The sequence below is a fragment of the Cavia porcellus genome, unplaced genomic scaffold (assembly GCF_034190915.1).
Source record: "Cavia porcellus strain 051 isolate PalLab524CR breed Dunkin Hartley unplaced genomic scaffold, mCavPor4.1 scaffold_5, whole genome shotgun sequence".
Classification (NCBI taxonomy): Eukaryota; Metazoa; Chordata; class Mammalia; order Rodentia; family Caviidae; genus Cavia; species Cavia porcellus.
This window is the reverse complement of record NW_026947488.1, coordinates 23,369,380-23,440,268: the sequence shown is the minus strand read 5'-3', so window position 1 is coordinate 23,440,268 and position 70,889 is coordinate 23,369,380. Positions and strand designations below refer to the sequence as shown.

At 48.3% G+C, this 70,889-nt stretch overlaps 1 protein-coding gene, 1 long non-coding RNA gene and 1 pseudogene across 2 annotated transcripts; 2 read left to right on the top strand and 1 right to left on the bottom strand.

Moving 5' to 3' along the window:
• The first annotated feature begins 23,084 nt into the window (after window positions 1–23,084).
• On the top strand, window positions 23,085–26,658 carry LOC100731096 (eukaryotic translation initiation factor 5B-like; annotated as a pseudogene).
• Window positions 26,659–27,092: 434 nt separating this feature from the next.
• On the bottom strand, window positions 27,093–38,776 carry LOC134476001 (uncharacterized). The gene is made up of 3 exons (XR_010047389.1): window positions 38,443–38,776; window positions 27,787–27,917; window positions 27,093–27,499 (listed from the first exon to the last, which is right to left on the bottom strand). It is a non-coding gene; the product is annotated as an uncharacterized LOC134476001 (long non-coding RNA).
• Window positions 38,777–40,481: 1,705 nt separating this feature from the next.
• On the top strand, window positions 40,482–67,407 carry Bpi (bactericidal permeability increasing protein). Its single transcript, XM_003467750.3, has 16 exons — window positions 40,482–40,651; window positions 43,702–43,868; window positions 46,258–46,366; window positions 47,374–47,502; window positions 48,442–48,603; window positions 49,605–49,668; window positions 54,087–54,150; window positions 54,689–54,780; window positions 56,531–56,707; window positions 57,746–57,805; window positions 58,952–59,119; window positions 60,159–60,226; window positions 62,157–62,199; window positions 64,647–64,710; window positions 65,605–65,681; window positions 67,137–67,407. The coding sequence occupies exons 2-16, from the start codon at window positions 43,739–43,741 to the stop codon at window positions 67,173–67,175; spliced, it is 1,446 nt and encodes a 481-aa protein (XP_003467798.2). The 5' UTR covers window positions 40,482–40,651; window positions 43,702–43,738; the 3' UTR covers window positions 67,176–67,407.
• Window positions 67,408–70,889: the final 3,482 nt, after the last annotated feature.

Sequence of the window (70,889 nt, the reverse complement as noted above, 5' to 3'; positions counted from 1 at the left end):
AGCCGCCAGAGGATTCCACTTTTGCAAGTCCTTCCTGTTGGTCCTTCTGAGACACCTCTAGGAAGCTCTGCCTAGATCTTTCTCTCTGTTTGCTTAACAACATCTGTCTCATTCACCTTCTGGTGAATGAGGCAGGGCTGCATTGATGGAAATGTGGACACAACTATGGGAGTGGTCTAGAGGAGAAAACATTCTTTAAAGGTCAAGGCAGAGGATGGTTCCTGGAGGAAGGGGCACTTGACCCAAGGTTTTCAGGGAAGAATAGAAGTTTACTATGGGGAAAAAGATGACAAGCCATTCCAAACCAAGAAACAGTGTGCATAACCGGTCACTGAAAGTCACTTTTGTAATATGTGAAAAGAGCCCTGTGCATATAAATATTTGTTGAATTAATGAGTATTTGGGAAAAGATGAAAAATTTTTTGTGGCTACATTTAAGTTTGCAATCTGGCAGCGACAGATCAAATGCAGCAAACAAAAGCTTAAAAAACAAAAAGTTGAAAGGTTTCACCTGAACTCCTGGAGCTGGGTAGCAGCCTCTGTCTTTGACCAAACATGTGCCGTCCAGTCCACTAGAACCTTGACCTGGTCCACTTGTTCCTATGCCATTTCCCAACGCCTATGGACATTTGACTCTGTACACCGATCTACATAATCTGCTCCCCAAGTCTAGATTATGAGCTGCTCACAGGGCCAGATATACAGCAGGTGCTCAATAAATGCCTGCTAGGTAGAGAGGTATAGCGTTAATTTTAAAATTCAGGGTGGGCTGGACTTTGAGGCTCACCCATTGAGAATCCAGTGTGGAAGAAGCGATCGTGTGCGACTTCTGAGACCAGGTCTTAGAAGACATTGCAGCTCCTGTTTCTTGGATCACTTGCTGTGGGTGGGGGAAGCCAGGGCCATGTTGCTAGGACACTCCCGCAGCCCTGTAGAAACCCGCAGGTGCTAAGGACTGAGGACTCCTGCTGGCAGCCAGCACTAGTAACCAGCCATGTGAGTGAGCCACCTTGAAATTGAGCCCCCAGACCCCAGACACCTTTGGGTGCTGCAGCTCCAGTTGACAACTTGGCCACAGCCTCATGAGTAACCCTGAGGCGAAGCACCCAGAGAAGCTGCTTCCAAACACTGGATCCATGGAAACTGTGGGTGGACGGATAGATGGACAGATGGGTATAGAGTGCCTTAGGTGGGGTAGGTGGCTCCACTGGGACAGTACGAGGGCTTAGATCCCAAGTGGGTTTGCTACCCTGGACAGCTGGGAGACATCTGTAACCCAGGAGTGTCATGATCATCTCAAAGTGTTGAGCCAGGCACTCAGGCAGCCAGGCAGAGGAAGAAAACGTTGAACCTTGAGCAAGGGCTAATAGGAAGCTGGACCGACCACTCTCAGCGCCAGTGCACCCTGTCTCCAACCCTCCTTCGAGCAGCAGTCCCCTTCTTGTCCTTTTCACCCCTGATCCTCAGCCACAGCTGGCCCTCTGAATCACGAGGGAGGTCAAGACTTCAGCATTTCTCAGAAGCTAAGTCATCCTCCCTGCTCAGAGCCTTCTTTGTGTGGGGAAGCAGCTCCTTCTCCCTGGGTGGGGGGTGCTCAGAGCAGTGGCCTTCAGGACCCAGAGAGGGGGAATGAGGAGCTGTGACCTTCCTTAGAAACCCTGCTGGCCCCAAGGGCATGGTGTGGAGCCATAGCCACCATCCTCCCCAAGGGGGTCAGATCAACCCTAACACCCAGCATTTGGGAGGACCCAGCATGTGTTCCAAGCAAACACAGGAGAAGGTTTAATGTAAATCCTGGTTGTGCTGAAATGTCATCGTGTGCATCTATCATCCTGGCAAAAGTCCAAAAACTGACACCACACGTCTGGGGGGCTTTGGGGACATCGTTGCCATCATAAATTGTTTTTTTTTAAATTTTATTTAAATAAAGACAAAACAAAACAGAAAACGGGCAGAAATAGTACATACTTTCAAAGAAAAGAAATAAACAGTAATAAATCACTAGTTGTTGTATACATATTGTCCCCCCACAAATAGTTGCTCAAGATACAAAAATGGAACATATAAATGGGAATTCAACCAGGGAGACTACAAACAGTTCTGTTCACCTATCCAACAAAAACTAAGTAATATGGCTATCAATCCTAAACACTTAGACATATATGCATTTATTCATATCTTCATTTATGTTGAGACCTAACAAAACTTAGTAGATTAAAATCATTCTGAACAAAGATTAATAATATTGCTGGATTTCACATCATAACACTCCGGAATCAGCGCTGGGTACTGCAGTGCCCCTTTTTTTCCTTCAGAGTACTTGTTCATTTCATCATGTGTCATAAGATCAGTTTTCATAAACAGTTTATAGGTTTTACGCAAGCATGAGTTTTAACATGTATTTCTATCCTTTCTATATTAGAGGGAGAAACAGAACAAAGCAGGACAGAACTAAACATATTCCTATAGACACATAAAACAAAAAAGACATGTAAAACTGATGTATAAGGAGTTCTTCGATGGTCACTGTGCTGTCTCTTGTTATCATCAACTGAATTGGCTATATCATCAGATAAAGTATAATTGAACATATCAGTACGTAACGGAAATAATAGAAATACAACTTTGTAGATAGTGTAGAGCTACAAAACAGGTAGTAATCAAATTAGGATGGATATTGTAGTGAATCATTGTCATTTCAGTATAGTTGTCTATACTCCTCAACTTGATACCAGCAACCTAACAGTTTTGAACAAAATCTGTTAATGATAAGCAGCAATCAAACAAGTCAGATTTAACTAAGATCAGTCATGATACAACAGCATAAGTCATACAGGGATCTGGATTGGGTTAATAGGAAATTAAAGATGATCACTGTGCTATATCCTGATATCTTTGGGATAGCTGTCTGTGCACTCAGATCCAGTGCTTGTATACAAACTGGGACGGAACAAGTTCCATCCAAGCAGAGTGGTGCAAGTAATAAGGGTTTTAATTCTTGATACACTATTAGCAATATCTTCTGCTTTTTAAAGACTATTCCTCCCCTTTCACTCCCCCAGGATGTACTGTGTACTGGGTCTCCCCACCACTCACGGTTTTATATTGGGGGGACAACCTGCTATTTACCTAAGTGTTTCTGAACTTTCTCACTCCTGGACTGGATTTCTAGTTATATTTCTTCACTTATTAAAGCCTGTATTTTCAACCTATCCATAAATACTGGTCCATTTACCCCTATTACTCTCTGGTTCCTTATCAAATCGAGTTCTGCTTTCTCATATTTGATTTTGGTCCATATACCTTCCTCAGGTTAACTATATTTCCTATAAAGAGCCTCTTGGTGGACCCAACCTCTTGATCCACTCTGCCTGTGATTCTCTATTTTTTCCCTAACTTAGTGTATCTAGGCCATCTATATTAGAAATCATATCCAACCTTCTCTGCCTCCTTTCTGTTGTGCTCTTTTTCCATCATTTGTTGTCTGTTTGTCTTCTTCATTTCACTTTTCGTTCCATTCACTGGGGCCTCTCTGCCACTGTTCCTGAAATCCTGGTGCTTTTCTCTCTCTTTAGAATGTCCTGTAGTATTCTCCATAGAGTTGGATTGGTGGTTGCAAATTCCCTCAGTTCCTCTTTATCTGGAAGCATCTTGTTTCTCCATTAATTTCTAGGGACAATTATGCAGGATACATCAATCTTGGCTGGAGGTTATTTTCTTTCAAGTCTTGAACTATTTCGCCCCTCGCTCTTCTAGATTTGATGGTGTGTGCTGAGAAGTCTGCCATAATTCTGATGGATTTTTCCTTGTAAATGATCTGTTTCTTGTCTCTGGCAGCTTTTAATATTCTGTTCTTATATTGGATTTCTGGGATCTTGATTATTATATTATATGGTGTAGTTCTGTTTTGGTTGAGGTGGCTGGAGTTCTGTATGCTTCATACATCTGAGAATCTTTTCCTTTTCCTATGTTTGGGAAGTTTTCCTTAATTATTTCTGTAAATAGCCTTTGTAGTTCTTTTGTTTGTACCCCTGCTTCTTCATTCACATTCTTTATTCTTAAGTTATAGAATCTCTCATCATCTTCTAGCCTTTGTATTGTTACTGCTTGTTTCCTTGTTATTTTTAAGAAATTTTTTCCTTTCATGTTCCCACATTGCAAACCTGTCCTCCAGTTTGGATAATCTATCCTTAGTTTCTTTCAAGCAGTTTTGCCAGCTTTCAGTGGAGTTTCTAATTTCCTGGTAATCTCTTTGAACCTGCTTCATGTATTCTATGTTTTCTCTATTTTCCACATCAAACAATTCTCTCCTTTTTTTTTTGTTCTTCCATTCTACCATCTGTTTTTTCTTGGGAAGTATTTAGCATTTATTTAATTATTCTATTTATACCTTGCTTTACTTGATTAAATACTTCACTTTTGAACTCATCTATGAAGTCCTGAAGATGTCGCTTTATGTCTATTGGTGCCATGCCTGATACTGCATGTTTACTGTCCTCATTCTCCTTTGTATTTACCTTTCCTGGATCAGTGTTCTCAGGATTGGGGACTCTTTCTTGTTGCCTCCTCTTCTCATATTTTTTGTTCCTTCCATACAGGCATACATAGGAGGCCCAGTTTCTTTCTTTGTTGGTTTCAGTTGCTGAAGCATGCTGATTAGGTGGTCCTGCCCACTGCAGTGTACTAGGAAGTACAGACCGGGGCAGCCTATGCTGGGTCTGCCCCTCCAGGTCAACCTACTGAAGGCTTCACTGTGTACTGCCAGGCTCAGGGACTTGGTTTGGGCTAGCCTATTGGGTCTTAGTCCATGGTGTCACCCAGGTCACGTGCTCCCCACCAATCCTGCTTGAGAAGGGACTAGCTGACTGAAGTCACTGCAGTGCCTTGTTCTGGCCAGTCTGTCCAGTCTCAGAATGTCCTCTGTTGGAGCCTCTTTGTCTATGGAAGGGTCTTTATTCCTTTCACTCACTGCAGGTTGATGCAGGGTTCCCTACCAGCTCTGCTCTCAATTCAGTTTACTGATTCCTGCTCTCAGTGAGTAGCCAATTCAGGCGCAGCAGTGGCAGGGTATTCAAGCTGAGAGTTCAAGCAGTGGCACCGAGACTGTGGCTGTTCCAATCGTAGCTCCAGGACTGTATTTTTAATTGATTTCTCTCAGCTTAGTTTGTTCCTGGGTCGGCTAGGTGTATCTCCCTCTGTTTGTGAGTCATCACGCTGTATTAGTTTTGGAATCTAAGTTGGCTATCTCAGAGAGCCTCTGTAGCTGTGTTACTATCCGCCATCTTTTTCTTTCCCATCATAAATTGTTAGTGGGTCAAATGGTATGGATCTGGAATGTCCACCCAAAGGCCAAGGCCATTAAAGACTTTGTCCTGAGGTTGCTATTAGAATGTGGCACAATTTAAGGAGGTGAAGTATAGCTAGAGGCTTTAGGTCACAGGAGTTTGCTTTCAAAAAGGATAGGAGGAACTCAGCCCCTTCTGTCCCTTCCTTTTTCACTCCCTCACTGTGGCATGGGTAGTTTTTCCTCTACCAATTGCTCCCTGCCATGATGTGCTGCCTTGCTGCAGGCCCAAAAGCAATAAGGTCAGCTGACCGTGAGCCCAAACCATGACCCAAAATAAAGCTTTTCTCTGTGAGCTGATTATCTCAGGTATTTTATTCAGTTACAGAAGGCTGAATAACCCTGTGGCAGTGCTAGATAATAGCAAGCTTTATAGTAGGGAATTATAAAACAAATTAGCATGTGTATTTACTCTGTGACCCAGTACTTTGCTTCTAGGATTTATTCTAATAGTATAATTCCACAAATGTAATAAAACTTTTGTACCAGGTTATTCACTGAGGCATTATTTGTAATAGCAAAATGCTGGAAATACCGAAGTGACCAATCATAGAAAACTGGATAAACTATGAGATCATACAGGGGGCTATTCTGCAGCCATAAAAATGAGGAGACTGCACTGAACCTATATGGAGGCATGGATTATTGAGCAAAAAATAAATAAATAAGAGTAAAGCAAGAAAGGGCTGCATAGAGTATGTGACTTTGCATTTAAGGAAATAAGAAAACATTTATTTATGTACAGATTTATTAATTTGAACATGGGAAAGAAACTTTGTTTTTTTTAATTTTATTTTTTTTTAATTTTTATTTAAGGAGAAAAGAAAAAAACAGTGAAGGGGTACAAGTTATACAGATTTACAGAAGAAAAAAATGTGCAGTAGGAAATCACTAGTTAATGGATTACATATTGCCATCTTAGAAATAATTGTTCAAGTCACAAAATTAAAGCTTGTAGAGTGGACATTCCAACAATGATACTGCAAACAGTTCTGTTCAATGATCCAATAAAACTCTGTGATATCATTTTCTATCTTATACACTTAAATATACATGCAGTTGTATAGTTTAGAGCACTTTCTTTTCCTCTCTTTTGTACAATGACTATTACACATTTTGGGTTTCATTGCTCCCATGGTTCTTATTGCTTTTTTGGAAGAGAGTAAAACCAAATGTGACATAACAGAACAGAATCGGTCAAGTCAAAAGGGTGGACATAATAGATAATATTAAAAACATAATACAAGGTGATCAACAATGGTTACCATAATGCCTCCCGCTATCTCTAATGGAATTGCCTATATCATTAGTTGTAATACAATTGAACAAAACAGTAAAGAACAAAACCGACAAAACCAAAACATTGGAGACATTGTAGGTCTTCAAAAGTAGATAAAAGTCAACGAGAATGGGCGTTATAATGAATCTCATTATCTTCTCAGCTGATGCCTAAACTTTCGAACCTGATACTATCCAGTAAAACAGAATAGAGGAACCTCAGTCAAAAACAAGATGGTGAGAGTAATACAGGGCTTCAAATCGAGATAATAGAAAGTCAAAGTGGGTTACTATATTATATCCTGCTATTTTTGGGAAAGAAACTTTGGAAGGATAAATCAAAAACTCATTAAAAGTGCTTACTCGTGAGGCTTTGGTGACATTGCAATGGAGAAGAAAGAGATGGGGATTAAATTTCTCTGCAAATGTTTTTATATGGTCCTGCCTATTTACTCAGGTAAACATTTCACATGTTCAACAATAAAATGAAATAAAATGCAAAAATGTGAACTGTAAACAAAGAGAAAAAAGATGAGCTTAACTGTATATCAAACTAATAATACAACTACACAGAGAAAATAATTAATTCAAGTAATTTTGGCTGTAGGACTCTGACTACTGGTATTATAATTCTGAAGTACTACCCCTGTGCTGTGTGTAAGAACAGAGAAGGAAACATCTCGATGCTCTAGGAATTAAGATTCTCACTATGGGAAAAGAAGCCAAAAGTAAGGAGTGGAAGGAGGATCTGTGGCTCTGACTGGAGCTGGAGAAGTGGGCGTGAATGTACCCAGAGACAGCAGTGCTCCACAGCCATGGGCACGCACACACCTAGTGCCAGATCTTGGTGCTAAATACCATTTCCCACTAAACAGAACCAGCATCCTTAGGAAAACTGCTGGTTCCAGGCCTGCACAAGGTGAGCGCAAAGCATTCTGTGTTGGAAAGTAAGGAAGCTCTCAAAGAATTGTGAGGTCCAGTTAGATGGTGCCAGCTTCCAGGGACCCCCACTGGCCACACAGTCCTCACAATTAGATCATCAGAAAAATGATTAAGGTCCTCACTGTCAGGCTGAGAGATCACAAGCAAGAGGAAGAGCAATTCACAAGCTAACGGATTAAAGTCAAAGACCAGAGCTTAAAAAATATGGATAGACAGATTGACAGCTGTGTATCAAATATTCAAATGAAGCTAGTAAAGTTCCTTTCTCCATCCCTGAGAGAGCTTAGAAGTGCTGACACCCCAGTAGCAGTGAGCTCCTGTTATGGTTTAGATCTAAAACATCCTTCAAAGTCTCACATTTGGGAGCAGGGCTTGGTCAGAAAAGGGGTCACATGTAGAAGGGTGAATCCTTGTCCTCTGCTTCTTCCTTTCTACTCTTTCTGGCTTCCACGTGGCAAACAGCTTCCCCCCAGCACGCCATTCTGCTTTGCTGTTTCTGCCCCAGACTCAGCCAAACACCGACTGAATCCACCCAAACTGTGAGCCAAAATAAACCTCTCTCCTTTAAGTTGTAGGTGTTGAGATTTTGTTCTGGTGACAGAAAAGCGACTGACACACACCCACTACCCAGAACTTAATAATTAACCCATTCCCCAGTAAGAGAAACCAAGGTTCCTTGGGGAAATGGCTGGATCTACATCAGAAATGTACAAAAGGAGCCTAAGCATCTTATGGTGTTGGAAGATAGTAAAATGTTCAAACAAATCGTATAAAGCTTCACACCAAAGGAGGCCTGGCCAAGGGACACAGGAAACAATTGAAAGAGTTTCAAATAACTGATGCTGGAAGGAGTGCAGCAAGAAAATAAAGTACGATTTTGATACAAATAAATGAGTAAACCAAAAAAAAAAACCTCAAATAAATCAGTGAATAAATAAATGGGAGAACAGACATATTTCCCATGCAGAATTCTAAATAATTTATGCAGATACTTCTACCTTAGAGAATGGAGCCCAATTCCCTTCTCTAAAGCCTGGGCTGGACTTAGTGACTTCCTTCCAGGCTGTGCCGTATGGAAACAGGGTGGAGGGTGGCTTTACAGAGAAGACTCCTGACAAGCACCACCTCGGCCAGGTGATCCGGTGTCAGCAGTGATAAGTCATGTTGAGATGTGCTCTGACATGCCTGCAAAAATGGGGTCCCGAGTTGCAGGCTGCCTTAGAGACCTTCTAATCGCTTCTCCTCTGGTTTGCAAAGATCTCCAGAGAAGCCAACTATCTTTTCCACTGCCACGTGGCATGTCCATGGCACAGCCAGGAACTGAATATACTATCCTGGCCGTAGCCCCGGAATCTATCCCAAAATTCTTGAGTGCCAAAAATTACAGGTACCCAACAGTCCTCTTCATGTTAGGGCTGCCAGTGTAAGCATAACCCATGGGTCCATTGCACAGAGAATGTAAGGAGCACTTTGAAGGTTTGTGGAATTTGCCCATTCCTCCTTAGAGTGGTGTAGCTGAAAAAAAAAAAAAGGAAGAAAAAGAAAGAAAGAAAGATAGATAGATAGATAGATAGATATAGTGTGGGCTTCTCAAGTCACACCCACAGTGGCATCAGCTTGGCCTGACTTGTCCTGCCCTGGGATTCTCAGCACTGAGGGGCTTCCCTCCCCAGAGCTCTAGGGTTCCCTACCTATTTTCCCACCAGGATGGCCCTTTGCCCTCTGCAGCCCTATTTCAGTGCTCAGCACCCAAGGACACCCCAGGTCTCTTCCACACAGTGTGAAGCACTCAGCAGATGCTGTGACTGCTGCAGTGACCAGGAGGGTGAGGGGTCTTTCTGTGACCTCCCCCTTCTGCCGCTGAGAGCTGAGCTCAGATGAAAGGGCTGAATTGCCCTTTCAGTCTGCAGCCCCACGAAGGAAGCAGGGATATGACACTTTCCTTTTTACCTGTTTCCCACCCGGGGGAGCCCTCCAGGGCTATCCTTTAGGAGCTCTGAAATGCTGCTTCTGCCTTCTGGTTCCTCGTAAAGCAAACTCTCAGGTCTGTGGAGCAGCAAGCATGGGCTCAGCTGTTGCCACATTACAGTGACCTGTGGGGTGCATTATGTGCAGACATGCCCCCCAACCTTCCAGTGGGAACTGCAACCCTAACAGCTGGAAATAGCAGTTTTAGTAAACATAGCTGGTGAGTTAGATCAGATTGAGAAACACAAGAACCCAGAGAGGATGGGCACCTGCTCAGGGTCACAGAGCAAGACCTGTGATTGGACCCAGGGCAGTTTATGTATTGACTCATTGGTTCACTGATTGATTCATAAAAGCATTAACTCAACCCTGACTATACCCAGCTTTTTGCTAAGTATTTCCCAGACAGAGGATTTGCTCACTGGACACTCACAGTCAATGAGCAGGCAGGAAAACAAGAAAACCACAAATGATGTCTCCAATGCCCAACAATAAGAATGCAACTGAGATGCCCAAGGAACTGCAGGAGCCCAGCAAGGGCCGATAACAAAGTAGGCACAAGGGACAGGAGTGGGGAAGGCTGCCTGGGCAACCCATGCCAAGTCTCAAAGAAGGTAATATCTACAAGAGGAGAAAGGCCTCCGGGCAGCATGAACAAAGACTTGGAATGCGAAGCAGCACGCTCTGGGGGCTGCCAAGAGCAGTTGGATACCACTGAATGCCAAACTCCAGCACAGGAACAGGTGAGAAGTTCATCCTTCATTACAGCTGTTGAGTGCTTACTTTTGTTTACTGGACCCTGTTCAGACTTTGGGTTTAGACACCATGAACAAAGTAAGCCAAGTCTCTGCCGTTGGGCCCTTATATGCTAGTGAGAAGGAGAGAAAAATACAAACTGATCATCAAAAGACTGCACAGCATCCATAAGCAGCTGAGTGTTGAGAGGGAAAGCAAAGCAGGGTGAAGGGGCTGAGGGCTCCTATTTCATGAAAGGGAGAAAGAGAGCCTCGCAGAGCAAGCAGCCATTCACGGGAACTTGAGTGATGCGGAGTGGTGAGGAATCGGGCTGAAGGGTGTTCTCAGAGGGGAGGCTGCAGTGCAGAAGCCCTGACACAGGGCGAAGTGAAGCTGGAGGAAAGCTGGCAGGGAGCAGCCAGACAGCTCTTCTCTTCTTTCTGTAAAGTATAAGAAGCCAGAAAAATGTTTAAGTAGAGAAAGTTCAGACTCAAGTTTAGATTTCCAAATTCCTCTAACAAAAACTAAAACAAAACAAAATACACACTAAGTTTGGCTGGCTGCCATTTGGAAAATGGAGCAGGCAGCAGCAGCAGGAGAGGAGCCTGCCATGGTGGTCCAGGTGTCCCCAGTCCGCTGAGCACTATCCTGCTCAGTTTCGATAGAAATCAGAAATTGCAGAAGTGCTGCTCTCTTGATGTTACCAGCTCTAGGCTTTGGATGCCAGTAGCTCTCAGCCTCAGGGTTGCAGCTCTCAGTTTCCAGTGCTGGTGCCTCTCAGTCCTCAGAGTCACAGCTTTTGGTGGCTCCTAGCCACCCCTATCAGCTTCTTAGCAGCTGAGGCTTGTAGTTGCCTTGACAGCTTTCTGGAGCTCTTCTAGCAGCTTCTGCTGCATCTCTGGGACTATTGTGGTTCAGTTCCCAAAGTCTCATGCATCTGTAAAGCGATTGGGTGGTGGAGTGCTATGATCATCAGTGGATTCATCCATCAGTGAGTTCATTGGCTAAATGTGCTGCTAGGAGGTGGGGCCTGGTCAGAGGAGGTGGAATTCTGGGAGCGCGGCCTGGAATATCTCCCTCCCCGGCTCTTCCTTTCCCTCTCAGCTTCCTGACTTGTTGGGAGCCGCAGCCCCGAGCCCGGTCGCCTCACTTGGTGGACGTGAGGCCTGTAGTAAAGAGTAAAGCCTGAGGTAGATTACCCCTCCCATCGAGCACGTTAGTTTCCTGCTTACCGCGTAAGCAACCCGCTCAACAATATAGTCTGCCTGGCAACTGATGATGTTAGCCAATCAGCTTGCCTTGCTTACTTTAACATGATTGGACACTGTATCCGTATATATACTGGTGCCACCCCTGGGGGGGAAGAAGAAGCCCGGAAGTAGAAGCCCAGAAGGAGCCGCGGGGAGCGGACCAAAGGAGGCTTCGGCTGGGAGCGATCCCAGGGCAGGCTGTACGGAGAAGGAAAATAAAAGAAAAGGTTGTCCACTGCCAGACTTTGTCGTGTGTCCTTCCTGCCGGCCAGGAGCGACATCGACATTTGGAGGCCCGCACGGGGACTGATCACCCCCAAGACGTGACAGCGGACAACGCTCCAGTACAGAGCTGCGAGACAGGTGAGTTGGGGATAAGCCTGGGCTCTGGGTGGCGCGCACCTACAGGGCTTTTAGACTCCCCTCAGGTTCACGCGTAAGTGGCGGATTCCTTGGGCCTCACGCGGTGAGTAACATATTAAAAGATAGGAAACATGCTAGGTAGCAACACTAAGAGCGAGGGTGGTTGTGGAGAAAGCTCTCAAGAGCTTACAAAAGTACGCGGGGTATTTGAGCAGGCCCAGTCGGGGAGCTCCCGAGAGGGGCCCGTCAAGGGGAACAAAGATGCTAAGGAGAAGGACGGGGCTCTAGCCTCGGAGTCGTCTGACTCCGAGGACGAGGGAAAGTTGAATGGCAAGGAGGCCAAAGAGACCAGCTGTCAGGAGCCTAAGTCGCTCGATAAGGAGTCGCAGGGTTCTTTCCCAGCGTTGCGCCGTGAATTGCGCTCCGCTCAACTTGGTCTGCGGAGGAGTAGAGAGCTCCTGAGCACTCCCCGGCGCGAGAGGGAGGCGAAGCCTTCCGCCCCACCTTGGGGGCTGTTCCCGGAGGCGATCCCTCGCCGCGAGGCGGCCGCCCGGGAGCTCCCTTCCCCTTCGCCAGAACAGGAAGTGATGCACGGGCCCCCATTTTCTGCCCAATCATGGCCGCCGTCTTATGCTCCGCCGCCGGCGGGTCGGTATTTTTACAGGCGGCTTTGGCAGGGGGGACGTTTGTCTCATGAGGTACATCCACCACCTGGGATAGATAGTGGCCCCTACGGGATATTTCCTGTACAAGTAGCTATGGGCCAGGGACGTAATGCATGGGAGCCTTTTGAGATAAAGCAGATTAGAGAACTTAAAAATGCAGTTACAACCTTTGGGCCGACTGCGCCTTACACCATTGCCATGCTGGAGAACCTGTCTTCTGGGCCCCTCACCCCCGCGGACTGGATTCAGCTGGCAAAGGCGTGTCTGCCCTCGGGTAGTTACCTGGATTGGCGAGCCTGGTACGCAGAGTTCTCTGCAGAGCAGGCTGAGAGAAACGCCAATCGGGGAAACCGGGGGTGGAACAAGGAAATGCTTATGGGAGAAGGTCGGCACGCTGATGATCAGACTCAGTTCCCCGGCGCTGTCTATGAACAAATCAATGCCATAGGGCTCCGCGCCTGGAAGCAGGTAAGTGGTGCCGGAACAGCCTCCTTGTGTCTTTCAAAAATAATTCAGGGTACCACAGAGCCATTTGTTGACTTTGTGGCCCGAATGCAAGATGCTGCCGATAAGATATTTTCTGATCCGGGAGTGGCTCGACCACTGGTAAGGCAGCTGATTTTTGAGCAATGTACAAAGGAGTGCAAGGCAGCGATAGCTCCTCATAAGAACAAGGACCTCAACGCCTGGATTAGGATATGCAGAGAGATAGGGGGGCCGCTCTCCAACTCGGGAGTGGCTGCTCTCCTGGCCGCGGCTGTACAGCAGAGGGGACCTCGCGGGTTAGAAGGGGAATGTAAGGCTAAAGGGTGTTTTGCCTGCGGGGAGCCAGGACACATTCTGAGATGTGTTTTCCATGGGGATATAAACAATCAATACCCTAAAGACCCTATCTTGTCATTTGTCACTCAGCACCCTATAATTTTTCCAAAGGTTACTGCCTCTGAGCCATTAGTCCCAGCAACTACAATATACACAGATGGCTCCAAGACGGGGATAGGCGCCTATGTGATCCTAGGCAAGCCCCCGGTTACCATACAATTTGAACCTGATCAGCCTCAGGTGGTGGAACTGCAGATCGTTAAAATGATTCTTGAACGGTTCTCAGAAGCCATTAATATTGTCTCCGATTCTAGGTATGTGGTCAATGCTATGCAAGTGCTTGAGACTGCCGGTTTAATTAGATCCACTTCCACAGTGGCTGGGCTGTTCCTGTCTATCCAGACATTGCTTCAGAACAGACACCATAAGGTCTTCACCACCCACATAAGAGCACATACATCCCTGCCAGGGCCTATGGCACAGGGGAATGCGGCTGCTGATACTGCCACTTGCCCGTTATGGATTTTTACCTTACTAACACCAATCGAGCGAGCCCGTGCCTTCCATGATAAGTTTCATGTCAATGCCAGGACACTAGCAAACCATTTCCATGTTTCCAGAGCAGATGCACGAGATATCGTGCGACTATGTGACTCCTGTGCCACATACAAACCTGCCATACCGATGGGAGTAAACCCTCGAGGTTTGATCCCTGGTGATGTTTGGCAGATGGACATCACACATATACAGGAGTTTGGGACTCTTAAATATGTTCATGTTTCCACAGACACCTGTTCTCACGTCATATTTGCAACAGCAGAAACAGGTGAAAAAGTGTCTAATGTGATCAATCATTGCCTGGCGGCTTGGGCTGCATGGGGCAAACCAAAAATATTAAAAACTGATAATGGACCAGCCTATATAGGCAAAGCCTTCAATGAGTTCTGCAAAATGATGGAGGTTCAATTAAAACATGGTATCCCATACAATCCCCAAGGTCAAGGAATCATTGAGAGGGCTCATAGAAGCCTCAAACAAATTTTACAAAAACAAAAAGGGGGAGTAGGCCAAGGCCTGGCCCCAAAGGCACGATTATCCATGGCACTATTCACACACAATTTTTTAAATTTAAATAATGATAATTGCTCCCCAGCCGTGGAGCACTGCAACCCTTCCCCCAACCATAAAGGGTGGGTGAAGTGGAAAGATGTCCTGACAGGACAATGGATGGGCCCGGATCCAGTGGTCAGCTGGAACCGAGGCGCGGTTTGTGTTTTCCCACAGGAATCGGGACGAGAACCACTGTGGGTACCGGAGAGACTGACACGGGCGACAAAGCCCTCGACTGAAGATCAGACCTGCCCTACCGGAGATCCATCACAGACCAACCAACAAGATGAATAGAAATAGCGGTAGCCCGAAATGGACAAGAAGATCCTCAGGCATATGCATGGCTCGCTCGCCTAGCCTACGACCGAGTCTAGGGGTGGTGAGCTTCCCACACTCCTCCTCTAAAAAATTATGACATAGCTGGGTAGGAGAGTCAATGACGGGTAAGAGCGTACTCCCCCGGTGCGACTCAACCTAAGCCAGGCCCTACCCCATCCTGCACGTAAGCCGCTGGACTGTTAGATGCTGCCCAGGTCTAAATTTCTCTCCGAGGGGATTTCTTTACGGAGAGGAAATGAGTGCAAGCTTGTGTGCATCCAGGTTCCGTCCAGTTTGTGCCTGGCCCTAGAAAAAGGACGAGGGCCTCAGGGCCTTGGCAGACCATGGGACGGCCGACCAGGGTCTAAGCCAAGGACCTACGGTGGGCCTACGCATAGGGCATAAGCCTCTGCACCCAGTCCAGGAAGGGCTACGATGCGCACATTTATAAAAAAAAATAAAAAAGGGGGAGATGTTGGGAGCCGCAGCCCCGAGCCCAGTCGCCTCACTTGGCGGACGTGAGGCCTGTAGTAAAGAGTAAAGCCTGAGGTAGATTACCCCTCCCATCGAGCACGTTAGTTTCCTGCTTACCGCGTAAGCAACCCGCTCAACAATATAGTCTGCCTGGCAACTGATGATGTTAGCCAATCAGCTTGCCTTGCTTACTTTAACATGATTGGACACTGTATCCGTATATATACTGGTGCCACCCCTGGGGGGGAAGAAGAAGCCCGGAAGTAGAAGCCCAGAAGGAGCCGCGGGGAGCGGACCAAAGGAGGCTTCGGCTGGGAGCGATCCCAGGGCAGGCTGTACGGAGAAGAAAAATAAAAGAAAAGGTTGTCCACTGCCAGACTTTGTCGTGTGTCCTTCCTGCCGGCCAGGAGCGACATCGACACTGACTACCATGGACTGAGCAACTTTTCCTCTGCCAGGCCTCCTCAGCCACCCTCCGTCTGCCTTGAAGCCTGCTGACCGTAATAAAGCTCTCTCTCCTCCTTTAAACTGTGGGTGTTGGGTATTGTGTCCCAGCAGTGGAGAAGTGACCAGTACAGGGGCTCCCCAAAGATCTCTGCAGATCATCAGTCACTGCCAGTCCTTGCTGGTCCCTAACTCATCTTGGTTCTTTTCTGCTTCCGGTCTCTCTCCAAGGTGAATAGGCCCTAGCATGGCCAACTCTTTTTAGTGCAATCCAGTTGTCCCAGTCTATTCAAGATAAGCATCATGAGTAGGTAACAGAACCACTCAAGGGAAGTTGTGCTGAGACCTGTGCTGCAGCTCAGAGGCATAGAACACGAAATGGAGCCCTTCTGAGCTCCCCAGAGGAGTAAGAGAGAAACCTACATATAGGGGAAGAGTGAGCCAGACATGACCAGTTTCCTGCACTTTCTAGCTTTCGGACTAGTGGCTGGGGTGGGAGTATCACCCAGAGGTTGCAGGGTAGTCATCCAGAGTGGCGGCAGACAGAGTCATCTGGAACAGGTCTGTGTTCCAAGCCTGATGCATCAAAAGCAAAAATCTCCCAGACCTATCATGGGCCTTCTAGGACATCCTCGGCTGTCGTGATTATAACTCTACCAAATTTCAAGAGACATCTACCACACAGGAAAAGGACAGAGCTGAAATTGTAAGTGCCACTTGGAAGGAATCTCCAGGAAGGGCTATCATGTCAATCATGGCCCTTTAGGGTTTGGGGATTATTAGCAATGGGCCTGTCCCTCTCTGATCTTTACCCTATCAATACAGCCTTACAGTTGTTCCTCAGAAGCAGCAGCAGAGCTGAGAATAGGGGAGGGGCCTAATTCTCCGGCCCCTCACCCCTCCTACCTCCACCAGCTGCAGGACACAGCTGGAGAAGCAACTGAGCAGGTGGCAGAAAGACCATGGGGTAGCTGCCCTGGCAGGAGCTTCGGGTGTGGCATCTGTTAGTAAGATCACATTCCTCATGGCTGTCTGAGGAAAAGAGAAAGGCTGGTCCTGGTTCTTTCAGTGGGAAGTGATGGTAGCCTAGACTCGGCAGAGGGTATATAAGACAGAGGAGGGGAATAGAAATGTTAAACAAACCACCCAGGAGGTAAAATTTCCGGGCAGAAGGGCCTGAGATGTGAACCACATGTGGGGAAGACTTTGCCTGCGAGGAGTTTGAGAAAGTTTATGATTGTTATGTGGGAAGAGAGGAGTCAAGGACAGAACCACAGACTCCAGGGAACTAAAGGATAAAATCAAACCCACAAGGGAACCACAGAAAGAGTTTTTTAGGCCCCAAGGAGAGTAAGGAATGAAGCCAGTTGTGCCTCAGGGGAAGAGAGGCACGCAGGGTTAAGGCTACTAGATCAGTAAATCAAGAGCTAAAACATGTCCATGTCCCTAGACTTTGCCAGGCAGTTAACAATGGGCTGATGTGGGGCTGTCTGTTTTAAAGTGTGCACTCGTCACCTGTTGCTGGTTGCTGTGCAGTGGCTTACTGTTTCTCGAAGTTTCTGTGGATTGGGATTTAGGAGTGGCCTGCCTGAAGTGTCCTGGGTCAGAGCCACAAGGCTGAAGTTAGGATGTTAGCTGGGATAGCGGGCATTAGATGGCTTGATGGGCTAAAGATCTGTTTTGAAGACAGTGTACTTCTAAGGCAGAGACCCTGGTCCTGGCGGTTGACAGGAGGCCTTGGTTCCTAGAGGTATGACTTTCTCTGAGGCTCCTAGAGTGTCTTCACAGCATGGGAACAGACTTGCTCCATACCAAGTGATCTCAGACAGGGCAAAGAGGACCTGACCTCAGAAGCTGCATGCTATTTCCACAGTCTCTCTCACGGCCAGCCCTATTCAGTGTGAGAAGGGACTGTACACAGGGGCAGGGGTAACAGGGGGTCACCTGCATGGGTCTATCACAAGACAAAGATGATACCCAGTATCCAGCAGCATGCTTGACAGCAGATGGTCTGTGGGTTTTTAAAGCTTACCTACCCCGCTGCATGACATCTGACAGCCATTTGCCTATGTTTTTCCAGAACACATCAGGGAGGATAAACTTGCTGTGGTTTGCTTCTGTGTATCTTTTCCATTTCCCCCCTGTTCTGCTAATTATATTTTAAAAAATAATTACTGGATGACCAAAGGAATACCCACTGAGTTTAGAAGTATGCTCTTTTATTTATTCAAACAATAAATATGTATTGATTTCTTTTTGTCTGCCAGGTATTATTTTGGGCCCTGGAAATGGTGCCTCGAGCACAGCAGTGCTCAGCTACCCTCTGTGGTGAGTATGCTAGGACCACCGAAACCAAACATATATATATATATATATATATATATATATATATATATATAGAGAGAGAGAGAGAGAGAGAGAGAGAGAGAAATATATATATGTTTAAAATTTATGTATTTATTTTTTTACAGTTCTGAAGTCCCAGATCGAGGAATCACCTGGTGTCTTCCGAGGCCTTGGAGGGAAAGGTGTGCCCCAGGCTTCTCTCCTTGGCCCCAGTTGCCTGTCCGCTTGTCACGTGGCATGCTCTCTGTGGACATGAGCGTCCAGCTCTCCCCTGTTTTAAAAACCAGTCACAGCAGTTTAGGGCCCCCCAGAGCAGCCTCATTTTGTTCACTTACCTTTGTAAAGACTGTTTCCTTAGATGAGGCTGCACTGGGTGGTGTGGGGGTCAGGACTTTCATAGGACAGGGGAGGCTGCAGTTCAGCTTGTAACACTGGCCTTACCATCCAGTGAGGGCGAGAGGTGAGGAGCAAATCGGTCTACAGCACCTCAGAGGCTAGGAGAGCCACGGAGCCAGGAAGCAGGGCAGGAGGGAGAGAGGGGAGGGTGGACCAGAAGTGGGACATCAAGCAAAGGTTTCGAGTTGGGCTGAACAGTGATGAGGGGCAGCTGCAGTGGAACCTAGGGTGGGGAACAGTCCATCTGGCTTTATGGTGTAGAAGCCTGTGAGCGGTGCAGATGCAAAGAAATTCCAGGCAAGGGTGAGACCCCAGTTGGGAGGTGAGTGTGTCAGCACTCACCTATAATCTCAACTCCAGAGGCTGAGGCAATAGGATCCCCGGATTAGCGATCAGCCTGTACCACATAGCAAGACCTGGTCTCAAACAAACAAACAAACTTGGGTTGGAAGCCCCTAGGGGAAGGGTGGATGTAAGGAACAAGAGGCAGGTGTGTGTGTTCGTGCATTGGAGGCCAACCTCGAAGCAGGATGCAGTGGGGGTGTGAGAGGAAGACTAGGGCTTTGGTGGGGGACACAAGAAGTCTGAGGAGCTCCCAGCTCTCCTGCACAGTCCCCTAAATTTGATGGCCCTGTTGTTCTGTCGCCCATCTTCCCCAAGGACCCCTCTTGTGACGTGTGTGGGATTCTGTCCCCATCCCAGCTGCCGCCAGGATAAATGGGTGCTGTGTTCTCTCTGGCTCCTCCTCCACATCCTCCCTTGCAGGGCCATGTGGCCTTAGCCTGGAACTTTGAGGCTTGTGATCAAGGCCATCTCCGTGTGGCTCAGCAAAGGCCTGCCCCCACATCTAGAGCAATATTTGAAATTCTTTGGAAACTGCTGTGTCTTATCAAAGCTCTGGACACAGCCCCACCTTTTGAAAACCCTCCAGGCACGCAGGGATAAGGGAGTGGACTCTGAACACCTCACAGTGGTCTCTGAGGCCCTGCACATCTAGCGTCTATATTACTCCCTAAAAACCCTTATCTTCAAATAATTTCAGACTTAGAAAAGGCCTGAAAAGGCAGTATGCAGAATTCCAGTGTTCCTTTTGCCTAGCTCTCCATTTGTGAGCTTTTTCCAGAAGCATGGGATATTTATCAAAATGAAGAAGTTAACCCTGGCATCATGATCTATTACTTTTATTCTCAATAATAGTGATTACGAATTTTCCCATTTTTTATTGTGGAGCATGAGCAAATAAGAAAATATACACGTACAATTAAAAGGGTGTTGATAAATACCCCTAAACACACCCATGGGTCCTTCCTGATGAGATCCCATCCCAGTGATTATAGGAGGGATCTTAATTTATGGAGGTTACTTGTGACAAATCGGAGACACTAAAGCCACTGAAGGAAGAATGTATTTTTGCAGTTCCCAGTGAAGGGGACACACTGTGCCACACAGCATCCCACGGGGAAGCAGGAGGTTTGGTCGGGAAGCAGAAGTGGTAAAAAAAGGATCTGAGCTTCTACTGGGGCTTCCAGGGGAAAGGCAAGCTGGGCAGAGCAGACACCTTTGGAGTGGCTGGTTTAAATAAAACCATTCTTGGGGTACAGGGGTGGGCTCTGTTGCCTGGCACCTGGCTCTCCCATGATATAAGGCTGAGGAACACTGACTTGGTATCTGAGAGTCAGATAAAGGAGGTCCTGGGGGTAGAGACTTGGGGTTTGTTGGCTTGCAAATGAAAGGCATGCTCCCAGCTAACCCCTCTGCTGTCTCTCCAGCTAGCAAGATTTATAAAAGCTGTCGATAACACCACAAGGTATAGGAAATAAAAATCATGACCCATACACACCCTTATGCCGCTGTCCCTCACCAAAGCAACACGTTCCTTTGCTTTTCCCTATAGTCTGACTATATGTATATAAAACAAAGTGTTCCATCACCTCGTCTGTTTTCAGATTTTATATCAATGGTGTTAACCGAATGTTCTCCACTCTGATTTGCCTGTGTGCTCAAGATTCTGCTTTGAGATTCATCCATGCTGGCCCTTTCATTTCCACTGCTATGTACTGTTTCTTTGTGTGAACATAACGTGCATGCTTTCTGTTCCTGATGGCTAGTTGCATTCTCCAGGTGAGCAGTGCTTCCCTGACTACTTCTGTATGGTTGCTGTTCAGCTTCAAAGGCTGCTTTGGGGAAACCAGGGAGTGCACTTGCACATGTGTGCACGGCCATGGCTTCTCCGAGAGCATAGAAGCCTGTTTCCCAAGGCTCATACACCCACCAGCACCTCCAGGCCCTCATCATACCTGATGCCAAGCTGTAAATTCTTGCATATTCGTGGGTGGTAGATGTGCAGTGATGTCTCAGTGGTCTTCATCTGTACTGTGATTGCTGATGAGCCTGGGCATCTTTTCTCATGTTTATGGATCCTTTCTACTTTCTATGTCAGATGTTACGCGTGGCTTAGTTCTGTGTGTTGCAAATACCTAACTGGAGATTGTGGCTTGTGTTTTCATTTCCTGCAGAGGGTCTTTGGATGAGTGGGTGTTCTCAGTTTTATTGTAGGCAATCTTTTCAAATATTTCCTTTCTGTTTTAAACTTCTGGTATCTCATTTAAGAAAAGTTTCATTATAAAGGATCATTCCTCTATTTTATTTTAAAGTTGTAAAGTTTTACCACCTACATTTAAATTCATAATCCATGCAGAATGGATTTTTGATGTGTGACATGAAATAGGAAGCCATTCTTATGTTCTCTCAGATGAGCAGCTAATTATTCTGGCACTGCTGACTAGAGAAACCATGCTTTGCTCCCAGATTTGGAATGCAAATTGTGTGGTATATCAGCTGTTCATATATACATAAAAAAATTAAGGAAAAAGTCAAATTAAGTACAGCAGCATGGAAGTTACCATCTAGAAATTGATCCTGAAGGAATAACCATAAATGAGAGAAAAAAGTTTGGTCCAAACATGTTCCTTATAAAAGTAAAAAATGAGAAAACAATCTAATTAAACATACAATAAGAAGAGATTGCTTAAATAAATTTTTAAGAAAAATTATCCCCTTACTTCCCATCGCTATCGATCGTTCTCAGAGGAGAAGGGGATGAAAGACAGCGTGGAGAGGGAGGGACGGGGGGGGGGGATGAAAAAGAGTGAAATGTCATGCATATTCACCAGAGCCACACAAGAATGTGAATGTTACATCCTTCAAGCGCATACAAAAAAAATAAGGTAGAGGCTCAAGAGACGGGTGAAGTGGGGAGGGAGGGTGGGAAAGGGATAGAAACAGGACTGAGATGAATTATGAATGTGTACCAGCTTCCTGCAAGCATTGTAAACATGTACTGCAGACACGTCTTAATAAAGAAAGCTATTTGAAAAAAACAATAAATAAACTTTTGTACCTCCACACAACGGAGCATTGTCCAGTAATGTAAAAAGAAGTGATAGATTTTAATGCGGCAGCACGGAAAGGAATATTGAAAAAAGCAGATTGTAGAACCTCACATATAATATCATCTTATTTATATAATTCAGATATATGGTGAAAATGTACACAGAGAAAGAAAGATATAAACTGTGAGCAGTTTGTCTGTATTACTTGGATTTTTATAATGACATCCGCAGCCACAAGTAAAACACAATTCTCTTGTTCCATGTTATGATATTGTCTGTTCTTAGGATTATACTGTGGGATCAAAGTCTCATTCCTTGGTATTTCCTCAAAAGAAATAAAGATTTATGTTCACCCAAAAGCCAGTATGTGAATGTTTATAGCGGCTCTATTCCCAATCACCCCAAACTGATGAATGGATAAACAGGATCTGGTATATACACGCAATGGAACAATATTCAGCAATAAATAGAAACACTTTTGATAAATACAACACCACAGATAAATTTCAATGCACTCTGCTAAGTGAAAGAAGCCAGACCAAAAATATGCATACTCTATGATCCACTCATAGAACGTTCTGGAAAAGACAAATGCATACAAAAAATAAAACATGGGCAAAGCCTGGGGCAGTGGGGTGAAAGGGCTGCAGTGGAAGGGCTGTTCTGTATCTTATTGTTATTATTTTACAGTTATGGAGCTTCAACCGGGGTGGTCTACCATGAAACCATACCCTTGACTCTTATTTTTTATTTTTATTTATTTGGTACTGGGGATCAAACTCAAGACTGCCACTTGCAAGGCAGGTGCTTATGCCGCTGAGCTAAATCCCCAGCAGTTCTGTATCTTGATTATAGTGACGATCACACAACTATGAGTGTGTTGGTATTTACAAATGTATGCTCTAGAAAGGGTGAATTTTACTATATGTAAATTTTACCTCAATTAAGAATGTAAACCATGCCAGGGATGGTAGCTCAAGCCTGTAATCCCAGCACTCAGGGGGCTGAGGCAGGAGGATCGTTGCAAGTTTGAGCCTAGGCTACAAACTGAGTTAAAGACCAGCCTGAACTTCACACTGAGACCTTGTCTCAAAAGATAAAAATAAGTGTGAAGAGCCGGTAAGAGGTGGCAGTGCGGAGGGACCGAGCTGAGCGGAGCCTGAAGTCGGCCGGGGGACGGTGGCTCTGTGACAGACCCAATAGAGAGACTGCAGGCCGCGAAGGCTGCTGACAAGCCATGGGGAGGAAACCGAAACACAAGAGCCAAGACAGTGCAAGGGTGACACTGATCTTGCTGCCTCGGCTGCAGAAATAGAAGGAGCTGGTGCTGCCGAAGAACAGGAACCTCAGAAGACCAAGGGGAAAAGAAACAGAGAAGAAGAAGCAGGCCTTTGATGAAGACGATATTCTGAAAGAACTGGAAGGGCTGTCTTTGGAACTCAAGGCATCAAAGCAGACAGAGGAACTGTTTCGGTGAAGCCAACAGAAAACAGTGAAGAAGAATCCATGTCAAAACAAGATGGAAAAAGAAGGGGCAGAGGCAGAAAACAAAGTCCTGACGATAACGATCGTGAAGAATCAGAAGATAAAGATTCAAAGTCAAAAAGACTGCAAAACCCAAAACGGAAATACACTCTGGGAGTGACGATGATGGTTTTAATAAACTTTCTTAAAAAACTAAACGGAAAGCTCAGAAGTCTGATAAAACGTGGGATGGCTCAGACAAGGAGCACAGTAAAAGGACCAAAGAGCCTTCTAGAGTGAACTCTTCAGGGGAGTGGCGATGAGGCCGATGAATTATTGCAGTCTAGAAAAGGATTAAAAAAAATCAAAAAAATAAGCCAGGTCCTAATGTCGGTGGTGGGAATGAAGAAGATGGCTCTTCCTTCAGAATTAAGACAGTGGCCCAACAGAAGGCAGAAAGGAAGAAACGAGACGAAGAAAAAGCAAAACTGCGGAAGCTGAAAGAAAAAGAAGAATTAGAGACAAGTACAAAGGATCAGGGTAAGCAGAACCTCAAAAGACACCTGAAGGGAAGCTGTCGGATCCAAAGTGATGGCTGACGCTGGAGCTGCTGTGGCCTCCGCGGAGAACCGAGAGACGCTCACGGCTGCGAAAGATGCTAATGAAGGAGACAAAAAGAAGAAAGATAGGAAGAAAAAGAAAACAGAAAAAGAAGATACAGAGAAAGAAAAGAAAAAAGGACCTAGCAAAGCTACTGGTTAAGCAATGCAAGAAGCTCTGGCTAAGCTTAAGGAAGAAGAAGAAGACAGAAGAGAGAAGATATAAAATGACTTGAAGAGTTAGAAGCCAAGCGGAAAGCAGAGGGATGCTTAGAACCAGAAAAAAGAGAAAGGAAAAGCAAAAAGAAGGAGAAAGAAAAGATCGCTTGAAAAAAGAAGGGAAACTTTTAACTAAATCCCAGAAAGAAGCTAGAGCCTGAGCTGAAGCTACCCTTAAACTCCTACAAGCTCAGGGTGTTGCAGTGCCATTAAAGACTCTCTGCCAAAGAAAAGGCCAATGTATGAAGACAAAAAGAAGAAAAAAGCGCCACAGCAGCTAGAAAATAAAGAAGTGTCCAGGGCAGTGGAGCTAAGTGCTGCTGTTGGCGTTGTGGAGCGAGGTGTACCAGAGAAAGAAGGAACACCCCACCCTGTGCACCCAGAAGAAGAAGAAGGTGAGGATGGCGGACTGGGTGAGTGGGAAGCCATGGCCAGTGGTGACGACAGAGAAAAAGGCAGGACAGTTCACACAGAAGTAAAAGAGAACCCTGAAGAAGAGGAGGAAGAGGAAGATGCAGACGAGGAGAGTGAGGAAGAGGAGAAGGAGAAGGAGAGAGTGAAGCCAGTGAAGGTGACGAGGACGATGCAAAGACGTCAGATGAGAAAGAGTCAGGGAAAACAGACACGAAGCAAAGAAATAAGCTCAGACTCTGAGTGTGACTCTGATGATGATCGAACTAAAGAAGAACAAGCTTATGACGAAGCAAAACGGAGAATTGAGAAATGGCAGCTTGAACATAGTAAAAATGTAAATACAGAAAAGCTAAGAGCCCCTATTATTTGTGTGCTAGACCATGTTGACACAAGGAAGACAAAAACTCTAGATAAGCTTCATCATACACATGTCCAAGATGGTGAAGCATGTGGTATCACACAGCAGATCAGGGCCACCAATGTTCCCCTGGAAGCTATTAATGAGCAGACTAGGATGATTAAGCATTTTGATAGAGACAATGTACGAATCCCAGGGATGCTGATTATCGATACTCCTGAACATGAGTCTTTCAATAACCTTAGAAACAGAGGAAGCTCTCTTTGTGATATTGCCATTTTAGTTGTTGATATTATGCATGGTTTGGAGCCCCACACAACTGAATCCATCAGCCTTCTCAAAACTAAAAAATGTCCTTCATTGTCACACTTGATAAGATTGATAGGTTATATGACTGAAAGAAGAGTCCTGACTCTGCTGTAGCTGCTACTTTAAAGAAGCAGAAAAAGAATACAAAAGATGAATTTGAGGAGCGAGCAAAGGCCACTATTGTAGAATCTGCACAGCAGAGCCTGAATGCTGCTTTGTTTTATGAGAACAAAGATCCCCGGACTTTTGTGTCCTTGGCACCTACCTCCGCACATACTGGTGATGGCATGGGAAGCTTGATCTGCCTTCTTGTTGTTAACTCAGACCATGTTGAGCGAGAGACTTGCACACTGTGAAGAGCTGCAAGTGCCAGTGATGGAGGTCAAAGCGCTCCCGGGAATGGGCACCACTACAGATGTCATCCTGATCAAGGGTCGTTTGAAGGAGGGAGACACGATCATAGTTCCGGAGTGGAGGGGCCCATTGTCACTCAGATCCGCAGCCTGCTATTGCCTCCTCCTATGAAGGAACTGCACGTGGAGAGCCAGTATGAGAAGCATAAAGAAGCAGAAGCAGCCCAAGGAGTAAAGATTCTTGGAAAAGACCTGGAGAACACATTGGCTGGTTTACTCCTCCTGGTGGCTTACAAAGAAGATGAAGTTGCTGTTCTTAAAGATGAACTGACCCATGAGTTGAAGCAGACACTACATGCTATCAAACTAGAAGAAAAAAAGGCGTCTATGTGCAGGCGTCTACGCTGGGCTCTGAAAACATCAGAAGTGACTCCCTCCACGGGAATCAACATCGGCCCCATGCACAAGAAGGACGTCATGAAGGCCTCGGTGATGCTGGAGCACAACCTACAATACGCTGTCATTTTGGCCTTCGATGTGAGAACTCAATGGGATGCACAAGAAATGCCAGACAGTTTAGGAGTTAGAATTTTTAGCGCAGAAATTATTTATCACTTATTTGATGCCTTTATGAAATATAGACAAGACTACAAGAAGCAGAAACAAAAAGAATTTAAGTCCATAGCAGTATTTCCTTGCAAGATGAAAACCGTCCCCCAGTGTCTTCAATTCTCGGAACCCGATAGTGATAGGGGTGACTGTGGAAGCTGGGCAGGTGAAACAGGGCATACCCATGTGTGTCCCCAGCAAGAACTTGGTTGACATTGGAATGGTAACAAGTATTGAAATAAACCACAAACAAGTGGACATTGCAAAAAAAAAAAAAAAAAAAGACAGGAAGTTTGTGTCAAAATAGAGCCGATCCCTGGTGAGTCTCCTAAGACGTCTGGGAGGCATTTTGAGGCTACCGACATTCTCCTCTGTAAGATCAGCCGGCAGTCCATCGATGCCCTCAAAGACTGGTTCTGAGATGAAATACAGAAGAGTGACCAGCAGCTTATTGTGGAGCTCAAGAAAGTGTCTGAAATCATTTAATGTTTCCACGTGGGCAGGCATTGGGGTAATACAATGTTCTGTTGTAACACCACCTCCAAGGCAAGACAGAGGACAGATCCGGTGTGTGTGGACACTGATGGGTTTGGTGTATGAAATGTTTTCCATGAGAATCCAAGAAGCTTACACCGATTTGACAGTGGTCAGTCCCTCATCCCCAAGTCCCTGTGTGTCATCTGCCCGCCCTCTGTGCCCTGTCCTCTTCCCTACTTGGCTGATGTTTTAAAGTTTGCCCTTCACCAAATTTGGATTTTTATTACAGATCTAAAGCTCTTTCAATTTTATACTGATTAAATCAGTCCTGCAGTAAAAAAAAAAGGACAAAAATAAATAGTAAATAAAAAAGAGTGCAAACTGTATAAAACTTCGCACGTGACACTTCTCTAAATTCACATAAACCAATAACGTGTTGCTGGGGAGGAACATTTAATGATGCAAAAAATTCACAGCATTGTTGAGTGACGGTCCATGTTGCACAACGACATACAGTGACAGGCAAATGCATGTGTTTATAAGTACGCACACCTGCCACACACTAGTAGAAAGAAAAACTGCTAGACAAAACACTAAAAGATGGTGTCCAAGAGTCTCTCTGGTGAGCCGGGTTACAGCTGATCTTTATTTTCTTTGGCTCCCTGTGTTTCCTGATTTTCCCACAGTGACCACACGTGGTCCTGGCTCTTCACAGCAGAGTCCAAGGCTGGCTCAGGGAAGCTGGAGGAGGTGGCCCCTCCATGGCTGGGAAAACAGCAGCCTCCAGTTGACCTCTGGGCCCTGTCTTGTCGTCATTTATCTTCCCTTCCTGGGAAGATAACATGAAAGCCTGGAAAAGGAAGTCCAAATCTGGTTTCAGAAGCCGCCTTCAGACACCACCAGGCATTGGGCCCTCTCTGAACCTGTATCTCGCGGGGGCTCACTCTGCCCCTGCTGCCCTGGTACTATGAACCAGTGAAGGCCAAGAGGCGCCCCCTGCTGCCCAGAAGATGACTTGCAGTTAATCACATCAACTGTGATCCAGCCTCTTTGTGTCTGTGAACCCTCTATAACATGGGGATGAAGATGGTGTGTGCGTTTTGCACGAGTGTACGCCTCCCATGTGGGCATGCATACCTGTGTGAATCGTCGCCATATTCAGCTAATGTTTGGGAGGATCGTGAAATCCAGTTGATAGGGTGGGGACCATAGCTCAGTGGCAGAGTGCCTGCCTAGCATGCATGTAACCCTGGGTTCCATCTCCAGCCCTGAAAAAAAAAAATCCAACCAATAGACATATGAGCCTTCTGGTTTTATTTTCAGGGCACATGGGGATCCAAGAATTACAGTTCTGAACCCTCAAAGTAATTTTAAAATGGTTGAAGTGCTTTTATATGTGTATGTTCCTACGTATATTTCCTAACATTTCCCTCTCTGTCCACTTCTCTCATTAGCACTACTGCTATCCTCTTGAACAATTCTCTTCTCCAACCTCTCTGGCCTCTAACTTGTGATCTTCCTGCTTCAGCCTCCTAAGTAGCTGAGACCACAGATGTGTGCCACTAAACTCAGTTCATTTGACACCTACTATGTGCCAGATTCCATTCCAGGCCATTAGTAAACAAAACAGATGAAGAACCCCTCACTCCACGCGGAGATTACAGAGCCCCACCTCAGAGCTGGTCCCAGACATCCGGTTTTCCTCTACCCCCTCCCCCCGCCATCTTCCTTATTCTGCTATCTGGAACCCTAGAAAACCCTGAGCCTCCTCTTCAGGCAAGAGGCTGTGGCGGAGGAGGCAAAGCCAGGTTGTCACCAGCAGGCAGGCCGAGGTGCAGGCTGGGCACCACCCTCAGTCACCCACAGATGGCGTCCATGACAAGTGGCACGCACCACCCGGCTGGAGCATGTATGATGGCTATGTTCAGCGGCTCTCTTCTTGGCCCCAGACCGTTTACACAATGAGCCAGTTACACAATGGTCTCCTGGTGGCCATGGGGCTCCCCGGGCTTCCTGTGGACTGAGTTCCTACTGAATACAGCATGGTGGTGTCTACCAGCCCAGATAGGGATTCTCTTCCATCACAGTGCCCCACACTGGCACAGCCTCAGCGGGTACAGTGGGAGGGGACCAGGACATGGACCTGTCCCCAGCTCCACTCCTTAGTACCTATGAAGCCTCTGCCACATTGTGTGTCTTCATCTGTATAATGTGTTAGCTTCTCCCTTGATGGGGTGGAGTAAACGAGATGTACCTAAAGTGTTTTAGATGTCTGTCCTCCCTGTCCACTCAGGGCTACCAGGCACCTGGAAACCAACCCCCAGAGACTGCCTCTTGGAGGGGTTGCCTCAGTTACCAAAGTCACAGGCATGTTCCTGTACACGACCCAGAAATTTACAGGCAACTAACTGCAAGCAAGAGAAAGCAACCAGAGCTGACGTTAGCAGAAAGGAAATTTAGCAAGAACATATTATTTGACTTACAGAACCACAAGAAATTGTCCAGGTCTCTATCCAGAACGCAAGGTGAACCTTATTAAAATTAGTTAAAATGCACACTTAGTTTTGTATCTTGCATAGCGTGTGTTCAATAAATGCTCTAATAACCCTAAAAGCCCCTCATCATGTGACAGTGGTGCTCAGAAGCCTGTGATAGTTCCAGTTGTTCACCTGGCCCCTGGGCTCTGGACATAGGTACGGGTGGGTGCAGAAGCCTTCGATTCTTGGGCAGGAACATCCACATACCGTTGGAGTCACCTACCACTCAGCTTCCATTGCTGCCCTCCCCCAGGAATTCAGATGGCTGCTCTGACTGGCTGGATCCCGGACCTTGATTGCCTTTGTTTCAAAGAAGGCTGGAATCTCAGTGGCTGGAAGGTCACAGGCCTGCGTGCCCCTTCTCTCTGCTCCTGCCCACTCTCTCCCTCCTTTATTTCCTCTCTCTTCCTCCATCCAGGGCGCCACAGCAGGCCTTTCTCTCCACCTGGGTAGAGGAAAGTGAGCGGCACAGGCCACTGCTGTGAGGCCACACTTTGTTTCTCTGGTTCAGCTTGGGGACTCAGGGTGGTTGGGGGACTGGTGGGGCAGGCGTGGAGTGATCTCTGAGGCCCTGTAGCAGGACTCTATCAGATGCCACCCAACAGACCCTAAGCTCCTCATTTCTAAAGTATACAAACTAGGATCTGGAAAAGCAGATTTATGTAACTATCAGTGGCTTTTCTTAATTGGTGCATCCCAGGAGGAACGTCTTACTTTAAAAACTTGGGAGGTTGCCAGGCTCCAAGAACAAGAGTAAAACATGATCCCATGGCCCAGTCACCATCTCCTTCCAACCAACCCCATGCTACAGCCATCAGGGAACTTTTCATCCTGAGTGCCCTTGTTTGAGAGTCCCGGCCTATCGGTCCCTCACAATGGCCAGGGCCAGCTCAGAGGTGCAGCCTCTGCTGTCTGCTCGGGTTCCACTTGGGAGGTGACTCCGACCTCCTGAGAGCCACCACCCCGCCCTGTGCTCCCCACCCCACCCATACCATCCATCCTGCACACAGCAGTCAGAAGGAATGTTCCAGAAAGGCATATCTGGTCACACTCTTGCTCTGGGCCCTACTCTGAAAGAAAAACATGGCCCTGCAGGGAAGAATTGGGGGGTTTTCCATAAAGTGTCTGTTTAGCCAGTAGCTCCTCTAGAGTGCAGGTCGTTGGACGGTGACACCCCCCAATCCTACCTTGATCCCCAACTCTGCCCACATGCAGGGAGAGGGAGAGGGAGAGGGAGGGGAAAGAGTCTAGGCAGGCCTGACTTCCTTTTTCTCCTGCTGCCTTTTCTGGAGCAGCTTCCAGGCCTGGGGTCCTCCCCAGGTTCCCCCAAGTGAATATGGCACCACCCTCTGTGTGTTCTGGAGGTTTGCTGCAGGACCCCCCCACAGATGCCCAGCTCCCTTATGTAAAATAAAGCAGTGTTTATCTACAACCTACCCACATCCTCCTTCCACTTTAAATGATCCCTAGATTATTTCTAATACCGGATCCAAAGTAAATGCCGTGTAAATAGTGGTTACTCCGTGTTGTCTGGGGAACCATGACAGGGAGAAGCCTGTACATGGTCATTAGAAACCACCCGAAGCCTAACTACAGGGTGCACGAACAGGACCTGAGGTGAGCAGCACTTGGGCACCGAGAGTCACAGAAAGGCCACGGGCCTGTGAATGGGGAGCAGCAACAGCAGAGCCGAGAACACGTCCCCCCTCACCCCGCAGGCTCTGGGTGGTGCCCAACATGCCACATGCTGCAATGTTGCATTTTGGAACTTCCTGGAATTTTTTTCTGAATATTTTTCACCTGCAGTAGGTTGAACCCACAAATACGGATATTGAGGGCATGGAGGGCGGACTGTGTTCTGTCACCTGAGCCACAAGGGGCAGGTATCGCCTGCCAGGAAGAGAAAGAGGGGAGCCCTCACACTGCCCAGTGCTTGTTTTGATGTAACCACACTGGCTCTACAAATGAACCTGCATGGCTGCCATGGCCACCCTGAATTAGGCTAGGAGACATAAAAGATAGGTAGAAAGCACACGAGAAAATCATAACATTGTACTTTTAAGAAGATTGCAAATGCCGACATCCAGTTGGAGTTACCCAAGGTGATCCCCACCACCTTTGGTTAAATTCAGGCTCCTTCCCTTTCAGATCTTCACATCTGCAATTTTTAGGAATATCGAAAGTCTGTAATTTGGTTTAATTGAAATAAAAACAAAGAGTAGAAACCCGATCCTTAAGATAAAGGAATAGGTTAAGAAAATCTAAAGAAAATTTAAATTACCTATTAAAAAAAAAAAGCTGGGTGTGGTGGTGCATGCCTGTAATCCCAGCACTCAAGAGACTGAGGCCGGAGGCTCATTGCAAGCTGGAGACCCGCCTGGGCTACACAGAGAGCTCAAGGCCAGTGTGAACTGTGTAGTGAGGCCCTGTCTCAAAAAGGCAAAAAACAAAAAAAACAAAAAAAAACTGGGCTCATACCTATAATATGGGCCAGTACCCTTCAGGAGTGCTCCTTGTCTTGGGGTTTCTACCTCCTTGAGAGAAGCATAAATGTTCCCTGATTCCCTGTTCCAGAAAATAAATACCTCCCTCTCTTGAGGGTCTGCACTCTTTTCCTTTCAGTCTGTACCTTTTAATTGTTGCTAGTAAATCCCTTCCTGTGCTTTTACTGCCTAGACCTGAAAATTCTTTTTCCATGACAGGAGTCAGCTAACCTGCAAACATTCTGCAGGTAGGGTGGGCTAGGTTCCTTAATTTGGCTTCAGGACACTCCTCACACCCTGTTCAGTGATAACCCCACCTTGCAGATGTGGTTGAGCTAGTGGCTCTTTCTGAGATGTGGGAATGGGGAATGACAGGGTCAAATTTAGTAGCGCCCCCATCATACTCTCCACAAAAGGTAATGACTGTCCCTGTGGCTGAGGCCTGGCGCCCCAAGGGCCATACATTTTGCATGGGACCAACTCAAGATGCTGTGCATGGTGGGAGGGCAGAGGAGGCTTTCTAAAAGAGATGGTGCCAGGGCCTGGACCACGGCAGCTGCATGTTCAAAGGTACAGAGGCTGACGATTACTCCTCGGAGTTAGCACTTCCCCAGGTTGGTGTCAGCTGAGAGGCTTCTCTGAGCATGGGCCAATCTGATCCTGTCTGTGCAGGACCACCTGGATGACTGTCCTTGAATAAAGCAGAGTTATCTCCATTTTGACTAATCCTGGCCCTGTCTCCATGTGCTGATATGTACAGAGCCGGCTAGGCCATTTCTTTATCCTTTCAATTGACTTTAAGCAAAGTAAATAGGGTGAACTGAGGTGACGATGCGCAATCTTTGAAGGTAGACAACAGTTGCTGTTTCCCTGTCCCACAATTCCCCCAAAATATGATTGAGCCACCACTCCACAGCTGTCTTCTGGGATCAATGTAGAGATAAGAGGCTATGACTTTCCAGGGCAGGAATGTTTACACATCAGAACTGAAGCACCCGCCCCAAAACATTAGCCGTTATCTCAGTTATGCTATGCAGATTGGTCTTCCTGCATGACCTTCTCTCTGCTTATGGCAAAGGTGATTTCAGGCCTCTTACCTAGCCCAGCTCACAGCACTCACTCATCCTCCAGCTGCTCCCTTCTTCACAAGTTGGCAAAATCCAGGTTGAGCCCTGGGTCAAGACCTTTGTTCCGGTGAACCGTTATTTTGGCTGTACTTAGGAGCCCCTTGGCTCCCCACAACTATAAACATGTCTTAGTGTCTTTATTCCAACTGTGGGGGGGGGAGGAGAAGAAGAAGAAGAAGAAGAAGAAGAAGAAGAAGAAGAAGAAGAAGAAGAAGAAGAAGAAGAAGAAGAAGAAGAAGAAGAAGAAAGAAGAAGAAGGAAGAAGAAGAAGCCCATTAGAGCTTTCAGTAAGCCTCGGAGCAAGCCATGGGGAGCCCGGGAAGAGAAAAGTCAGAAAGCGCCTCCCATGCGCTTACCTACCATGCGCAGGCTCCCTCACCCCTCAGCAAGCTACTGGCAGGCTGAGTAGGTAGCAACTGAGGGACAAAAACCAATTGAGTATTTTTTGTTTGGTTGACTTTGCGGGCCTGGGGCCAGTGGTCTGAGCATTTATTGGGAGGATAACAGCGTGCAGTGTGGCAAATATGGGGGATTTCCTTCTGTGTTGTTTTTGAAATCCAATATTGTTTTCACTGTTTTGCCTGGTTCTGGTTTATTGTGTTGCTTTATTCAATGTTCTCTTTCGATTGGTTTTATTCTGTTTTGTTTGGTTCGATTTTGCTATGTCTGATAGAACGGACAACTATTATGAAGATAAGAAATACTATGGTAGCCATTGTTGATTTCCTGTTATCCTGCTTCGAAGTTCCGTACCAATGTCACTGCTTTGTTTTGGTTGGCTTTATTCTGTTTTGTTTTTATTGGGTTTTATTGTCTTTAAATTTTTTTAAATGAATATAGTGTCTGCTCCTCAGGGGTGGTGGTACATGCCTGTAATACCAGAGTCAGGAGGCTGAGGTAGGAGGATCGCTATGAGTTTGAGGCCAGCCTGAGCTACGTAGTGAATTTAAGGCTACCCTGAACTGCATAGTGAGAGCTTATCTCACAGCAACAAGAACAGAAAAAGTTTTCTGAAAAATAAATATATACATTTACACACATACATTTGTATGTGTATGTATGCAATGATAAGGCAAATATAATAAGATAATAACTTGAATAATCTGGAATCTCTATAAGAATGTTTATGCTATTTTGGAAACATTCTTTAAGTTGGTTGTTATTTTGAAGTTTAAAAGTTAAATTTAAGAGTGTTAATCACAGTTATAACAGAAGTGGGTACCATTGCTGAGTAGCTACTATGGGCTCCTCATTTAATCGGACACTAACCACACAGAATAGGTATTATTACTCCCGTTTTATAAAAGAAGAACAAGTCTTTGAGTAGTTAGTGGCTCTCCCAAGATCACACAGCTTACAGAAGTAGTATTTGAACCCAGGCCAAGCTGGCTTAAGAAACTCTCTCTCAACCCTTTGGGAGATGGAGAAATAGTCAAGGAAACAGACAACAGTTGCACAGGGTGACAATTAGGGACACAGGTTCTGAAAGGAGCCATGACTACTAGGAAGGCTTTACAGAGGAGGTGACCTCTGAGCTGGGCCTTAAAGCCTGCGTAGGAGTTTCTCACTCAGGGAAAGAAGCTCTTCAGGTGAAAGAAGTATCATAGTCAAGGCCTCAGAAATTCGGAAGGATGCAGCTTAGAGTTTTTCTGGGCCTCACCAACCTACAGACAAGAACTGTAGCTCTGTGCAGTTGTCTGTGAATGCCCGTCACGTTTCTCTGGAAGTGCTAGCATTCCATACCTCCATCAATTTGCTCAACAGAAAATGCCCCCGCCCTCACTCTGCAAACCTCAGCCTCAGCATCCGCTTGCCGTTTCTTGGCAGTTACCCCGTGGCTGAGTTACTTATTTCTGAGTCTCCCCTTTTCCTGTCTGTGAAGAGGAGCCCATGTGATAGCTACTTTCAGGGTCAGGTGAAGGCTAAGGAGAAAAATGCTGGCCAAGAGCTTGGCTTGGTTTCTGGGATGGATTCAAAGACCATGGCTGTTCTCAGGCACTGGGGACCTGAAGCCTGAGAACAGCAGAGACTGGCCAAGTGCTCACCACCAAGGAAAGTGAGACAAGGCTTGGCCCCAGGTTCCGCTCCTCACTGACCTCCCCTTGATCCCCGCCTGCCAAACCGCCCACCCCCACCCTGTCCCCAGCCCTGGGCTCTGCCCCCAAGGACAGAGCTAAGCAGAGTGGCTCTCTCCGCCCAGGGGTTCATTTTGGGATGGACCCTCTGCTTTGGAGGCTCTGCTGAGCACACACCTACTTCCTAATGAGGCTGAGACCCTGGGACATTTGGCAGCTAACTGCCCATTTCTTTTTTTTTTTTTTTTTTTAATTTTATTTAAGGAGAAAAAGAAAAAAAAAGCAGAAAAAGGGTACAAGTTATACAGAATTTCAGAAAAAAAATAAAGAGTAGGAAATCACTAGTTAATGGATTAACTGCCCATTTCTTTCCGTTTGTGTTTCCCAGGGCCGGAGGAAGCCAAACTGCTCGGAGACAGTTACATGCTACAGTATCCTGAGAAAAACAAGTGGGAGCCGCCACACACACACACACACACACACACACACACACTCATGCACACACACGCATACACACACTCATGCACACACACACGCATACACACACCCATGCACACACACATGCACGTGCACATACACACAGTCTTCATGGAGAGCTGCTTCGCTGCCTCCAGCCCCCTCCCCAGCACCAGCTGCCATAGGGGGCTTCTACCTGCCATCCCAGCACACAGTTGGTGGCCCCAGGAGCTGGTTCAAGTCCCACACCATCCTGGAGGCCTCAGGCCTGGAGTGGCCAGGTCTGGTCTGCAGGTGCTCATGGCCTAAAGTACAGGCCCTGGGCTCGGAGCCTCTTACATCTTGTTGCTATGAAATATGTCCTTTACACCACTCCATACCTCAGAATGATCATGCTGCTGATAACACCCCCCCCCACTCCACCCACCACCCACCAGCCTTGGGAGGCTGGTGTCCTCCAGGATCAGGTGATCCAAAGGGGCCTTTTTAGAGACTGTAGTCTGGAGAAGAGAGTCTTTTTTAGCATAGCAAGGTAAGAGAGACTTCTCATGAGAGTTTATCAGTGAGAGTTTATCAGTGAGAGTTTATCATCAGAGTCCATGGTGTCTGGTCATCTTTTAGGACCTGCCCTGTGAGGCCAGATGGCTACAAAGGCCTCATCCCTTCTGCTCTTTGTCCTCAGAATCGCCATGAGCCCCTCCCACACTTGCAACCCCAATCCAAGACCAGAATGGCATTCGAAGCATGGTGTATGAGAGGCTGGTGCCTCTGGTGGTAGAGTTTACCAATAATCAAGAAATATGGAACAGTTAAGTTTATGGATCCACTACAAGAGAGCAGTGGACAAGTTCAAGAGAGGATGGTGTCATCATGGTGAAAAGCTGAGATATTTATACCTGATTTTAACATAGTAGGGGGTCTGGAAGTGTCATCCATGAACACTCTCTCCTGAGGTCACAGTGGTTCCATTGTCCTATCCATCTAAATTCTGAGGGTAGCCAGGTGGTGTTTGAAGACTTAGTAATGTTTGTTTTGTTCATGTCCAGTGCCTTCGGTGTCACTACAAACAGTCCTTCCAGACAGAATTAATTAACAAGTCTATAAAGCGGTCAAGGGGATCAGAATGAAATATAAATGTTTGAACTTGATAAGGACTTTTGATGTGCTACTGAGATAGGGAAAGAAATGGTATTTTTAAAGACATGACAAGCAGTTAGATTAGCTAGTGATGTATGCATAGTTCTCGGAAGTAGCTTAGAGGGTAGAAAGTTAATGATTTACCAAAGACTCATCCATCATTCAGCGGCAATGTGGCCTTCAAAGAAACAGAGGTAAAACTGCCATGATTCCCCACACAGACAGGAGGGTGACAACACACCCTGGAAGTCAAACACCCAGAGGAGCTGAAACCTGAGTAGGAACAGGAGGAAACTGAGGCAAAGAGGAGATAGGGAGTTCAACTCACCCCATTCACAGGGTAAGTTGTGGGTGTGTTGACTTACCCTGCAGTGAGAGGAATTTGAAAGATTTATTAAGCAGAAACATAGAAGTATGCACTCAGAGACAGAGAGACACATTACATTTTGGGGTTGGGAATTTTATATGATCTTGGGGGCATCTTTAAAATGGGTGGCACAGGATGGATCTGTGCTCCATTTGGTAGGTTAGGGTCAAATGCAAATCATTTCCATGTGCTTGAAGTTTCATAAGCTGCTGCCCATTCATATTGCTGCTTCCTTCAGGATGGAGGCCTTGGGAGGAAGAGCGATTTATAGGTAAAAAACCACAGCCCCAATTTACAGGTTTATTGTACCTTTTAGACACTTAGGACTTTTTTTTATGCGCAAAAGACATTGTGTAACTTTGGCATCCTCTCTTGAACTTGTCCTTTCCTGAAGCTGCAATTTTTTAAAAGTACAACTTAAGCAGGGCCAGGGGTTTAGCTCAGTGGCATAAGTGCCTGCTTGGCAAACACAAGGTTGTGAGTTCAATCCCCAGTACCCCCCCCAAAAAAGTACAATTAAACATCATACCACAGCAATAAATATGTACCTATGGACATATTTGTTTATAACAGCTACATCTTGGAAACAACTCAAATGTCCATCAATTGATGAACGAATAAAGAAAAATATGATTTTTTAATACCATGGAGTATTACCCAATCATGAAGAAATACTGGAGACATTTATAGTTAAAGGGCTGCACCTTGAGACCTGACTCTTAGGTGAAATAAATTGAACACACGTGTAAAAATCACATTGTTTCTCTGGCATGAGAAACTGAAAGTGTAAATAGGAACCAAAATGTATAATAGAAATGGTGACGGAGAAAGAAGTTGTTCAAAAGGAAAGGGGAACTAGGACTGAAAAACAATGAGAAAAAAGGATAAAACGGAAACAAAGCTTTGTAAATAAGGACAGAAAGAGGGGTTGAAGGGAGCAGAGGAGAATGAAAAAAAGAGAAATCAAGATATATCATGTAAGGCAGGTGCTTATGCCGCTGAGCTAAATCCCCAGTCCCCCCCCCCCTTTTTTTTTTGGTACTGGGGATCGAACTCATGACCTTGCACTTACCAGGCAGGCACTTTAGCCACTGAGCTAAATCAACGGCATAAGCACCTGCCTGGCAAGCACAAGGTCATGTGTTCAATCCCCAGTACTGAAAAAAAAAAAGATACATCATGTATGATTGACATCATGTATGATTACGAATTCTCTTTGATGAATGTGATCGCTAAGCACACCTGCTTATTGTGCCACTCATCACTTATCATACCAATGAACTTAATTTAAAAAATGCAATTTAAAAACTATTTTTGTCTCCTTTTGGAGGTAGGATAGGAGAAATAAAGATACCAAAAAGACAAGGAGAAGCATAACTAAACCTGTGCAACTTCCAAAACCCTGTCAAAATTAGCTGAGGCAATCCATAGCCGCGTTCCCTTGGTTAAAAGCTCCAGGTTCCTCAGGGATACTGAAAGCCCACAAGTTGGCTTAAATTTTAAAAAGTAAAGAGTAGAAACCTGATCCTAAGATAGAGGAACAGGTTGAGAGAATTCAAAGAATGCTTAAATTATCCATTTTAGGGAAGGGAAAAAAAAACTAGCTCATACCATTAGTGGGATTCTGAGGTGCTGGAGGCTGGAAAGATTCTTTCCACGTTCTTGTTGCTCTGAACACAGAATTGGTCAAGACGTGTGCAAAAAGTATCAGGGTTTCACGTGTACTGAATGTGGAAGCAGCACGCGCCGCAGAGTGAAAGCTGGCCACTGAGAGGAGTCACAGTGGCCACGAGGCCAACGGCTGCCTCCTTTTGCATCTGCAGTTCCGATGTCAGATCTAGGCTGCCTTGGCAAAAACCTACTTGCTTTCATACCAGAAGAACTGAAGGCAGCATCCTCTGACTGGTCCCAGGTCCAGGATCTGTGTGATTGACAAGTATGCCCATTTGCTCCATCAGCTGGCCATGAAATAATCTCCTTCCTCGATACCTATAAAGTGGGCCGTTCTGGGGAGTGGCCTACCTTTCCTGGGGTTCCCACTCCCTCAAGAGAGGTATAAATGTTCCCCGTTCCAGGAAATAAGCACCTCTCTCTTACACTCTATTTCTTGCATTTGGCTTTTTTTTTACATTTCTGTCTAATAAGTCCCTTTGTGCCTCTTACCGACATCCTGAAAATTATTTTGCTGATTCAATAATATAGGCAGCATAATGGGGGCAGGTGTAGGATCACCACCCTCCATTCCTAGGCAATTCAAACCTAGGCAATCCCTCGAGGGCCAACTCTCAACCTTGCCCTGGAAAGGAAACAAAGACCCAGAACCCTCCAAGGAAAATCCTGAAATTTCTAAACCAAGACACAGGCACACTAGACCTCCCTGCTTGCCCTAGAATAGCCTTTCTTCCTCTGGAGCTCACCAAAAGTTCATTCACGTAGACTGTATCTTATACTTAAATTTGTAACAGAGTGAATTATGGAAAGGACACGTACAACAGCACCCTGTCCATCAATCATGCTGTCAGGATCGCTTCGGCAGACCCCAGACAGGAGGGGTTTTATTTTCTCATTGCTGAGACAAAATATTCACCACCCAAAGTTAAAGGAAGAAAGGCTTATTCAGTTCACAGTTTGCATTTTATAGCTGGCTGAGTCCAAAGCAGGGTGGCATGGCAGATCAACATCACAGAGGAGAAACAGTTCATGGTGAACAGAAGGCAGAAGGCAGGAAGCTACAAGTGACTGGTGATCATGTCAGCCCTCTCAGTCTCTACCTCAGGGTGGTGTGGTGGATTGACAACCGGTGGGCAGCTTGTAACACCCAGCTGAACTGAATCAGCACGGTTCTGGGTGTGGATGGCCCACTGAGGATTGCCGCCAACATAAAAAATAGAACCGGAGAGGAAAATATGGTTTCTCCCGTTGCCACTGGCTTTCCTGGAGGAGTTTGTCAAGCTTCTTTCCTGACATGAACTCAGCAGTTCTCATCATCGGAGGAGCTCAGGGCCTCACTGTCACTGAGGATGGCTGTGATACTTTTTGGAGAGCCCTGGTCCTTACTTTGAACATCACTTCCTGGCTCCAGTGCAGATCCCTCAGCCTGCTGGCAGACTTTCTAGCTTCCACTGCTGACCTTTGGGCCTTCCCAGAGCAGATCCATGAAACAGACTTGCCTGAGGCCTTGTCATGGGCTCTAGATCTTCTGCTGGACTCATGCAGGACATTGCCATGAGATCCAAGCCCTCAGGCAGATTCTTTGGCTCTTTAATGTGTGGACAACTTTCCTACACTTTTTTGTGTTTGCCTTTTTGGGTGACTTTATAAAATAATTTTATGTATTATGTGTCTTCTATTGTTTTCCTTGCAAACCTTGACTACAACAGGTGGGTAGCACTCAGACCCAGTTCTTATACCAGAACTATGCCAAACCAATTTAGTAATCACTACTCTTAATCCCATTATCACATACTCTAGATCAAGCTGCCTCTGAAAAGGCCCCACCCATTACTACATGAGGCTTGGGGGAACATTAAGATATAAACCATCCCAGGAGGCGCCTAACATTTATGCCCCTATATTTCACACCCTTGGCATTCAGTGATATTTTTCTTTCACAGGTGCAAGCCTGGTCACTCCAAGTATACTTCCGCCTTAGCAAACTTTGCTGCTATTTACTTGCTGCCATATGCCACATCCTGTTCTTTGTTTGTCACTTACAAAAACCTGGGATTGTGCGTGGTACATAAGAACCTGGGAACCTGTCCCCGGAGCCCACAGCACAAGGCAGCAACAGGAGTCAGCAAACCCGCCACTTACTCTCCAGGTAGGGTGGATCTGGGCTCCTTATCTAAGAGGGAACCCTATCTGGGAACTTTTTCCCTGTCTTCATTTCTTCTGTCCATGTTCAGACTGAGCTAGGCATGAGCTCTCAGGGGTTAGCTGGGGTAGGGGTGGCATGGGGTAGGGCAGCTTGTTCAGAAACTTGCTGGCAGGTTTTCAGATTGTAATTTTATAGCCAGATAAATCAGGGCCATATGATTTCATTTTAATGTTCCTTAACTGACACCCTCACAGATGTCCTATCAGCTTGGCCTGGGACCTCAGGCATTTCAGGCCCCTAAAAGCTGAAGGTGTTCAAAAGTGTGCACAATGATTACCAGCCACTCTGGCTCATGTGCTCACGGCTGACCCAATCAAAGATGGCTATTCTGGTAAAAAGGGAAAAAGAGTTATTTACAGCTAGCTCCAAGAGACAGAGGTGTCTATTTGCCTCAAATCACCCTCACCGTGTTCAGGTAGGGAAGGGTCTTTTAGAGTAAGGAACGGAGGGCAGCGGGAGCACAAAGATGATGTAGCTCTGCACGCTTGCTGTGTTGCTCCAGCCATCCTCAGCTCGGCCTCCCATCTTGAGGAAAGGAAACCCAGCTCCGGCCTCCTGGGGCACCTTCTGTCATTTCTCTTGGAGATGAGTGTTGATTCTGTGTGCAGCATGAGCAACTCTGGAGAAATTGCTCATCTCTAAAAGAAAAATTAACCCTAACTTTTAAAGTTCCATTTTGCAGTAGTGGTTGCAAGATTAGATTTCAGACTTAATGAGCCGTGGACCTTGGTGTGATGGTTGCTACTTAGAGCTAGCTTTTCTGCCCAGACACACCTTCTGACTCCAAGACCCAAGTTGCTTGAAGAAAGGTAAAGCTGTTGAGAGCACATGGAGTGATAAGCCCTCGTGGCAAGCACCCCAGATCAGGACAAGTCTTCTCTCCCTGAGAGGCAGTGACTGTGACAGGGCTTAAATCTCTCTGGGACTCAGTTTCCTCATCTCCAAAATGGGGTGTAATCATCCTTCAGTTGTGGGTTGTTTATATCGTGGAGATAATGCAGATAAAGCGTCTGGTCCACACTGGGTACAGGGCAGTTTTCAAGTGTAGCAAGCCGCAAGGCTTCCCGTTTTGCTGCAGACAGGAGCAGGAAGGAGACCCTTTTAGAACCATGTGAAGAGAAAAAGGAAAAACAGCTTAAAAGGTCTCATGTTCCCAAGTTCGGCAGGCTTCATTAGGCTTTCATAAAATCAGAGTCAGGGAGACAGAGTACCAGGGGGCAGACGGGGACTCAGCAGGACAGAAGCTGGCTGCTCCCTCCTGGCAGGGCCGCCTTCTCATCACCATGGAGACCGAGAGGCTGCCCCACCCACCCAGAGGCTGAGGCTGCAGAAGTTGGGGTGGCAAGGAAGAGCAGACCCAGACCACCTGGTCTGCAAAGCTGAGGTGGGGGTCAGGTGCGTCAGCCTCTGTCCCTCCAACCCCCAAAGTTGGGGCTGGATAGGACCCTGGCTCTGTTAACCTGCTGAGTGCCGGGGGAAGAACCCTGCCCTCTTCCAGCCTCAGGTTCTGCTCGTGTCAAAGGAAGAGGAGGAGATGCAGGGAAACCAGGCTTGGTTAAGAAAACTGTAAGATAAAACATTTAACACTGGGGAGAAGATTCATCACATGTTGTTTATTGATAAAAGGGAACTTTGCAGAACTGACCAGTATGACCACATTTTTGTTTGTCAGGAAAGCAAACAGGACCATCTATGTATGCTTGCTAAAAAAAAATTAATAATAATAATAAATTTATTAATAAAAGGGAAGAGGAGAGAAGCAACATTGCAAAATATGCTTCTGCTTGTTTCTTGAGGAAGGCATTCCATGTACAGTGGATGATCTTTCAGTTACAGCCAGCCTGACTTATAAACAATTTGGGTTATGACCGTAATTTTAAAGTCTTGAGTTATGATCTGCCATTTGTGCTTCCAAATTTAACGCTTCGAGAGTTCTGGAAGGGAACATTACAACATCCTTTCTTGTACTGGGTTAATTGAGAAATCCTGGGCCAATGTCTCTCTAAGAACACCGAGATCTTCCTGTGTACAGGAGAGGCTCGGGGCTGTGCAGAGGAGCCTGAGCCCCCAGCTGACAGCCTGAGTTATAACCAGGCCTTGGGCACGAATTGAGTTTGTAAGTCAAGGGTCCCCCAGTGTATTACTTTTTATTCTCCAGACCTTTCTTAAAATTTGGTCAAGGCACATGAGTGACTTTTGAGGTCAGTAACTAACAGTTGCATATAGAAGGACATTGTGCTGAACGTTTTACCTGATTTAAACCTTGTTCAGTCTTCGTGGTAACGCAGTGAGGACAACCAAGGATAGAAAGATTAATAAACTGTACTGTACCTCAAGAAGTCAGTTGGGCCAGACATGGTGGTACATATCTATAATCCCATCAGCTGAGAGGCTGAGGCAGGAGAATTGCCACAAGTTGGAGATTACCCGAAGCTGCATAGCAAATTCATGGTCAGTCAGAACTACATAGTGAGACTCTGTCTCAAAAAAAAGTAATAATAATAATAAAATAATAATCATCATAATAAAAGAAGTCAGCTGCTGAAATCCCAGCACTCTGGGAGGCCACCAGGGCAGGAGAATCACAGCCTAAACAACTTAGTCCCTATCTCAAAATACAATTTTTTTTTTTAAGAGCTAGGATTGTAGCTCAATGTGAAATCCTAGATTTAGTCCTCAGTGTTGGAGGGGGAAAAGTCCTTAAATGGAAGGATTGGGGATGGGGTCCTTAAGAAAACAGGCCCAGAGATTCCAACCTACGCATGTGTGTGTGCGGGCACACACACACACACAGAGCAGAGCACAGGTGTGCATGCATGCACGGCTCCCAGGCACACCTTGAGGCTGCCTACAGAACTGTAGCACGTGCTCCCTGGGGAACTGCAGTGGCTTCTCCACTCTGTCCCCACACCAGGTTCCTTCCTGCTTTCCACACTTTCTGACTTGCATTGCCCCAGCTGGCGCCTTTATAGGTCTCTGGCTCTTCTCCAAAGCCTGCAGGTTGTGGCAGCTTGGACAACACAGGAGGACATGGCCAGAGACCACGGCGGCACACCGAAATGGGCAACCCTGGTGGTGCTGGCCACTGTGGGCACAGCCCTGGCAGTGGCCGTCAACCCGGGCTTCGTGATGAGAATCTCCCAGGCGGGTCTGGACTACGGTAATTGGTGCCTTTCTTCTCTCTTGTCCCTGAAGAGCATGTTTTGAACACTTCCTGCGTGTAGCATTTCAATTCAGTGCCTAGCACGCTCACAGCTCTGCAAGCAGGCTCCCTCCCCTGTTTTACATACAAGGAACCTGAGACAAGGTGAGTTGCCTAAGATCACAGGACTGGGAAGGGGCAGACCTGGGACTGGAGCACTGTCTAGAGGACTCCAAGCCCAGGGTCCAGGCCTGTAGCGGTCCTCATGCTGCCCTGCCCTCAAACTCGAGCTCTAGGCCCATCTCTTTCCAAAACCTGTTCTCAGCCTTGGCATTTGCCTCTGGAGGCAAAGGAGGCAGGACAGGGGAGGGGAGTGCAAGGAGGCCTTCCTTAGTGCAGGGGCTGGCCGGAACACTGTCCACAGCACCTCTTGGGTGATCCAGAGAAGCCCACCCCCTGGGCTGCTTCTCCAGACAAAGGACAGAAAAGCACAAAGGGCCCCGTCTAGCAGCTTTACCCACGCAGTCTCCTTTCGCCTCACAGCAGTGCTGGGTGGCACACATTGTCACCATCTGCAGTCACAGGTGAGTGAATCCTGCCCCATGACCCAGGTTCAGAGAGGTTGGTGAGAGAGGGCGGCCTGAGCTGGGACTCAGGTTGTCTGCCGTCCCAGCATGGCTCGGTGGCTGGCACCTCTCGGTGGAAGAAAGATGGACTGCAGCACTGTGGGAGAACCAGAAGCCAGGAAATCAGAGCAGTGGGGACCTGCAGGACAGGACTCAGCGCAACTGGGCGCCCAACTCCTGAATTCTCACCCAGGCAGGACAGCTGTGGGCCCCAGGGGTGTGGACAGAGGACCCACCTGACTGAGAAGAAAGGAATATGTTCCAGCTCCAAGCTGGGGTGTCCCTTTAGGCTTTCTAGGAACAGATGCTCAACAGAGGGCTTTAACCCTGGAAGTCACGGTGCTCAGTCATAGCTGCCTCAGTTTCCCCTCCTACTCATGCCCCACATGGCAACCAGAGTGAGTTTTTCTGAAATACAGCAAATGTGTTCAGGCATTGCCTTCAGAAGCTACCCCATGCCTCTGGCACTGCTTGGATCCTGGCCGTCCCATCTTTTCTTTCCTCTCTAGATGGTGACCACATATGCAGTGTTGCTCAGGACATGGGCTCTGGCACCAGAACACCAGAGTTCCAATCCTGCTCCACCAGTTGCCAGTTGTGTGGTCTTGAACAAAGCATGCTGCCTTTCTGAGCCTCAGCTTCCCCATCTGTGAGATGGGGAGTAACAGGGCCTCCTTCCTAGAATCCTTTAGAGTCGGTAAACTTGACAGATGTGTGCAGCCTAGAACAGTGCCTGGCACAGAGTAAGAGCTTGATAAGTCTGTTATCATCATGATTGTTGTTGTTTCCAAACAGGCTCTGAGAAAAGCCAAAGCCGGGCTACTCAGCTCCTGCTTTTTACTGCTTATCCTTCTCAGATAATGTGTTTGCCTGTTAATTGGTTCTTAGATGCTGTTAGCTACATAATAACTGATGATAGAATTGTTGCCTTTGGGGCATTCATTTATTTACCCAACAAATATTAAGTGTGAGGCACAGTGGAAAATGTAGGAGACACATTAATAAATAAAACTGACATTGCCGATAACCTCAGGGGGCTTATATCTAGCAAGGGAGAGAGACATTAATCAGAGTCATATGAATAAATGCATAATTACAAATAGTAAGGGAGACTCCAAAGGAGATGTCTGTCCACAGCATTGTGCAAATGATAACAAGAGCATTTCTCTGTCTTCTGGATCAGGGAAGGTTCCCAAAGGAAGTGACTAGACATTGACCAGGTGATTATGGAAGAAAGCAGGAAATAGCACGTACAAAGGTCCTGTGGAGAGTCAAAAAGTCAGGTGTGAGGCATGGCACAGAGCAAGACAAGGAGTAGATGTGCAATGGATACTCATAGGATGCATGATTGGGTTTTTGGAAAGATGATATTATAGGCTAGGTGTCAACAAACTAGAAACCTCAGGTCAGATGTGGCCTGCTGTACATTTCAGTATGACCTGTGAACTAAGAATGGTTCTTATATTGTTTGATGGACTAAAAAAATCACAACACATGAAAATTGTATGCAGTGCAAATCCAGTGTCTGTAAATAAGGCCTTGCAACATGACCACATTTATTCACTTACGTTTTGTAAGTGGCTACTTGTGCTCAGTGACATCAGAGTAGATTGGCTGTGACAGACAGCGTGAAACATAACACTGGAAATATTCGTTACGTGGCCCTCAATGGACAACTTTTGCGGACCCTGATGTGGGCCCTTCTGATCCCACTGTCTCTACTAAGGACAGAGACTTGCAGGCTGCACCTCTGACTGTCTCCCACCCTGTTCTGCCTTTAGCCTGCCAGCAAGCAGTGGCTGTGCTGCAGAAGAAGCTGGAGAACATCCACCTGCCTGACTTCTCGGGGAATTTCAAGTTTTTGGGGAAGGGATCTTATGACTTGTACAGGTGAGACCTGGAGGAAACCACAAATCTGCCTTTCCTACACGTGCTGTGACTCCCTGGGGAGCCAGCACAAACTAAAACTCTGTACAAGCTCCATTTATCAGTTAGGATTTTGGGGGGTAAATTCAAGAACAGAAAACCCAATTTCAAAGAGCCAAAGCCAGAAATCATGGGCTCACTTGCCTGAAAAGTCCCTGACATAGTCTGGCTTCAGTTTCAGCTTGAGCCAGGCTCAAATGCCATTGAATCTGTCTTGCCACTTCTCCACACTGCTTCCTTGGAGAAGCTTAATTCTTCCCAGAAGGGGAGCACTTTCTCCTGGCAACTCAAATAGCAGCGCTTAGGTTCAATCTGATTGGTCCATTGTAGGTTATGTACATGCCCCTGAACCAATCACTGAGGCCAAGGGAATACAGTACACTAATTGGTTAAACTTCAGTCACGAGTTCTGCTCCCAGAAGATAGAGGTACAGGGAAGTCAACTTGCTTGGGAGTGGCTTTGGATAGACAGGGGTATTGAGTTCCCTAAAATAGACTGGCCATAGAAAGGTAGGTGCTGTGGGCGCTGGGCAGAAAGCCCACTAAGGTCCCCTGCAGAATTCTATGCCCTGTTCATTTAACAGATTATTTTGAACCTACTCTGTGTCTGACACAGTGGTCTCTGGGCTACAATAATGAAACCAAACAGACACATTCTGGCCCTTTACGGAGCCTGTAGTCAGGAGTTTGGCATTTGTTATCTCTACCCACAGACACATAGCCTGCAAGAGAGAGATGACTGTGCCCACTTTGTGAGAAACTGAGGCCCAGGGTAGTAAAATCATTGATCCCGGAAGGCACGGCAGAAGTGGGGGATGCAAATGCAGATGCGACTGTCTTCAGAAACCAAACCACACCAACACCCACTGAGCTTGCCAAGGCTGTTCTCAGAGTATCTGTCTCCTCACGGAGTGGATGTGGTGAAGGGTTTAACCATGTCCTGGTGCTGATCAAACCTTTCTCTTTTGCAGCATAAAGATCCTGAGTTTCCATCTTCCCAGACCCCAGCTAAGACTGCAGCCCAATGTGGGCCTTCGACTCTCCATCAACAACGCCAATGTCGTTATGAATGGGAAATGGAAAGCCAAGAAGCGTTTCTTGTATGTCTGCATGCCTGGGATTTGTGGGGTGAACTCTTGGTGCTTTTTGGAAAGGGTTAGAGCCAGGGTGAGCGGAATGCTCAACTTAGCCTTGTCCATCACTCTCGTCATCAGAGGTTTTCTGGAGGAATTTCTCACTTAAGATTCAGCATAAACCTTGATCCACCCTCCAATATAAGACACAAACTGAGCTGGTGCATGTGGCTTGGAAGGGATAGTCCAGCCTGAGCAGGACCTTTCATTTATTCTGTGTGTTAGCTAGCTATTGCTGTGTAACAAAACACCCCAAGCTCAGTGGTTTCACAATAATCATGTTATCATCTTATGTTCTTTGTGTCAGCTAGGGTCCTGCAGATCTAGAGTGGGATTAACTGAAGAGGCTCCACTTCTCATCTATGAACCCTTGACCTGGGCACCTTTGTAGCTATCATTTCATTTACAGTCAGACAATGATAATACTTCATCACACTGCAGAGGAGCTGACAAAGCACCCTCATGCCCACAGTCTTATCCAAACTCCCTCCCTCCCTGAGAAAGGAGCTATTGACCTCACTCATTCCCTGATGGCACAGGAAGGGTTAAAGTCATTGGCCTTAAACACTCAAACTTTTAGTGGCAAACGAGACCTTCATTCTGGTGTCTGTTTGCTGGCTTAGGGTCTGAGGAAATGGAAGCTCAGAGAAGTTAAGAAAACATGCCCAGCACCATGCAGCAGACCGTGAGGTGGGCGCTGAGAGCAGGGTCTGCCGGGCAGGTGTGATTTCCAATTTCACGAGTGTTCCCTGCTCTGTGGCCATGGGCTAGCCGAGCACCCTGTCCGCCATGCCTCCTCCCTGCAGTGGGGATGATATGGAGATGCACTTTCTGGCGCTGGTGTGAAGTGTGACAGCATGGGGACGGGGTGCTCCCTCTGCCTCACTTCTGTTTGTCTCCCTTCAGCAAAGCCAGTGGCAACTTTAAGTTGAATGTAGAAGGCGTCTCCATTTTGGCTGATCTGAAGCTGGGCAGCAACCCTGCCTCTGGCCAAGTCACCATTGCCAGCTCCAGCTGCAGCAGCTCCATCAACAAGGTCCACCTGAGCATCTCGAAGAGCTGGCTGGGGTAGGTTCTCCTGGGTTGTGGCTGCGGAGAGGGACCTAGAGGAGCACTGTCCACCAGGACAGGCCGGGGCCACAGGTGAAGGAGGTCAGTGCTGGCCCCTCCTGATCCCCTCAGGCAACCTTGAGGGCTCACTGCAGCTCCGCTCCTGCAAAGCACTCTGTCTGCAATAAATGGCCCCATCCGCACCCATTCATTCCCTAAACAACTGCCAGGGAGCACCCGTGCCAGGCCTGCAGTGCCCACTCAGGAGCAGCAGTCACCAATACAAACTTGGTCCTAAGTGGCCTGTGTGCCAAGCACTTTTAGCAGGTTGTCACTGCATGCAGTCCACCAGGACATGGTGAATTTGGCCTACTATTACACTTTCAGAGAGAAACGAAGGCCGGATGAGGAGAGCAATAACCTATCTCAGAGTATCTGAGTCCAGGACTCTACCTCGGCTGTCAGCTACACACCCCTGCAGGGAAGACAAACAGTCCCCCCAATGTCAAATTGTGAATGGCTCATCTGTAATTATAAAAGGAGATAAGGACTAAGAAGTAGAAGTACAAAGTGCTGTGTACACATAGAGTAGGAGAGTGAGGCCCAATTCTTCCCCCTTGAATGATATTTGAATTGAAATGAAAAGAATAAGTAGGAGTTAATTAGGTGGCTGTTGGGGACAGGGATAATTTAAGCAGAAGGCACAGCCTGTGCAAAGGCACTGTGGTGGAAGGAAGCATAGATCATGGAGGATAAGGCAGGTCGTGGGAATGTGTGGAGACAGGTGTGGATGCTGGTGAAGAGGAAGACTGGGCCTGGCCAAGACCTGACCATGCAGCAAAATAGCTTCACTGACAAATGGGGAAATGGGTATGGGTTGTGTATGGTCAGAGCCCAGGGGCAAGGGCACCAAGGTCTCTGGGGAGGAGGGTGGGTGGCTTCCCAGAGGAGGCAGAATCTTGAATGCAGTGTGGGTATTCCTGGAAGCTTCACACATGTCCCTGCGTGTCAACCTCCAGGTGGCTGATCCGTCTCTTCCGCAAGAAAATTAATTCTTCACTCCAAAAGACCTTCAACAACAGGGTAAGAAGGACTGGGTCTTCCCAGCAGCCACAGTGAGACAGTCCTGGGAGCCGTGTCCCTCCAGCCTTAGCGACACCTCTGCTCTTGACCTGACCCCCTCGGCAGTCCTCACGTCCCTGTGGAACCACAAATCTGGCTCCTCAAGCTGGGTGTGTGTGCATTTTACTGAGGACTCCCCGAGAGACTAGAGCAGCTGTTCCCAACCCACAGCCATCACAGCTGCTCGGGGCTGACTGAGCCACTCCCGTCCCCTCACAGAGGACGCTGCTTCCACCCTGCCCTGGTGCTGCCACCCAGAGCACCAGCCATCCATGCACAGAGCTCCAAGCTGGGCTTTGGCCAGAGCCCCACTGTGGTCTTTGCCTTGAGGCAGGAACTGAGACAAGGGACTGGCACAGGCTGGCAATCTCCAACTTCCCCATACACGCAGATCTCAAGCCAGCCTCCTCTGCCAAGAGAAGGCCATGCATTGGCCTAGTGTTCCATTAACAAGGAACCATCTGAGCCTGATTTGCAGGGCAGATGAGGTTGGGCTTTCTCCAGAGAGCAGTGGGGAACTGCTGAGGGTTTCAGGCACATGGGGGACCTGGCTAGATTTGTGCATTAGAAGAATTTCCCTGGCTGCTTGGTGAATGACTGGAGAGGCCAGGAGTGGGGCAAGGAGGCCACCGAGGAGGTATGTGCAGTATGCAGGGTGGGAGATGCAGGGTGATCAGAGGCACTGAAATGCAGGTAGGAAGATATCTACCCAGTGAAATCATCTATCTGAAAATCAAAGGTTTTCAGTAAGTGCAACAATGCTTGGGTGTCAAGAGACTTAAGTCTGGATTAGAGAATGCGCTTCAGGGTCAGAATTCCTTGGACAGCCAGGTGTGCAAACTTGAGCAAATGACTCGATCTTTTGACTCTCAGTTTTGCCATCTGTAAAATGGGGATATGAGCATGCTGTAAGGATAAGAAGACAGGGCAGACCATGTGCTCACCTCGTAGCCTGCCTCACCACAGCTCAACCTTCTATGAAGTTAAGTAATCACCTGAGAGAAGCAGCAAAAGCTACTGAACACCCTGAACAATTAGGTTGTTTCTTGGTGCTACTAATAGTGGCTCTCCATAGCAACCAAAAAAGTGCTGCTGCTGTTGCTGGTGACAGTGGCATCAGTGAGGGTGACAAGAGTGATGGGGATGCCCTGCACATGTTGTGCACTACCCATGCACTTGGCCCTGTGTTCGGAACTCTGTGTGGATTCTTGCCTAGAAGCTATATGTTCTATATTGAGTCCCCCATAATGGAGATGTCATGATTACCCCCATTTCACAGATGAGCAAACTGAGCTATAGAAAGGAAAAGTGACAGAGATCAGAGCCAGGCCACGGGTTGCAGAGGCAGAGAGCTGCCTCAGCACAGGGTCAGGGTTGTAGGAAACCCTGGCCGAGGTGGACGCATGAACAAGGCCATGATGCCAGCAGACCTGGGGATGGGAGAGGCAAGCTGGGTGTCCCTTGTGGAACTCTGGGAGTGCTGGGGACTGAGGGGGCAGCCTGGGCCTCTGAAAGGCCTGCGTGTTGGGGGCAACAAGGAGCCCGCTTAGCAGGCAGCCAGGTGAGGTGATGCATTGTGGTTTGGAGCCATCTGTTGGCCGTGATAGATAAGCAGCATCAGGTCACAGTGCCGAGGCCGCCCAAGTACTCAAGGTCATCCCAAGCCACTTAGAGAAGAGGCACAGGCTCCTCAGAGGACACTCTGGATCCTCTTGGAGCTTCCAGAGCCTCAAGTGACAGAAATGCATTCCGGGAGTATCCAATCTTTTTTTTAAATTTTTTTTTTTTTTGGTCTTTTTCCTTTTTGTCGGTACCGGGGATCGAACTCACGACTGCCTGCTTGCAAGGCAGGCACTTACGCTGCTGAGCTAAATCCCCAGCCCTAGGAGTACCCAATCTTGTCCCCAACAGCTCCCCCTCTCCTCCCTTCCTCCCTCTGATCATCCCCTCCTCCAGCTTTGCCTGGGCTGGAGTCAGCTGGGCTGCAGACCCAGGTCTGAGGTGAACCACAGACGGGGAGACGGGGGTGACCTCACACGAGTCCCCTCAACAGGGGCTGAGACAAGGATTTGGGTGCCAGCAGTCTATAGGGCGCAGGAGAAACGCAGCACTGAGTGGGCTGACACTGTGGTGCCCCGAGGCCCAGTCCTGTGGGGATCCCCAGCCTGAGTTTCATGAGAAGCTAGAGGAGAGAGCAGACCGAGCAGGTGAAATGTCCTCAGGCCCAGAGTCGGGAAGAGGAGGAGTGACAAGGTCTTGCTCAGAGGACTGCAGCAGCAGGGTGTCCAGAAGGGAGGGCCACCATGCCAGGGCTCCCAGCAGTCACTAGATGCCAGGATGGAAGACACCCAGCAGACAGACAGGGGAAGGCGTCAGAGCCCGACTCCCATGCGTCAGGACGGCTGCAGCCTGAGCCCTGGGGTCCAGCTGTGCAGCTGTGCAGCTGCTTCCAAAACAACAGCCCCACACACGGAATCTCTGGCTCAGGAGATGAACCTGCCGCTGCAGGGCGAGCCCAGCCTCTCTACTCCACAGCATCTGGACCTCATCTACAAAGACTCCGGAGCTCAGTCCAAGGCCTTAGGAGGCTTCCTACCTTGCATCTTTGAAGCTGAGGCTGAGAAACCCTCAAGTCTCAACCCAGCTGGGACTACTGACATAAGCAGCCGCCCGTGGCCCTCCACAGGAGCTGGCCAGCTCATGGCACATGACTGGCTGCCCAGAAGGAGTGACCAGAGAGGGAGCATTTCCTGAGTGAAAGTGAAGCTGCACAGCCTTTTATAACCTGACCTCTGCAAGGTCAAGTGTCACTTGCACTGTCTTCTATTAATCAGAAGCAAGTGGCCACGTCCAAATCCCAGGGAAGCTCCATCTCCTGGTGGATATGTGGTGAGGCACCTGACAGCAGCATGAGGGAAATGGGAAGCCAGCGGTATCCCCTATATCCACAGCGGTGTGCTCGCAGACCCCAAAAGATACTCAAAATTGAGAGTAGTACTGAACCTTCTCTATACAGAACCATGCTTTTTCCTGTTCAGACATTCCCATTACAGGATTTAATTTATGAATTAGGCACAGTAAATGATTAACAATCTTTGTTCTAATCACAAAACAGAAAAATCAGCAATATACAATATATTGCTGATTGCTACCAGCATCACTGTCTTTGTGATCTGGGGTCAATAAGACAAATACAGATTATTTGAGCACAAACATTGTGATACAGCACTGGTGGATCTGAATCCCAAGATGGCTCAGAGACTAACAGGCCCGCCATGTATACAGGGTGGATCCGCAGGACGAAGGGCTAACTTGTGTCTCAGGTGGATGATGGGAGATTCCATCGCACTTCTCAGGATAGCCACAATTTAAAACTTACAAATCGTTTATTTCTGGAATTTTCCACGTAATATTTTTGGACTGTGATCGGTCATGGGAACTGAAAAGTAAAACTTCAAGTAAAGAGGGGCCCCTTATGTTCCATTTTACAGTGAGGTCCCCAGACATGGAGTGACTTTCTCAGTGGCAAAGTCAGATGTGACCAGCGTCTGTTCCTTTGTGAGGCACAGATGGGCAGGGTGCCAGGGTTCTGTGGCTGTACACAGCAGCAGTGAGGGTGCCCACCCTGGCATGATGGCTGATCACTAATTACCTCATGTTTATTTACTGCTCTATTCCATGAAGGATTTAAACCTTCACAGTGTAGCAAAAACCTCACAGTGTAGCACAGAAAATATAAATATCCATCAGAGAAGTTCCATACTAGAGAAAGAAATAGAATGCAGATATGTGGGTTATACAATCCTATTCAGTTACTGTTTCCAAGAGCATATTGGACTCTGAGCTTGCTGTGGCCAAAGAAAGAAGAAGTTTGATTAGCTAAATGATTTTCAAGAAACATTCACAGAAAGGAGAGCTTGTGCTATACTTGAATGTGTCTGCCCTGAAATTCATGTGTTGGAAACTTAACCCCTAAATTATTATATCAGTGATATTTAGATGTGGGGCTTTGGGGTAGTAATTAGGGTTAAATGAGATCATGAGGATGAGGCCCCCGTGATGGTGATAGCAGCTTTCTAAGGAGAAGCAGAGAGATCCTAGTTAGAATGCTAGCTTTCCTCCCAAGTGAGGTCCCCCCGCCACGTTACGGTGCAGCAAGAAGGCCTCTCTAGATGCGAGGCTGATGTTAGTACCACGCCTTGGACTTCCTAGCCTCCAGAACTGTGCCCATCTGAACCTCTGTTCTTTATAAATCATCTGGTCTCAGGTACTGTGCTATAGAAACAGAAAACAGACCAAGACAGAGCGCCTGGCTTCTGCCCAAAGGACATATCCCACTACAGGAAGCCCTGGCTGATCACCTCTTTGGTTCTCCCTAGATCTGCAAGATACTGACCAATTCTGTGGATACTGACTTACGGCGTTACACCCAGACTCTTCCAGGTCAGGTTGGGTAGAGATGGAAGAGAGAAGGGGAGCAGGGAGTGTGCCAGGCCTAGGCCTGGGCAGGAAAGGCAGAGCAAGCTATTGGCCACTGGCATTGGGCGAGGCCCTTGTGGTGGATCCAGAAATGTGATGGAAAAGCAGCCACGGCCATGTATTCCTGTGAGAGGCCAAACAGCCCAGTACCTCCTGGCTCCTGAGTCTGGTTGTGCAGGGTAAGGGGCGAGCACCTGCTCACGGAGTCCTTCATCAGCTGGGAAGTTCTGGGCACCCCTCTCCCTACATCTGATGACAAGTGGCTTGGAGAGATACAAGGATTTGTCCAAGCTCACACAGAGTTCAGTTCAAACCCAGGACTCTGTCCCGTTGGCTCTGTATTTTAGCCATGCATGCCGGAGCTGTTGGAAGAAAGGTTTAAGATGCAGTTGTGGATATGGAGTGTGGGTTTATTTCCTCCAGGGGGAATCCAGGAGTCTCAGCCCAATCTTAGGGCTGCTGTCATGGAAACCATCTCATTCTCCATCTTCTTTGTCTCTAGTGACAGCCAAAATAGACAAGGTGGCTAGGATCGACTATAGCCTGGTGGTTTCTCCGATAGCCACAGCTGACAGCCTGGACCTGCCGCTGAAGGTGAGGATCACACTTCTGCCTCAAACTCAGGGCTCTTCACTGGCCTCCAAAACCAACCTGCAGGGCCTTGGCCCCCTCTCTGCCTCCCCCTGCTCTTCTCTCCCCACCTCCAGCCATCCTGGCCTTCCTGCCATTTCTGACCTTCCCTGTGTCTGTCCTGGCCAGGGCTTCACACGTTCCCTCTGCTCAGGGTCCTCCCCCTGCAGCTCTCCACTGCTCCCTTCCGGTCTCTGCTCAGATAGGTGCTCGCCAGAGACACCTGCCCGGACCTCAGACCACACATGGCCTGCTCAGTGATGCCCCAGAATAAGAGATTCAAACAGGACATATTTATACTGCCACTGAGAAGGGCTGTTACTTCTAGGCTCCTGCTTAGGGCTGACACCAATGCATTGACCTCTAAGGTCCTAGGTCCTATGCATTCACACACACACACAGGTGAAAACCCATCTAGAGTTTTTGGTGGATGTTTGCACAAATGGATGTGCACCATCCTTCTGCCTGTGTTTCTTACCTAACGATGTGCATGGAAGAGGGTTTCTGACCAGAAGACTGTCCCTCTTATTATTTTTAAGAGTTGCATGAGTTCCATAGTATGGGCATCATGGTTGTTAATTTTAAATAATGATGATACAAAGATGCAGGGAATGTTACACACAGGTATCTAAAACCCAGATTTAAGAAGTGCTACCATTTTGTCATATTTACTTGTAGTGCTTTAAAAAGTAGAACATGGTGGTAATAACTCATAGGGCCCCCTTTCAGATACTCATGCTGACCAAGGCATGTCTCCTCCCCTCCGTCCTCTCCCCCGACCCTTTTTCTTACACTGGGGATTGAACTCAGGGCCTTCACTGTGAGAGCTGCCTCCCAGGCCTTTTTTATTTTAAGACAGGGTCTCATTAAGTTGCCCCAGATAGCTGGATGTGATGACACATGCCTGTAATCCCAGCACTCAGAAGGCTGAGACAGCAGGATAGCCATGAGTTTCAGGCCAACCTGGGCTACATAAGTGAGTTTAAGGCTGTCCTGCCTTACATAGTGAGACCCTGACTCAAACAAAACAAAAAGTTGCCCAATTTGGGGTTGTCCTTAAGGTCCCTCTGCCTCAACGTCGTCTGCAGAGTGCTGGGATTACCACGTGTCCTTCTTGTCCGTGTTCTTATAATTTTCATGGTCCTTTAAATTTTACCTGTGTGGTATCCTATCAGAGGTGTCCACCTATGGGTTTGCTTTTACAAGCTTAATGTTACTTTTTGGCATGTTGCTGAGTGCTCTTTAGAAACATAATATACATATACACACACAGCCTACAAACTCTCAGGAAACTGCAGAATCTGTTTAAAGCGTGCACAGAACACTCACAGAAGCTTAGCTCCCCTCCATGCTGCCCCCGGGACAGAGGAAACAGCGTTCAGAGTCCGGCTGCTCTTTGACGGGCTCCATCCTGCCAGCCGGTTGCTGAGCCCACCGTGTGGCTAGGAGTGTGCCCTGGACTCTGCATGCCTGCGTGTCACTCATCAGCTGTGTCACTTAGGCAGGTCGCTTCATGTCTCCGTGCCTCAGTGTCCCTTCCTGTAGGGTGAGGGGTAGGCAGAGAAGCACGCTTGGCAGTGTCACCTAGCAGGCGAGCCGGGCTGCTCTCCCTGCATGGTCATCAGGTCCTCAACTGCTTCTCCTGATTTGGACGTGCTGAATTGTGGTTCCCCAAGGGTTCCCCTGGCTCACACTGTTGTCTCTCTTCCCCCAGGGGGAGTTTTTCATTCAGGCCAACCGCAGCCAACCTCCCTTTAGCCCTCCAGTGATGGCCATTCCACCTGTCCACGACCGCATGGTGTACCTGGGCATATCCAACTACTTCTTCAACACAGCTGGGCTTGTGTACTATCAGGCTGGAGTCTTGAAACGGACCCTCACGAACAACATGGTAAAGCTGGCTGGGGGCAAACCTCGAGGAAGAGCTCCGGAGTCGGGGTCTAGCAGGCCTTGTGGATTTAAGACTTTGTCCAAGATGCTGATTCTAGAGCTAAGAGTCAGGCAGACCTGAGTTTCAACACTCGTCCCATCCCTTTTTTTTTCTCTTTGAGACAGGGTCTCGCTATGCCATTCCAGCTGACCTTGGGCTCACTTTGTAGCCCAGGCTGGTCTCAAATTTGCAACGACCCTCCTGCCTCAGCCTCCTAAGTGCTGGGGTTACAGGCATGCGCCACTGCACCCAGCAGGTCCCATGTAGGCTGGGGACCAGGGCCAGTTACTCAGCCTCTGGGAACCGTGATTTCCTCATTTTCTCCTCCAGAGGGCGCAGTGAGGTAGCAGTGTCCAGGAGGGAGGCGGAGCTGGGGCGTTGTGCCGCAAGCTGTGAGCGGCACTCTCCTGTGAGGCTGTAGCCCGTTCCAGCCTCGCTTCTCTATTCTCCTCGGCAGCCTCGTTGTCTGTCATATGCTCATGGCTGCTGCCCACCCTGGGCCTCAGTTTACTCATCTGCACAATGAAGAAACCACCCACCTCCCCAGAGTCTAGTTTTAACCAGATTCCAGCTGAGCTGCTGCTTTGTGAAGTCAATCCGAGATTCTCCTCTGTGTGGGCCACCAGGATGCGCCTGCAGAGGCCACTTGTTCAGACAGGGAGTGCAATCCTCCGAGTCTGTGCCTCACCGTTCAGAAGCAGCCCCTCAACACCACCACCACCACAGTGAGGGGTAGGGCCTGATAGGAGGAGATGGGCGTGGAGGCCGGCTAACTGAGACAGGACGTCCTGTGATTGGTTTGGAGCAGATAAGACTTTCTTGGGGCAGGCTTCATTGACCACGCCCACTCCTGTTGAAGGGTTGCAGAGGTTGGAGGGTCGCAGACCGTCCTCCTGTATAGGCTAGCCATCACCCAGTGACACATTCAGTCTCGCCCCACAAGCAGCATTTGCCTCCACCTCCTGATCTATAGCACCCTTTTTTCTTATTTTTTTACAGCTGCCGAAGGGATCTAAGTTGCACTTGACCACCAATTTCCTTGGACAATTGCTACCCAAGGTAGGAATGAGCTTTCACTCCTCCCTGGGCTCTGGGGAGGACTAGGCTGTGTCCAGGCCAAGGGGCAGCCAGGGACTTGAGCCGACTGAGAGTGAAGGGGACTGCTAGGGGTCCATGCATTCCTCACATGTCCACTACTTGTCTGGGACCCTGTGCTGGGGACCTGCCAAAGGAGACCGTGTGCCTACTTCAGGCACATGAGACAATGCCAAAAACAATTGCTGCCTGTGACAAGTGACACCAACAAGTGGGTACAGACAAGGGGCACCGGGCAGGCCTCGACCGTAGTCTACTCAGCTGTGTGGTTGAAACAGGTACTTATTCCTCCTCATTCTGGAGAGTGGGAGACACAGACTGGGCTTTGGGCAAGGATTGTCTTCTCCCTGGGTCCTGACATGGCCCTTCCTCAGTGTGTGTGGAGGGATGGGGGGAGGGCAGAGACGGAGAGCTCTGGTGTCTCTTCCTAAAAGGACACTGATTCTGTTAGCTCAGGGCCCCATCCCCATGACCTCATTTAACTTCACTCCCTAAGAGGCCCTGTCTTCAAACACAGTCACACTGCAGGCTGGGGATTAATGTGTGGATTTAAGGGGGAGGGGACACAAACATTTATAACAATTTCTTTAATGGTGGCAGTGTTGGAAAATTTCTACCGAGGAAGGGAAGCCTGGCAGGGGTGAGAGGAGGAACAGCATTGCATTATAGTCCCATTATTTCACCTAAGCTGGGTTTACCTGGGGAGGGTGCAAGGCTGGGAGAGAGGAGGGAGGTCACCACAGCCCTCCTGAGATGCCCTTGAAGCCACTGCTGCTCTCTGAGTAACTTGGATTTCAAGGAAGAGAGAGAGTCATGCCGAGGAGGAATAGGGGGTCAAGTATTCAGTCAGAAGAACACAGAATGCAAAAGGGTTTCAGACGGCAAGAGGTGGTGTTGTGTTTGAGTGGCAAAGTCCCCTGTGCCCAAGATGGAGGACAAGGGCTAGAGATGAATGGAATGGCCAGATACCAGGCCCTGAAGTCATTTGGATTTATTCTCAGAGCCCTGGGAAGACACTGGGGGTGTTTCTGCCAGGGAAGGCCAAGGTAGGATTTGAAACCGTTTTAATAAAGCCACCTCTTGTGTTGGCTGTCCCCACTGCGTGTGCAGGTGTCCGAGATGTTCCCCAACTTGGATGTACAGCTGGTCCTGTCCGTCTCCTCGCCACCACACCTGGCCGTGCAGCCCACCGGCCTTGCCTTCACCCCTAAACTGGAGGTCCAGGCCTTCGCCATCCTCCCCAACTCCTCTCTGGCGTCCCTCTTCGAGCTTGGCCTGGTAAACTGCTGCTGGGCATGTGTCGGGAGCACTGTCCTTGGAATCAGGGGATTCGGGCCTGGGTGGTGGGACTCAGAACCCGAGACCAAAGCCCCCTGCCCCCCCAGCCACACAGCTGCCTGCTGTTTATTTGTGATTCTGTTATTCACCCACTTTTTCATTCCCTCACTTATTCATTCCTTTGTTGGCTTGAAATATGTACACTTTTTCAGTTCACTACTCAGATCTTTGATCAGTGTGTGGTGCATTTACATATCTCCTCACTGTTCATTTATTCATCCAATTATTAATTCGTTCAATTATTCATTAGGTTGCTGCCTTGAAATGTGCTATACCTTCTCTGGATCCTACATGCATTCACCTACTCAATTATTCATGGATTCATTTACTTACACACTTGTTCTATTGGCTCTTCATTTGTGTATTTGCTGATTTATTCATTCATCATTTATTGATCCATCATTCATTCATCTGTGCATATCTTTACATATTCCTCCATCTGTGGATTTGCTTAATCCTTCACTTGTTCAAGTCCTCATTCCATTGTTGATTGACTCTTTCACTCATTTGATCACCCCATCCCTGCCAGGATTTGGTGGCAACTACTCTGGCCACTGGGAGTGAACCCAAACTCCCTGCCATTGGGGCAGCGCTCAGCAGCCCAGTTTCAAGTGGAGACCTGTTATCCCCACTTCACCAACCAGATGGCTTTTGAGTGGCTCATTTGACACACCAAAACTGAGGCGAGCATCTTCAATTCTCCCTCAGTAAGTAAGCATTTTCTAAACAGATCAGTGAGTGAGTCTCAGGAATGGGACTGTCTATTCCGCGGTCCTCAGATCTGTCCCACATCACCCCTCCCCGAGTGGCTCAGGAACTCAGGAGAACTCCTATAATCCTGGTGACAACCAGGACTCCTAAGAGCCACAAAGCAAAGGCTCCCTACTCCTGGGCTATGGTGGGCCACCTGGCCAGGCTTTCAGAAGCTGGCCAGGTTGGTCACCTGTTCGGGAAGGTCACCCTGGCTGTTACTTTCCAGAGCATGAATGCACTCTTGAAGGTCAGTGCCAACACTGACAGACTTGTGGGAGAGCTCGCGGTGGACACGTAAGTGGCCTGGGGAACAGAAGGGGGGTTTCCCATGCACTCCTGGAGGCCACAGGCCTTCCCACATACCACAAGCTCCATGTCCTGGCTTTTGTTCAACTGTCACATTTCAGCCTCGGTTTGTAGACAGCGACACTGAGGCTCAGAGATGAAGTGGCCAAGGTCACATGTCTCTCAGGAGAGTCCCAGCTTTAGCACTGAATGTCCTGCATCCTGGGACATTTATGCAGCCCAGATAGACTCACAGCAGGGAAATGTCAGCAGAGAACCCATTCACACTGAGTACAACAGTGTCCAGGACTGGTGACCCCGGCTCTGTTGGCACTAGGAAATCCCACATCAGCCCCCAGCTCCTCCCTGGGACTTCAGGCCCTGTCCCTTACCAGGGTTCCATGTGACCCAGGTTTGAATCCAAGCTCTAAAGAGTGTGGTCAGGAGGATGGGCTCTGACCAGAGGCTGCCAGCATTTGAAAAAGCAAGCGACAAACTCCAAACCTCAGTTTCCAAGCCATGAAATGAACCCACTAAGTATTCTCTACCAACAACACCATCGTGGGGATTAAGTGAGCTATTAATATGTACTGAATGCTTGGAACACACAGCTTATAACAAGCTCTCAAGAAACAGGAAGGAACCAAGTGTGATGGTGAAGCCCTGTGATCCCAGCACTCAGAAGGCTGAAGCAGGAGGGTTGCCATGAGTTCGAGGCCAGCCTGAGCTACATTGAGAGTTGAAGACCATCCTGGACTACATAGATTCTTTCTCAAGAAACAAACACACAAAACCAAACAAGAAAGAACAAGGAGCACACAGAGAAAAAGAAATGGAGACTCAGAAAAGTGGAGACACAGAGAGAGATGGAGAGAGGGGAGGGAGAGGAGAGGCTTGGAGAGAGACAGAAAGGACAAGAGGGACGGAGACAGAGGGACACGTGAACAGGGAGACAGACACAGAGGGAGCGAGGTGGGGAGAGGCGGAGGCGATGCGATGGCCCTGATGCTGAATCCTGTGTGTGCCCCTGCATCACGCGCTGCTGGCTGAGCTGCATCCTGACCGTTTCCGCATGTCCTCGGGTGCAGAGCTGTCCTCCTGACCTTGAGATCAGCCCCTGAGGTTTACATGCTGCTCCTTTCTCCTGGCATCATTGTGACAAGTGTTACTGCTTCAGGAACACGCGGGTTTAATTTGCCTTGAAACACCCACAGGCCTCAAATGGACAAGCAGGGAGGAGCCTGCTGACTGCGGCTTAGCGCAGACTCTGAAAGGACAGGGCTGAGGGTGGGGTCTGGGGTCACGGATGGGCCCAGGATCCTGGGGCCACCGACTCTTGATAAACAAGAGCAAGATTTTAAACTCTAAGGATGGTTGGAGGCAACAGTGCTCTGGTGTCCAGGAGACCTGCATGAAGTCCTGCTTTGCTGATTGCTAGCTGTGTGGTCTTAGGCAGGTCACTTGACCTCTCTGAATGTCAGTTTCCTGATATAGAAAATGGGAACACCATGGTCTTTTGCTAAAATGCCAGTGAGGCCACAGGGTGCAGGGTGGCTATGGTGACTGAAAAGTCCAAAGCATTCAGGCAAGAGTGGCCCAGGTGCCAGATGATGTCCTTGGGATCCAACTCCATCTCAGCTCTGCTGTCATCTGTGCTGACTTCAACCCCCAGCAGGCTGTCACCCGGTAGTAGCCTCCTGTTTTCCTGGAGAACCTGAGGGCCACAGACCTGGTATTTCCAGCACAGGTCCTGGCGCTGCTCTCACTGGGCAGCACAGGTGACAGCCCATGCCTGAAGAGTGACCACTCCAGGGTCTGCGTGCAGGCCAGCGTGGGTTCAGCAGCACCCAAATCCTGGGGAGGACCCTGCAGGGAGGCCAGGCCCTGCGTGCTCCTGCCGGCCGGGCTGCTGGGTCTCAGTCGCATTTTTCCTACACAGGCTGCAGCTGAGGCTGATACACTCGAACGTCGGTACCTTCCCGGTGAGTCTGAGGCCCTTGGTGGCTTGGTTCCTGCCCTGACCCCGGGGGACTGGGCACCACTCGGGAGCCACTGGTTCATTTGCATGTAATTTGTTTGTGAATTAGTGGTTGGAGGAGCTTTGTGGTCACTGAGGTGAGGCCTTGGGTGAGTCATTTGCCATCTCTGAACTGCAGGCTTTCCCAGCTGGGTCAGTGTGGGGATTTTTTTTGTGGTGGGACTGGATTTGTACAGTCTGGTACAAAAAGTACCAGACGCTTGTTGAATGAACAAGTTAGTGACTTTATTGAGCAAGTATTTCATGCTGGCTTGTTCTAGGCGTGGATGATGTTGAGCTTTAGTAGTGGGGAGACAGAATGGTAGGAAATGAAGAGCGATCCCATCAGGATCAAAGCTATGGAAACAGAATGAGGGTGGGGGGAAGTGAGGGGGAAGTAAGTGCAAAGTGGTGAGAAGGTGATGTTTGGGGTGACAGGGGAGAAGGAGCCCTGCAGAGGCAAAAGCCCTGTGGTATGAACAAGCTCAGCATGTTTGAGGAGCAGAAGGAGCCAGAGTGACCGGAGTGGGTACCGGAAGAGACGAGAGTGGGACAGGCCAGGGCTGCTGGGCAGGGCCTTCTAGGCTGTGTCCCAAGGGCAGTGAGCAGCCAGCATCCTGTGCAAAGTAACATGCTTGGATTCGTACCTGGGACTCAGCGAGGAAGGAGTCCCCCAGCACAGTGAGACGGCTCCCCGCCCCAGGAATCCCTGGCCACCATTGGAGCTGCCCGGGGCCTGAGAGCCACCTGCCCACATAATGACCCATTCGGATGCTCGTAGTGCAGTCCTAAGAGCACCCACCCTGCGACTGCCACCTGAAGCCACCACATGTTGATCTGTCCAGCATCTTGTTCCATGTTCCTGACTCTGCTGTGGGCTTAAGTTGAACCCCTGGCTGCTGCCCCGGGGTATCTCCCTAGATCCCTACCCCCAAGTTCCTCCCAAGCAAGCACCTTGAACTCACCAAGTTGGAGTCAGACTGTCCTGCGTCCTCTCCGGGTCAGATAGGAATCTAGCCCACCCCCTTCACCTGGTGAGACCACAGTACATAGAAGCCACCTCACAGCATTGTCATGACTTTCCTGGGGCTAAATCAGTAACGCACATCTGCTTCTGCAGAAAATAAGTATATGCACCTCGCAGGATTCAGAGGAAGGAAGGCACACAGCGGTGAACCCCGGGAATGATGATAGCCCGGGGAAGGAAACTCAATTGTTCTAGAAACAGAACATACATATTTACAAGTTGTAAATGTCACCACTACAGGCAATCATCCTCATGCTTCCACATTATTTTTGAAAAAAATTTATTATTGCCAAAGCAAAGTGTATATACCATAGAGCACAAAGGACCAATAGATTTGCCAAACAAAATAAAAATCTTTCATATTTTTACCACTTAGTTCATAATTTGGAATATATCCTTCCTGACCATTTGCTCTGCCCATTTAATTTTAAAAAATGGAATTAGGTGATTTCAACAGCCTCCTTTTCCTCATTCAAACATATAGCAAGCATATCTCTTGTTGATGATTATATTTCTGCAGGTTCAGTTTGGGCGAGGAGCAGGGAGACAAGGTCTCACTACAAGCTGGCCTTGAACTCACTTATGGAGTCTAGGGTGGCCTTCAATTTAAGGCAACCCTCCTGCCTCAGTTTCCCAAGTGCTGGGATTACAGGCATGTGCCACAATGACCAGCTTACACTATCATTCTTTTTTTTTTTTTTTTTTTTTTTTGTCTTTTTCATTTTTATCGGTACCGGGGATCGAACTCACGACCGCCTGCTTGCAAGTCAGGTGCTTATGCCGCTGAGCTAAACCCCCAGCCCCTACACTATCATTCTTAACAATTGCTTATTATCTCCTAGTATCAAAGTTTCACTGTCCCCGCAATGACTCCCCTATTGTTAGACATGTAGGTTGATCTTTAGTTCATTGTTCAGATTAAAACAATAGCATGGGCAAGTATCCTTCAAAGGTCTCAATTTGCCTCCATTCCACATAATGTCCATAAGACAGACATTCAGAGCCACGTTCCAGGGCCCAAATGGCACACATTTTGAGGCCTTTGATGAACGTGCTCAAACGGCCATACACAGGCTGATTCCCTGCCTCCACCTGCGGTACTGAGAAGGTGCGATTTTTAAACAAAGGTTTACTCACTTTCCGATGACCTTCCCAGCATCACTGTGGAGGGCAACCCCCACTTAGGCTGCTTCTGCTTGGGGAACCTTGAGCGCAGCAGAGATCGCCTGATGGCCTTGGCCAGGCTGCTGAGTGCCCGTCACCACCGGGTCCACCTCAGCTGTTCTGCCGCCCCGGAGGCTGCTGAGCGCTCGAGTAGCAGGGAAGGTGTCGCAGGAGCTGGTCCCGCTGTGCCCTGATGACTCTGTCTCCTTCCTGTTCTCCAGGTGGAGCTGCTGCAGAATGCCATGAACTACATCGTGCCCTTGGTGGTGGTACCCAAGGTCAATGGTGAGGAGCTCTGGGAAGTGTGTGATTTTCAGCAGTGGGGTCAGGATGGGGGACTGCCTCCAGGCACCGAGTTCCTGCCTCAGTTGAACCTTAGATGGGCACCTGCCCACCAACCTGGGCAGCTCCCACCCATTATTTCAGGCAGCCCTTACAGCAGTCCCACAAGATGGGGGATTGTGAACAAATCTAGTGTTCATAGGAGGAAATGAAATATCGGAACAGTTAAGTGACTAATTTTAGGTCACAAGGCAGGTGGCAGGTGGTGCTGGCGTCGGATCCCAGCTCTGGAGTCTTTTTCCAACTCTGGGAAAAAGGCAGAAGTGGGGACTCTCCCAGAGTGCTCGGTCACAAAGCAGGCCCGCCCCTAACCTGTGAGCACAGTGACAGGGGACCAACAGAGGTGTGGACATATGGATGCATGACTTGGGCATTTAGAAATTATAAAGTTAGTCAGCCAATTATTATGCAGACTGTGAACCAGCCTCCTGCTTCAGCACATGTGGCTCCATAAAGACCTGGGAGACAGGCCTGAGAATTCTCCAGAGTTCCACATCACAGTGTGGGGACGAGGAGGGCCTGGCCCCTGGCCACTGCCACCTCTGGTGTCACCCCCTGCATGGAGGGGCTTTGTGCACACGTGCAGGCCTTCTGTCTACACCATGGCCCATGAAGCCACGCCCTCTGGAGGGCAGTCGTGGGGAAGAGGCCCGCATGGAGCCTGGAAGTGGACATGAGGACAATGGGGAACATAGGGTGGGGGTGTAGACCCCCAAGGCCACCTTCCTCTCAAGCATGCATGCCCCAGTCAGTTCTATCTGGGGGTGAGCACCTTCTGGAGGTGCCCCCCATGCTCTCTGCCACCCCTCCCCTTCTCATTGTCTGTCTCTGATGCAGAGAGACTGCAGAAGGGTTTCCCTCTCCCAGTGACCAACGGGGTCAAGCTCAGAAACCTGGTGCTTCGCTCTTACCAGGTGAGTCCCCAGGCTCCCTGTCACTGAATGTCCCACAGTGCTAACCTATCTGGCAATGCTTCCTCTGTGCCCACCTTCTGGGCACCTTCTCCCCTTGCAACAACCCAGGTTTGCAGTGCTGTCAGTAAACAGAGGGACAGTGAGGGCTCAGAAAAGCCTCCAGGCTGGGCTCCACTGTGTTTAACGGTCATATGTCCCTCCCATGTACCACTTAGCAAGCATGAACCTTCTGAGGCACCAAAGCACCTCTTTAACGACCTGATGCATACACATTTTACGCCTTCCTTGTGTCCACCATTGTGCTGGGCACTGCAGTGTGAACAGGGTCAGTGTCACGCAGATTTACACTGGAGCAGGAGCCACTCTGGCTCTGCCCAGCCTGCCCTCCACAGCACCTGACACTGATGTCCCTCAGTGGGCCACCTTCTTCTGGAAGCTTCTGTGGCTCCTCTGCCCCATTTCTCCGCTTCTCCCCTGGGGCTCTCCTGGCCCCTCCTCAGTTGCTGGAGATGTCAGGCTGCTCCCCAAGCCTCGTCTCTCCCCTTTGTCTGCACTCCTCCAGTCACTCATCAGCTCCCCAGGCCCCAGCTTGGTGCCACTTCCAGCTTCTTGAGTCTCTCTAAGCCTCTCCAGTCGCTGCCCCTTCAACCCGGCACATTCCACAAAGCCTTTAGCCCCACAAAAAAGCCACCACCCACTCAGGTTTCCCAACAACTTGGGTCTCTCGGGCAAACCCCCATCACCCCAGTACCTCCCTCTTCTTGACCCTCAACATCAGTCAGTCAGTCCCCAATTCTTTTTCATTTTTCGTTTTTATCGGTACCAGGGATCGAACTCTTGACTGCCTGCTTGCAAGGCAGGCGCTTATGCCACTGAGCTAAATCCCCAGGCCCCCCCAATTCTTTAGACCCCCCCAATTCTTAAGCTTCTGAGAGAAGGGCACAGAGGGGCCAAGGGAAGTGTTTTGCAGCCTTGATTGGCGCTGTTGTGAGGAGGATGACAGATGAAGCCTCTGCCACAGCTGGGGGTGGGCGCTGCACATCACATCAGGAGGGGAAACAGCTGCCCAAGAAAAAGCAAAAAAGAACCAGCAGCTGACAGATGCCTGGGGTCAGCGGCCACTGATGTGTGGACGCACCAGGGAGAGCCCATGCGAACATCTCCCAGGCTCCTGCCTTTCTCACAGCCCACAGGCCCCACCCTGCTCTCTCGTCCCATCAGGCAGGCTCCCAAGGTTTCTTTCGTGAAAACCTGGTCATGCCAGGGTCTGACTTTGACTCCAGCCTAGGCAACTTATCAATTTAGCAAGAGCCTGTCTCAAAATAAAAAGGGCAGGAGAGGTAGCTCAGGGGGAAAGCCCTTGGTTCAATTCTCAGTTCTGAAAGAAAAAAAGCCAAATCCCTCGCCCAGCATGGGTGTGCCTACATCTGATGCCAGCATTCCATCTCTCACCAGGATTTCCTGCTGCTTGGAGTAAACGTTCACCATAGCTGAGCTCACCAGGGATGCATCTGGGGTGGGGCCTTGGCACCTGTTCCCAGGCTCCGCTTCTCCAGGGAATCCTTGATAGGTCCTGCTAACCTCTCTGAACTCAGACCTGGAAATGATCTGAACACGGGGAGTTTGTTCCTGGAAAAGGTCCTGGTGTACATTTCAGAGATGCTGTGATGCTTTCAAAGCTAGATTCCACATGTTCCCCAGGAATTGCATTCACTTGTGATCATAGTATTTCTCTTTGGGCTTCGTTTAAAAAAAAAAAAAACAAAAAAAAAAACACTTTTTCCCTGCGGATTCGGTGTGTGTATATTTTTTCTTATATCTAGTCCTTCCTTCCTTGACTGTAACTAGCTGGCCTCAGTGCCAGCGTACAGTACAACTATAGTCACATCTTTATTTCTGTGATTAAGCCCTTGCAGCCCTCCTGGAGAGGTGCAAGTTCCTTGGGGTCTCCGGGGGTTAAAGCTCCTGAGTGCTGTCCTGGTGCAGGGCAGAAGTGGAAAGTCAGCAGCCCATCGCGCTGTTGTTCTGCTCACTGCCACAGGGTGTCGCTGTTGAAGATGATCTTGCACAGCCTCTTGCTCCCTGTGGAGGAAGCAATATTGAGACTGTTGCTCCTAATGGTGCCACACGGTGTCGCCGTTGAGCAGGTCACCTGCACAGACTTTAGGCCCACGGGTGTCCAGGCTGAGCGTTTCCTCTTCACCAACCAGGATCTGGGGCAGAACACCAGGCTAGGTGACAGGGGCTGTCCTGAGGTGCAGGACGCTTCTCCATGTTTTCCGAGCCCTAGGTCGAAGCAGATCTCCAACCCAAACTGCTGGGCTCATGGTAGACTTGCATGCTGTCTTTGGGCGGTTTGGAGATAGGCTTGTCACATGAGACACTTCAGAGGCTCTCTGAGCCTCAGATAAGCGGGGATATACCCGGACTGCTGGGGCAGTCAGGGCCGGGTGACACGAACACATTTAGTTTTAAAAAGTCTCTGGACTCTTGGAAGGGCAAGAGTTGAAGGGGTGGGCACACACTAGGAGCAAGGCTGCTGACGGGGGAGGAAAGCATTTCAAAGGCATTTTTATAGAAAGATGCACACACGTCAGCAAAGATCACTGGTTCTTCTAAGTGGTGTTGAAGCTCTGGGGCCACAGTGGGAGGAGGGGCGGCCATCACAGTGGGCAGCAGGCACAGCACACGATGGTCTCTCTTGGCCCTCACGTTGCTGGCCCTCTCCCAAGGCGGGAGTTGCTCAGTTTCATTAGGTCGAGTCTTTCTCCCCATTCACACAGCTGACCCGAGCCCTTCTGCCACCAGAGCCCATGTGCTTTCCCTCAAATGGAAAACGGTGTCATTTCAGAAACTCAGAATGTGGAAGGGAGGATTATGGGGTTGCTTGCACAGGTCACGCACTGTAAAAAGGAACAGCAGGCTTCAGAAACAAAAATCTGTTATCCACCAAGAAGGTGCACTTGGTCCTGTGCGCCAGAGGGTAGGAGAGCCAGGGCCAGAAGAGCCGTAGCCAGTGAGGCTGACAGGAAGGAAACCAAAGCACAGCTTGGGGTGAGGCTGGGAGGCAGCAGCGGAGACTCTGGGTTTTGTTCCAAACCACAAGGGAGACGACTGGAGAGTTCTGAGTAGAGCATGACGCAATCCAGGTATAATGTGGCAAGGGCCCCTGGTTGCTGTGGGAGAGGCCAAGCTGGCTCGTCTGCTCTGGCTTCCTCCCTTCCTTCCCTTTGGTGCAGGCTGGCACCTTCCTGCACCCCCCTAAGCTTTCCTAAGCATTTGCACAGTTCCTGGCTGCTCTCTAAAAAGCTAACGAGTGCACCATATTCTGGCGTCTAATGCTGCCCATCCAGAGATCTCTCTAATGTTGGGACAGACAGCAGCACATGGTCCCCAGCACTCTCCAGGTGACCTGCTGTCCTGACTGCAAACCCACTGTTGAACACTTTCTCCTTCTAAGGACCTCTAACATGCACACGGTTTTCCTCTGAGTGTTGAAAATGTTCTAAAGTTAGATTGGGAAACTGATTGCTCAACTCCGTATGTGTATGAAAGCCACTGGGCTACACGCTTGAAGTGGGTGAAAGTCCTGATTGTAAAGTATGTATTGATGATCTTATGAAAAGCTGGGCATGGTGGTGCACATCTGTTATCTCAGCACTGGGGAGGCTGAGGCAGGAGGATCTTGAATTTGAGGCTAGCCTGGGCAACTTAATGAGTTTAAGTTCAGCTGGACCTACTCAAAAGAAAAAAAAAACAATTCATGAAAAAATTAAAATAGGAGAAAAGAACTCCACACTGCTTAAAAACTCACAGTTCAGCAGCTTTCTTATTGGGTTAAGCATTGCCCTCTTGGGGTTCCATTTGGAAATGCTGATTTATTAAGTATTAAGTGTAAGACCTGAGGTGGGTCACAGAGAAACCAACCACTAGGTTCCCAATTCGCCACCTCTCATGAGTGAGCTGTGGTCTCAGACACCTCAGGTTTGAAATCAAGGCTGCTGTTTACAGCTTTGTGACCTTGGGCAGCTCATTGGATTTCCCGGTCCTCACTTCCCTAGGCTGTGAAGTGGGTGTCATACTAGCACCTACACCTCACACTGTCCTGGGAGCTGGGTGCGTGTGAACTCTGGGACCAGAACGTGACAGGGACGATCCCATCCATGTAGTTCTAATATGGTACAGCTCTTCTCTCTCACGCTCACAGCTGTTGTGGGGCCGGTCCCTGAGCTGCTCCCAAAGCCTGTGCAGAGTAGGTGCCCAATCAGTTTTTATTTTTAAAATAACCCAGGATTTGATCCCTGGTAGGGAATTCCCAGAAATGACCCAGACTGCCTTCCAGGAAGGGGCTGGTCAGGCATTAGTGCCCGGGCTGGCCAGGTGTTAGGCTTGGTCTCACCAGGTGGGGGATGAGCACACAGTGAAACAGGGGCTGTCCTTCTCTCTCTGTAGGCTGTGTCCCGTGTTGTGAAGTCTGTGGCTCTCTGGAATTCAGGAAAAGAAATCAGTGATGTGACCTCTGGCAAGCACTAACGGATCCTTTGTTGGTGGGAAATTTCCATTCTACCAGAAGGTCCTTCAGGGGCCCAAAGCCATCAAGGCAGTAGATGCTGCCAGTTGCTGGGGCAGAGAGGGCTCGAGGGAGTGCTGAGTCCTGAGGTCCCTAGACCCCTCCTGGTGGGAGCAGCTGTGGCTGTGTGACTGGCCCTGCTCTAGGGGGCCTTTAGCACCCCAGGGAGAAGGCACGCCACCTCCAAATCACACCACGTTGCCCCTGGCATCACTGTTTTTATTTTGTAGATCTGTATGCCTTGAGGTCTTGTGTGTGCACTCCTGTGTGTGTGTATGTGTGTGTGTGTGCACACGTGCACATGTGCTTGTGGATCTGCAGGTGCTGGTGCTGCTGAAGGCATTGCTGTAGATGTCAAAGCCCACATACCCTGCAGAGACCCAGGACTGCAGTCTTCGCAGCATCACTGATTTCTCAGGAGTGTGGGCGCCATCATGGAAAGCTGCCCTGAAGGTAAACAGGGCCATGAGGGGCTGTGCTCAGCGAGAACCTGGGCTCTTAGGCCTCTCTCAGAGCAGCATCAGGTGGGTTCCAGATGCTGTCTCCACACCTGAAGAAATGTGATGACTCAGAATTCACAACTGAATCAGGTCACTGGGTCATTTGTCCACACATAACAGGATCCGAGCCACTGGTCT

What these genes read in the sequence shown, in the direction of transcription:
- Bpi (XM_003467750.3), top strand. Translation starts at nt 43,739, where the DNA reads ATGGCCAGAGACCACGGCGGCACACCGAAATGGGCAACCCTGGTGGTG. An exon ending in GGTGGTACCCAAGGTCAATG is followed by an intron (nt 64,711 to 65,604) that starts GTGAGGAGCTCT and finishes TCTCTGATGCAG; the next exon opens with AGAGACTGCAGAAGGGTTTC. An exon ending in TGGTGCTTCGCTCTTACCAG is followed by an intron (nt 65,682 to 67,136) that starts GTGAGTCCCCAG and finishes ATCTCTCACCAG; the next exon opens with GATTTCCTGCTGCTTGGAGT.